This window comes from Pristiophorus japonicus, chromosome 1 (genome assembly GCF_044704955.1).
Source record: "Pristiophorus japonicus isolate sPriJap1 chromosome 1, sPriJap1.hap1, whole genome shotgun sequence".
NCBI classification, from domain to species: domain Eukaryota; kingdom Metazoa; phylum Chordata; class Chondrichthyes; family Pristiophoridae; genus Pristiophorus; species Pristiophorus japonicus.
The window spans coordinates 58,156,173-58,228,261 of NC_091977.1; the positions used below are offsets into that span (position 1 = coordinate 58,156,173).

At 46.4% G+C, this 72,089-nt stretch overlaps 1 protein-coding gene across 1 annotated transcript; it reads left to right on the forward strand.

Annotated features, from left to right (window-relative positions):
- The first annotated feature begins 21,995 nt into the window (after positions 1 to 21,995).
- On the forward strand, positions 21,996 to 60,426 carry LOC139279856 (neuropeptide FF receptor 2-like). The gene is made up of 3 exons (XM_070899167.1): positions 21,996 to 22,323; positions 45,222 to 45,321; positions 59,414 to 60,426. The coding sequence occupies exons 1-3, from the start codon at positions 21,996 to 21,998 to the stop codon at positions 60,261 to 60,263; spliced, it is 1,278 nt and encodes a 425-aa protein (XP_070755268.1). The 3' UTR covers positions 60,264 to 60,426.
- Positions 60,427 to 72,089: the final 11,663 nt, after the last annotated feature.

A 72,089-nucleotide genomic window follows, 5' to 3' on the forward strand; every position in this document is an offset into this window, starting at 1 on the left:
TGGAGGACTGTTTGCAATTCTGGTCACTGTATGACAGCAAGAATATCCTGGCACTGGGAGGACTGCAGAATGGGAAACCAAACTTAAGGCAGCTGAGCTATGAGGGGAAGGTGAAGGTTTTTATTATTATAGAAAGTGCTTCAAAGAATTGATAAATTGAACCCTGACAATAAATTCAACATTTCCACAAACTCTAGACCAAGGAACTAGGGCTCACAGTTAGAAGAGAGAATTGTACAGTTAATTTTGATTAAACTACTTTATTCAGAGAGTGATGAATGAGTAGAATGGACCAACCAGGGTAAGGGTGGAAGCTGATATTGTGGAAAAATTGAAGGGAGAATTGGAAAGATATTGGAAGGTGTTGGTAATTTAGAGGTATTTTTGGGGGCACCAGTTTTTAAGGTGATGTTTCAATGAGTTGCCTATGTTAATGCAGCTCTTATACATATTTAGCTAGGGCACTATGCACCAGTCTTGTCAATCCAGAAAATCACACATCCAGTAATCCAATGGGAGGCTGGTGAATTGGATATCTCACCATTTCCTTGGGTGAATCGTGGGATCTTTCCTGTTGGTTGGAAATTGTACCCAAATATTTTTCAGCATTGGGGTTGGTTATTATTCTATGAATGCCACCTCTCTGCTGGACTATTTCAAATAGGTCTTGATAACCAACCAGCATATTATACTAGTCCCAATGAACATGCCAGTCCTGAGCAACATAACAGTCTCAATCAACATACCAGTTCCAATCAATATACTAGTCCCAACCAACATACCAGTTCCAATAAATATACCAGTCGCAATCAACATACCAGTCCCAATCAATATACCAGTCCTGAGCAACATAACATCCCAACCAATATATCAGTCCCAATCAACATACCAGTCCCAATCAATAGACCAGTCTCAATCAATATATCAGTCTCAAGCAGCATACGAACTGGCACAGATCACATTACAAAATAATATAATTTCTAAATTATATTTAAATTCTAAATATAATTTCTAAATAATATAATTTCTAAATGGCACAGGGATGGGTATTATACCATATTTAAAATATATCACAAAATATGCAATGTTGTTCTGAGGTTGCGGTTCAGCCACGCTGTGCTGACGTTGTAGTGTCTGCTGAAATTACAGGACAGATTTTCTGAATTCGCACTCCACCAGTGCATAGTTTGTGAGTCAACAGCACATATCAGGAATTCAGGCACAGAGGTCAGTGATTTTTCATCAAAAAAACCCTTATGGATGAATTACCAAAGTCTGCACCAGTAGCACAAATTCATAAAAAATCTACAACTTTTCTCATGTAGTTCTTTAATGTAGTAAAATGTCCCAAGGCGCTTCACAAGAGCGTTATCAAACAAAATTTGACATGGAGCCACATAAGGAGATATTAGGGCAGATGACCAAAAGCTTGTTCAAAGAGGTAGGTTTTAAGGAGCATCTTAAAGGAGGAAAGGGAGGAAGACAGGCAGAGATTTATGGAGGGAATTCCAGAGCCTAGGGCCTCAGTAGCTGAAGGCACGGCCACCAATGGTGGGGCAATTAAAATTGGGGATGCACAAGAGCCCAGAATTGGAGGAGTGCAGAAATCTTAGAGGATTGTATGCTGGAGGAGGTTAGAGAGATAGGGAGGTGTGAGGCCATGGAGGGATTTGAAAACAAGGATGAGAATTTTTAAATTGACGCGTTGCTTAACAGGGAGTCAATATAGGTCAGTGAGCACGGGGGTGATGGATGAACGGGACTTGGTACAAGTTAGGATACGGGCAGCAGAGTTTTGGATGAGCCGAAGTTGATGGAGGATAGAAGATGGGATGCCAACCAGGAGTGCATTGGAATAGTCAAGTCTAGAGGTAACAATGGCATGGATGAGGGTTTCAGCAGCTGATGAACTGAGACGCGCAGAGTCTGGTGATGTTATGGAAGTGAAAGTAGGCGGTTTAGTGATGGTGCGGATATGTGGCCGGAAGCACATTTCGGAGTCAAATACGTCACCAAGGTTGCAAACAATCTGGTTCAACCTCAGACAATTGCCAAGGATAGAACATAAGAACATAAGAATTAGGAACAGGAGTAGGCCATCTAGCCCCTCGAGCCTGCTCCGCCATTCAACAAGATCATGGATGATCTGGCCGTGGACTCAGCTCCACTTACCCGCCCAATCCCCATAACCCTTAATTCCCTTATTGGTTAAAAATCTATCGATCTGTGACTTGAATACATTCAATGAGCTAGCCTCAACTGCTTCCTTGGGCAGAAAATTCCACAGATTCACAACCCTCTGGGAGAAGAAATTCCTTCTCAACTCGGTTTTAAATTGGCTCCCCCGTATTTTGAGGCTGTGCCCCCTAGTTCTAGTCTCCCTGACCAGTGGAAACAAGCTCTCTGCCTCTATCTTGTCTATCCCTTTCATTATTTTAAATGTTTCTATACGATCACCCCTCATCCTTCTGAACTCCAACGAGTAAAGACGCAGTCTACTCAATCTATCATCATAAGGTAACCCTCTCATCTCCGGAATCAGCCTAGTGAATCGTCTCTGTACCCCCTCCAAAGCTAGTATATCCTTCCTTAAGTAAGGTGACCAAAACTGCACGCAGTACTCCAGGTGCGGCCTCACCAATACCCTATACAGTTGCAGAAGGACCTCCCTGCTTTTGTACTCCATCCCTCTCGCAATGAAGGTCAACATTCCATTCGTCTTCCTGATTACCTGCTGCACCTGCAAACTAACTTTTTGGGATTCATGCACAAGGACCCCCAGGTCCCTCTGCACCGCAGCATGTTGTAATTTCTCCCCATTCAAATAATATTCCCTTTTACTGTTTTTTTTCCCATGGTGGATGACCTCACACTTTTCGACATTGTATTCCATCTGCCAAACCTTAGCCCATTCGCTTAACCTATCGACATCTCTTTGCAGCCTTTCTGTGTCCTCTACACAACCCGCTTTCCCATTAATCTTTGTGTCATCTGCAAATTTTGTTACACTACACTCTGTCCCCTCTTCCAGGTCATCTATGTATATTGTAAACAGTTGTGGTCCCAGCACCGATCCCTGTGGCACACCACTAACCACCGATTTCCAACCCGAAAAGGACCCATTTATCCCGACTCTCTGCTTTCTGTTCGCCAGCCAATTCTCTATCCATGCTAATACATTTCCACTGACTCCGTGTACCTTTATCTTCTGCAGTAACCTTTTGTGTGGCACCTTATCGAATGCCTTTTGAAAATCTAAATACACCACATCCATCGGTACAACTCTATCCACCATGCTTGTTATATCCTCAAAGAATTCCAGTAAATTAATTAAACATGATTTCCCCTTCATGAATCCATGCTGCGTCTGCTTGATTGCACTATTCCTATCTAGATGTCCCGCTATTTCTTCCTTAATGATAGTTTCAAGCATTTTCCCCACTACAGATGTTAAACTAACCGGCCGATAGTTACCCGCCTTTTGTCTGCCCCCTTTTTTAAACAGAGGCGTTACATTAGCTGCTTTCCAATCCGCTGGTACCTCCCCAGAGTCAGAGAATTTTGGTAGATTATAACGAATGCATCTGCTATAATTTCCGCCATCTCTTTTAATACCCTGGGATGCATTTCATCAGGAGCAGGGGACTTGTCTACCTTGAGTCCCATTAGCCTGTCCAGCACTACCCCCCTAGTGATAGTGATTGTCTCAAGGCCCTCCCTTCCCACATTCCTGTGACCAGCAATTTCTGGCATGGTTTCTGTGTCTTCCACTGTGAAGACCGAAGCAAAATAATTCTTTAAGGTCTCAGCCATTTCCACATTTCCCATTATTAAATTCCCCTTCTCATCTTCTAAGGGACCAACATTTACTTTAGTCACTCTTTTCCGTTTTATATATCTGTAAAAGCTTTTACTATCCGTTTTTATGTTTTGCGCAAGTTTACCTTCGTAATCTATCTTTCCTTTCTTTATTGCTTTCTAAATCATTCTTTGCTGTTGTTTAAAATTTTCCCAATCTTCTATTTTCCCACTAACCTTGGCCATCTTATATGCATTGGTTTTTAATTTGATACTCTCCTTTATTTCCTTGGTTATCCACGGCTGGTTATCCCTTCTCTTACCGCCCTTTTTCACTGGAATATATTTTTGTTGAGCACTATGAAAGAGCTCCTTAAAAGTCCTCCACTGTTCCTCAATCGTGCCATCATTTAGTCTGTGTTTCCAGTCTACTTTAGCCAACTCTGCCCTCATGCCACTGTAGTCCCCTTTGTTTAAGCGTAGTACGCTCGTTTGAGACACTACTTCCTCACCTTCAATCTGTATTACAAATTCAACCAAACTGTGATCACTCATTCCGAGAGGATCTTTTACTAGGAGATCGTTTATTATTCCTGTCTCATTACACAGGACCAGATCTAAGATAGCTTGATAGAGTTAATGGCTAAGGAATGGAATTTAAGGTGTCGACCGAATGCAAAGATTAGATTCAGATTAGGAAAAGGGGAGGTGCAACGAGACCTGGGTGTCATGGTACATCAGTCATTGAAGGTTGGCATGCAGGTACAGCAGGCGGTTAAGAAAGCAAATGGCATGTTGGCCTTCATAGCGAGGGGATTTGAGTACAGGGGCAAGGAAGTGTTGCTACAGTTGTACAAGGCCTTGGTGAGGCCACACCTGGAGTATTGTGTATAGTTTTGGTCTCCTAACTTGAGGAAGGACATTCTTGCTATTGAGGGAGTGCAGCGAAGGTTCACCAGACTGATTCCCGGGATGGCGGGACTGACCTATTAAGAACGACTGGATCAACTGGGCTTGTATTCACTGGAGTTCAGAAGAATGAGAGGGGACCTCATAGAAACGTTTAAAATTCTGATGGGTTCAGACAGGTTAGATGCAGGAAGAATGTTCCCAATGTTGGGGAAGTCCAGAACCAGGAGCCACAGTCTAAGGATAAGGGGTAAGCCATTTAGGACCGAGATGAGGAGAAACTTCTTCACCCAGAGAGTGGTGAACCTGTGGAATTCTCTACCACAGAAAGTTGTTGAGGCCAATTCACTAAATATATTCAAAAAGGAGTTAGATGAAGTCCTTACTACTCGGGGAATCAAGGGGTATGGCGAGAAAGCAGGAATGGGGTACTGAAGTTGCATGTTCAGCCATGAACTCATTGAATGGCGGTGCAGGCTAGAAGGGCCGAATGGCCTACTCCTGCACCTATTTTCTATGTTTCTATGTTTCAAAGACTTCGGTCTTCCCAATATTTAGTTGGAGGAAATTTCTGCTATGTCGGACAAGCAGTCTGTCAATTTAAAGACAGTGGAGGGATCGAGAGAGGTGGTGGTGAGGTAGAGCTGGGTGTCGTCAGCGTACATGTGGAACCTGATGTGTTTTCAGATGATATCGCCAAGGGGCAGCATGTCGATGAGAAATAGGAGGGGGCCAAGGATAGATCCTTGAGGGATTCCAGAGGTAATGGTGCAGGAGTGGTAAGTGAAGCCATTGCAGATGATTCTCTGGCTACAATTAGATAGATAAGAATTGAACCAGGCGAGTGCAGTCCCACCCAGCCGGATGACGAAGGAAAGGCATTGGAGGAGGATGGAGTGGTCAACCGTGTAAAAAAGCGGAGACAGGTCGATGAGGTGGGATCAGTTACCATGGGTACAGTAACATAGGATGTAATTTATGACTTTCATAAGAGCCTTACAAGCGAGAGAATAAATGTTTCTTATTTTCCAAGTTGACTCTTACCTCGGTGAGCACAAAAATTTACCAAAATTTGAAAAAATAAAATCAATAAATAAGTAAGTAAATTAGTGCTAAAAAGACAGCGGGTGCAAAATTGGGGTAGTTTGCGCCTCCTGTTAGCATCCCCGGTGGCGTTAACGAGGCGCAAATGATTTTTCTCCTGGGCATGGCGAGAATAGCACCTCCTGCTAAATTGGGCGGGGGTTTTGTGGCGGCACTGACACATAGCGCCCCACTCAGCTGCGCCCGGCAATGGTGACATAATCGTTATGCGCAGCATCCCGTTACTGCCCCAGAAGCTAAATTCACTCTCGCTCCTTGTGTTCCCGCCTGGTGCTGACAACGACAGTCGGGAGTCGGCTGGAGGAACGCTTGTGGAAAATCTTTAGACTGCCAACAATGGTTGGTCCTTACTTTCACATAGGCAGACAGGCGTTTTGACAGATTTCAGCAATTTCCAGTTGAAGGATTGCTCTAGCTGTTAAACATTCAAGACTTTCATTGAGACCAGATTTGAAAGTCCAACATTTATATCATTTCATGTGGACTGTTCTCGCACTTGACCTCCTGCTCTGACGTCACCATCGGAGACAACTTAGGCAGAGAGAAAGGCAGCAAAATGTGGCCAGAGGGAGGAGCAACAACAGGAGACATTACCTTCCCAGGATATACCGGCAGCAGTTTCCTTACACCAATTTCACTGAAGAACAGGGTGTTCGAAGGCTACGCTTCAGCAAGGATGTGGCCATAGAGTTCTGCCACCTCTGGCAACCAGACCTGGAGCCTCAGAGCAGGATAAGGACGGCTCTCTCAGAGGCAGTCAAGGTCACATTGCACTCAATTTCTACACCAATGGATCCTTCCAGTGTGCAACAGGAGAAATCTCCAACATCTCCCAGTTTGCTGTCCATTGCTGCATCTGTGAGGTCACAGATGCGCTGTACAAAAGGAGAGAGGAATACATTTCCTTTTGCTTGACCAGAGAGAAGCAGCTTCAGTGTACACTTGGTTTTGCCAGGATAGCGAGCTTCCCCATGGTACAGAGCGCCATTGACTGTATTCACGTCACTTTGCTGGCACCGCATCACAATCCTGAGGTATTCCGTAACCGCAAAGACTATCACTCATTAAATGTGCAGTTGGTGTGCGACCACACACGCAGAACCCTCACCGTCAATGCCCGCTATCCTGGCAGCAGCTACAATGCATTCATCCTGCACCAGATCCGATGTGCCAGCTCTCATCCAGCCACCACATCAAGCTCGTGGCTCAATACTTGGAGACAAGGGCTAACCACTCTCCAGCTGGCTCCTGATTCCCCTCCACAACCCCAACACTCCTGCCCAGCACTCATATAATGAGAGCCATCAGGAACATCACTGAGCAGACCATTGGAGTGCTCAAGCAACGGTCCCAATGCCTTGACCGCTCGGGAAGAGTCCTCCAGTACTCCCAGTACTCAGCTGAGTGGGTGCCCCTTCTCGTTATCGTCTGCTGCATGCTGCACAACTTGGCCATCATGAGCCATTGCCACCAGGCATAGCTCCACTACCTCAGGAGGAGGAGGAGCAGGAGAAGGAGGAGGAGCAGCAACAGCAGTGACGGAGGAGGCAGCCACTCAATCGCAATTCTGCAAGGGCGGTCCACGACCGCTTCATCAGACTTCAGTTCTAGTGAATTCCAGCCTACCTCCCGGTTGCTCTGCACATCCCTATCAGCACATCAATTTCCCCTTCCATACCCAGCCCCACAACTGAAAAGAGAGACACCAGCTAATATGCAACATTCCACTAAAGATTTATCTCACACCATTTAACACTATCATAAACAACAAATATATTTAAGAATCACCCTTGTGCGACGCCTGTCCGCTCTTAATACTCGGTTTCCCTATTCCTTCCTGTTATGTAATGATGTGTGTATCGTCCTGGTACCTTAAATGTAATGTAAGCACTATGCCACACCACAGAGGGCGCTGTGGTGGGAAACCTGGAAGTACCTAGAACAGGCACTATATAAGGCTGACCACCACACCTGAGAGGCACTCTGGAGCTGAACAATAAAGGATGAAGGTCACAGCAGTTAGATTAACACCAGACTGTGTGGAGTCAGTGATTTGTGTGCTAGATACACCACATTGGTGACTAGGAAGTGGACGAACTCCACGCAACCATGGCTACTCTGGGCTCGCTAAAGGATTTTACTGTGGGCAATGATTGGGAGGCCTTTACGGAAAGGCTAGTGTACTACTTCACAGCAAACGACCTGACGGAGGATACATATGCAATGAGAGAGAAGCGTAAGGCGATATTGCTCTCCAGTTGTGGAGATGAGGTTTACTGTCTCGTCAGGGATTTGCTGGCACCTGGGAGCGCCAGGGACAAGTCATACGAGGAGCTGACTGAACTCATTCGTGACCAGTTGAAACCGAAGGAGAGCATCCTCACGGCCAGATACAAATTTTACCATCACTGCAGACCCGAGGGCCAGGATGTCACCAAATATGCTGCATACCTCAGGAGACTCGCGGCGCCATGTGATTTTGGCGCACACCTTGACGAGGCGTTGCGGTACGTTTTCGTTATGGGGATTGGCCACGAGGAACTTCTTCACAAGCTGTTAGCCACGGAACCCACAGTCACCCTGACAAAGGCCATCGCCATCAGCCGAGCACATATGACCTCGACTTGCAGCACCAAGCAAATAATCCACACAGTCTCGAACCCGGCAGGCACTGTCCACAGGATAGCGGCCACCACGGACCAAAACTGCAGAATGTGGCTCTGCCCGGGGCAGAGAGCACGGACCTCGGGATCCTGGAACTCAGAGTCCGCTGAGGGGGGCCAATCAAGCAGCACCATGCTGGCGTTGTGGAGGAAGCCATGAGGCTCACCGGTGCAGGTTTGCGGAGTACACATGCAATACCTACTACGTTAAAGGTCACCTTCAGCATATGTGTAAAAGAAATCGGACTCACCATGTGGCTGAGGAGATGGGGGATGATCTACTGTTCAGCGAGGAGCAGGTAGAAGAAGATGAGGTGTTTGGACTGCACACGTGCACCGACGATTCGCCCCCAGTGATAAGGGAAGTAAAAATCAACGGAGTCCCTGTGAGTATGGAAGTGGACACGGGCTCGGGTCCGTCGTTGATGAGTCGGAGAACTTTTGATAAACTGTGGATTAACCCAGCTGCACGACCCAAGCTGGTCCCGGTCACGGCGAAGCTGCGTACCTACACCAGGGAACTAATACCTGTTGGCAGAGCGGAGGTGCAGGTATCCCACGGGGACGAGATGCACGGTTTACCTTTGCGGGTCGTTGCAGGCGATGGGCCGACAATCCTCGGCCGGAGGTGGATGGGGACGGTCTGTGGGAGCTGGGAAGATTTCATCACTCAACAGGCTGCTGCTCCCCAGGGTGCTGCCGTGCCCCGGGTCCCCAGAGAGCAGCGCCGACCGAGCTGGAGCTGCAGCCTCAATCCACCCACAGGCAAGCAGAGCTAGCCCCAGCCCTGGACCTCAAGTCACAGAGATCCTGCAGCCTCAGCCCCCACAGGCAAGCAGCCCTGCAGAGAGGGGCCTAGTGGGGGAGGGGTGAGCTGGCTGGGCGCTGCGGGTGGGGTGCGAGGGATCCAGGATGGCCGGCGGATCGGAAGAGCCCCGCCGAGGAAGTAGCCGTCGGGCGGGCCCTGCAGAGGAAGGTGCCGTTGGGCGGGCCCTGTAGAGGAAGGTGCCGTTGGGCGGGCCCTGCAGAGGAAGGTGCCGTTGGGCGGGCCCTGCAGAGGAAGGTGCCGTTGGGCGGGCCCTGTAGAGGAAGGTGCCGTTGGGCGGGCCCTGTAGAGGAAGGTGCCGTTGGGCGGGCCCCGCCGACGAACTGATAGCGTCGGGCAGCGGCAGCAGCTGGAGGTCGGCGGCCACGGCGGCTGCATGGGAGGCCGCTATGGAGGCTGTGGGGGAGGCGGCAAGTGCGGCCGCTGGAGAGGCGGCAAGTCAGGTGGCAGCGAAGGGGAGCGGAGGCTGCGACGGCGGAGGGCATCCGGAGCGGCGGAGAGCAAGATGGCGGCGGCATCGTGTTCAGAGCAGCAGAGCATCAAAGATGGTGGCGCTCAAGGAGAAGCCTCGTGGAATCCTCGTGCATCAAAGATGGCGCCTTGAAAAGGAAATGCACCCACAGGTCTTAAAAGGGCCTTACCACGTGGTGGTCCCCACAAAGGACTTCTGTAAGGCAGAGCGAGTCTAAAATGAGCTATGTTAATGTGAGATGGCGAATTTATAATAAGAATTTTTTTTTAATGCTGAATGGCCACTGTATTTGTGTAAAATAATGGATATGAAGTACAATTAATGATAAGGGCTAACAAGGAAATCAGGGATCCGTTACCAGTCAATAACGAGTTAATGTACCAGATAATATGTACCATACTAACGCACTGTCTATGCCTACCTGCCTTCCGTTGGACAAGTGTGATGTTATGTATTGATGTATGTATCATCATCCTGCATCCTGCTGGGGGGGGACGGTGATGTTATGTAATGATGTGTGTATCGTCCTGGTACCTTAAATGTAATGTAAGCACTATGCCACATCACAGAGGGCAACCTGGAAGTACCTAGAACAGGCACTATATAAGGCTGACCACCACACCTGAGAGGCACTCTGGAGCTGAACAATAAAGGATGAAGGTCACAGCAGTTAGACTTACACCAGACCGTGTGGAGTCAGTGATGTGTGTGCTAGATACACCACACTTCCCAGTGTGTCCCCTGTGGCTGCAGCACGGCTGTGTGTCAGGGCCACAGACTACAGATGGCCTTGCAGGACTACGGCCACGACCAGCTCTGGGTCCGGAAGGCCCGGCTGTAGACTACAGCACCTCAGGCTGGTGGCAGCAGTCTAGGCTGGCTGGATGACAGGCAGCGACAACTGCAATGGGGGAGTGGCAGTGGGATCAGGAATGCTGTCATCCTTAGAGAGGATAGCAGGATCCTGCTCCACTAACCCACTGCCACTCGCCCGGGGCAGCACCTCAGCATCTCCACCAACTGCTGGAGCACAGATTGGTGACCTGCTTCAAAACCATGAGATCCTCGGTCAACTCGGGACTAAAGTCAGATAAATCCCCTGAACCTGATGGCTTGCATCCTAGGGTCTTAAGAGAAGTAGTGGCAGGGACAGAGGATGCATTGGTTGTAATTTACCAAAATTCCCTGGATTCTGGGGAGGTTCCAGCAGATTGGAAAACTGCAAATGTAATGGACCGGTTAGCTTAACACCGGTGGTTAGAAAAATGTTAGAATCCATTATTAAAAGAAACAGTAGCAGAACATTTGGAAAAGCATAATTCGGTCAGGCAGAGTCAGCATGGATTTATGAAGGGGAAGTCATGTTTGACAAATTTGCTGGAATTCTTTGAGGATGTAACGAACAGGGTGGATAAAGGGGAATCAGTGGATGTGGGTGTATTTGGACTTCCAGAAGGCATTTGATAAAGTGCCACATAAAAGGTTACTGCACATGATAAATGTTCATGGGGTTGGGGGTAATATATTAGTATGGATAGAGGATTGGCTAACTAACAGAAAACAGAGAGTCGGGATAAATGATTCATCCTCGGATTGGCAATCAGTAACTAGTGGGGTGCCGCAGAGATCGCTGCTGGGACCCCAACTATTTACAATATATATTAACCACTTCGAAGAAAGGACTGAGTGTAACGTAGCCAAGTTTGCTGACGAAACAAAGATGGGAGAAAAAGCAATGTGTGAGGAGGACACAAAAAATCTTCAAAAGGACATAGACAGGCTAAGTGAGTTGGCAAATATTTGGCAGATGGAGTATAATGTTGGAAAGTGTGAGGTCATGCACTTTGGCAGAAAAAAAATCAAAGAGCAAGTTATTATTTAAATGGAGAAAGATTGCAAAGTGCTGTAGTACAGTGGGACCTGGGGGTGCTTGTGCATGAAACACAAAAGGTTAGTATGCAGGTACAACAAGTGATCAGGAAGGCCAATAGAATCTTGGCCTTTATTGCAAAGGGGATGGAGTATAAAAGAAGGGAAGTCTTGCTACAGTTATACATATTGGTGAGGCCACACCTGGAATACTGCGTGCAGTTTTGGTTTCCATATTTAAGAAAGGATATAGGTTGATTCCGGAGATGAGGGGGTTGACTTATGAGGAAAGGTTGAGGAGGTTGGGCCTATACTCATTGGAATTCAGAAGAATGAGAGATGATCTTATCAAAACGTATAAGATTATGAGGGGGCTTGACCAGGTGGATGTAGAGAGGATGTTTCCACTGATTGGGGAGATTAGAACTCGGGTGCATAATCTTAGATTAAGGGGCCGCCCATTTAAAACTGAGATGACTAGCAATTTCTTCTCTCAAAGGGTTGTAAATCTGTGGAATTCGCTACCTCAGAGAGCTGTGGAAGCTGGGACATTGAATAAATTTAAGACAGAGATAGACAGCTTCTTAACTGATAAGGGACTAAGGGGATATGGGGAGCAGGCAGGGAAGTGGAGCTGATTCCATGATTGGATTAGCCATGATCATATTAAATAGCGGAGCAGTCTCAAGGGGCCGTGTGGCCTTCTCCTGCTCCTATTTCTTATTTTCTTATGTTCTTATGACTGCGGGGGACCCAGTGGTGCAGGCAGCCGTCAGAACTTGCGTGGCATCCAGCTGACATTGCATGACAGCAGTCTGAAACGCGATGCCACCAACTATTGACTGCATGACAGCACTCAGACGTTGCATGGTATTCAGCTGAGACTGCGTGAGAGCAGTCAGTGCTTCAATGCCACCAACCATTGTCAGTATTACAGCACTAAGACACTGCGTTGCTTCCGCCTGTGCTGCAATGGAAGCTGCCACATCAGCCATGACACGCGTCATGAGGTCTGAATCTGCACGGTCTCTCTGGGAGTCCAGCATCGTCTGCAGACTAGAAATGATGGGCTCCACGGTGTGCGCAGAGGTTTGTGCAATGTTGGAGGCGGACTCCTCCATGCTCCTTACCATAGCGGAGAGGCTCGAGGGTACCCTTGCCATTGCACCTATCATGTCAGAGTGCATGGCCATCATCCTTTTTGTGAACGCCTCCCCATCGATGTCCTCATCTGAGTCCTGTGCACCGGAACTCTCACTTGAACTCTCCCACCGGGGAGCTGGCTCTCAAGCTATACTTTCCCCTTGACCTTGCTGCAGCCCGCTAGGCCCCGGTGCATCACCCAGTGCAGACACCTCCTCTGCCACATCCCTCCACATGGCCCTGAAGACCTGTGGCAATGACCACCTTCCAGTTGTTGGGAAGAGCGCAGCCCTCCTTCTCGCAACTGCCTGCACCAATGCCTCCAATGCCACGTCATTACATCGCTATGCCCTTTCCCTTCCAGCTGGATTTGCAGCGGCCAGCCCAGAAACTTCTTCCACTTGCTCTCAGCTCTCCCTCAAATGCAGCACTGAACAGCACTGAAAATGATCAGCTGCAGCTTGATCTAACCTTCCCTTTAAGAGCTGGAATGAGCCAGTGTGAAGGATTGAAGGATGATTGCTGAATACAAGTTACCTGAAATTGGGTAGTGCTCTGCTGTTTGCACCCCTGCAGCGCCCCACTGAGTTCATTAACGCTTCATTTACCACTCCCATCCTTCCTGGGGCACTAAATCCCAATTTAGAAGAAGTTAGGATTCATTTCCGCCTGGTACTAACTTTTCAAAATTTTAAAAGTTAACGCCTCAAATGGCGCACTACTGAATTTTTCCCCCATTGTCTTGTAGAACAGTACACTGGGTAAGCAAACACAATCAGTGATGTCATGATTTCCTCACGTCAAGAAATGTGTCTCCCTCTAATTTTTAAAAACGAATGTTAACATTGAGCACTATTAACCAGGAATACGAAGAAACAGGTTTGTGTTGTATTGGAATCTACAAACCCTCCCTTTAATGGAAAGTGTAGTGTTGTTGTGGATGCCATATACTGTCCCTTAAATGGATCGGGTAATGTTGATGCTACTTACTGTCTCTTTAGTGGACAGCTTTGTGTTGAAGTGGATGCTACATACAGTCATAGAAACATAGAAATTTACAGCGCAGAAGGAGGCCATTTCAGCCCATCGTGTCCGCACCGGCCGACAAAGAGCCACATATGGATAGGTTTGTGTCACTATGGATGCTGTCCCTTTACTGGACAAATTTGTGCTGCTGTGGGAGCTATATAGTACCCACTCAGCCAACATGGTATGATAACAATAGATTTGGAGCAGGATGTCTTAAAATCTGTTTTCCTTGTTCAGTAAGTGACCGCGCCCAAATACTCAATTTTTCTGCAGCATAGTCCCTTTAAGTAACTGTAATTGTGGAGCTAATGCATGAGTTTTCAGCTTTGAGGCTCAAGACATGTATATAAGAAATCTGAAAGATAAAAAGTAGCTAATTAAGTTTTTGCATTTTTTACATTCCAATTCTCATTTCCAGATCAGTAGCCAGAGTAAATCAAATTTCTAGCCCAAGGGTTGAGAAAATCCAGAATAATTACCTGAAATAAGTTTCATACTAAGCTACCCATCAAGCCATCATTTCCCAGACCGTCACTGACCTCATCTCCTCTGGAGATCTTCCCTCCACAGCCACCAACCTCATTGGTCCCCAACCCCGCACAGCCCGCTTCTACCTCCTTCCCAAGATCCACAAACAGGACTGCCCCGGTAGACCCATCGTTAAAGCCTGTTCTTGTCCCATGGAACTTATTTCTTCCTATCTTGACTCTATTTTTTTCTCCCCTTGTCCAGTCTCTTCCCACCTACATCCGCGACTCCTCCGATGCCCTCTGCCACTTTAACAGTTTCCAGTTTCTTGGCCCCAACCGTCTCCTTTTCACTATGGCCATCCAATCCTGCTATACTTCCATCCCCCACCGGGATGGCCTGAGGGCACTCCGCTTCTTCCTCGAACAGAATTCCAACCAGTCCCCATCCACCACCAGCCTCCTCCGCCTGGCTGAAGCAATTCTCACATTGAACAACTTCTCCTTTGACTCCACTCAGTTCCTCCAAATTAAAGGTGTTGCTATGGGAACCCACATGGGTCCTAGCTATGCGTGCCTTTTGTGGGCTATGTGGAGCATTCTTTATTCCAGTCTTCACTCTCACTTCTTTTTCCGGTACATTGATACCTGCATCGGTGCCGTTTCCTGCTCTTGCCCTGAACTAAAAAATTTAATTGACTTTGCATCCAATTTCCACCCTTCCCTCACCTTCACATGGTCCATCTCCGACTCTTCCCTTCCCTTCTTCGACTTCTCTGTTTCCATTTCTGGGGATAGACTATTGACAAACATTCACTCATCATCATCGTAGGCAGTCCCTCGAGTCAAGGATGACTTGCTTCCATGCCAAAAAGTTCACAGGTGTTACGTTGAAGGACCTAATATTCCAGGTCCCGAGCTAAATATTGAATGGTGGAAGACGCGTGTGCGTGGATTTTTTTAACGTGTGGTGGCTGTTGCACACCACACGGGCTTGAAAGAGCTAGGTCTTGGTCCAGTGGCAAGACGACTGGAGGCCAGCTCTGCTGCACGGACCTAGTGCGCACACATATCGCAGTGTGGGCTGGCCCGTGCTGCCCCTGGGCCCTCGCCTCTTCTGGGCACGAACCCACGCCTCTCCTTCGCCCCGATCACGTCCCTCTTCAATCTCTCGATGCTCCTTCGCCCCAACCTCGCCGCTCCTGCTGTTATTGCTCACGCTCCAATCAGCGACCTGGATCTGCGCAGCCCCCGGCCTGTGAGCACCATCGGAACAGGCCGGGGAGTGGAAGGAGCAGTGTGGTGGCCTGGCCCAGCAGTCTGCGAGGCCCCCGGCCTGTGAGCACCATCGAAGCAGGCCGGGGAGCGGAAGGAGCAGCGTGGCAGCATACCACTCCAGGGAGCAGCACGTGCTGGAGCAGGAGAGCAACAGCAAATATTCACTATAAGCCCACTGACTCCCACAGCTACCAGGACTATTTTTCCTCTCAGTCCGCATCCTGTAAGGACTCCATTCCATTCTCCCAGTTTCTCGGTCTCCGTCGCATCTGCTCTGACGATGCCACCTTCCATACTAGTGCCTCTGATATGTCTTCCTTTTTCCTCAACTGAGGATTCCCCTCCGCCCTGGTTAACATGGCCCTCAACTGTGTCCATTCTATTGCCCGCACCTCTGCTCTCACCCCTTTCCCTTCCTCTCAGAACCACGACAGGGTTCCCTTGTCCTCACATTTCACCCCACCAGCCTCTAAGTTCAACGGATCATCCTCCGCCATTTCTGCCACCTCCAGCTTGATCCCACCATCAGTCACATCTTCCCCGCTCAGCATTCCGAAGGGACCGCTCCCTCCGCGACACCCTGGTCCATTCCACAGTGACCCCCAGCACCTCCTCCCCTTTCTATGGCACCTTCTTGTGCAAGTGCAGGAGATGCAACACTTGCCCTTTTCCCACCTCCCTTCCTACTGTCCAGGGCCCCAAACACTCCTTCCAGGTGAAACAACGATTTACTCGTACTTTTTTCAATTTAATATATTGTATTCTTTGCTCACAATGTGATCGCCTCTACATTGGGGAGACCAAACATAGATTGGGTGACCACTTTGGGGAACACCTCCATTCAGTCTGTAAGTGTGACCCTGAGTTTCCGGTCGCCTATCACTTTAATTCTCCGCTCCACTCCTCCTCTGATATCTCTGTCCTCGGACTCCTGCACTGTTCCAATGAAGCTCAACACAAGCTCGAGGAACAGCACCTCATCTTTTGTTTAGGCACTTTACAGCCTTCTGGACTCAACATCGAATTCAACAATTTTAGACCTTAACCACTGCATTTATTCCTTTTTTTCTCTCTCTCTGTTTCCCATGGCAACTGGTAATTATTCTGCCATTCACCTCTTTTTCTAACTTCTGTCATTTCCATCTCAAGTTGACCCATCATCCCTTTTGTCTCTCAAATCTCTCCTGTCTTCCATCCTATCGCAAACCTTCCCCCTTGTTCTTTCCTCCCCTCCCCCTTTCAGTGCTCCTTAAGAATCTGTTCATTTTGAACATTCACTAATTCTGACAAAGGGTCATCGACCTGAAACATTAACTCTGTTTTTCTCTCCACAGAGGCTGTCTGACCCGCTGAGATTTCCAGCATTTTCTGTTTTTATTTCAGATTCCAGTATTTTGCTTTTGTTCATACTTAATAACTGTGTTATTGAAGTTAAATTTTAATACAATATTAATTAAAAATGGTTTGCAAGGGGAGCAAAGCCATAACTTTGTTGGCCACAAAGTCTCAAATAATAAATATCTTATTGGCATAGTGTCACAAAATCCTTCTCCAGTAGATTCATATAGAGCAGGAATTCAGGACATGCTTTATGTCAATAAGGTTTTGTTTGGGACCCATTTATTGGAGTTTATGACCGTTAAGAGCATGTTAAGACCTTTTCATTTGTCCTAATGCCTGTGCAGATTGGAAAGAAATTCACAATGGCACAGTATGCTTGCTGGTGTGAAGTTTGGTGTTAGAGAACATTGTCATGGAAAAGCAGAAGAGATGGATTCTGCAGCTGACCATGCTGTGCTTCACTTTGAGGCATTGCATTCTACATTAAAAAGTGGGCCAAAGCCGCCACATGATTTTATGTACTTTTTTGCTCAGATTGATATACGAAAGGCCAGTCTGTCGTGAGAAACTACTTTATTAGCCAAGGTTCAGGCACTAACATTCTTCAGCTCAAAAAATAAGAGATGCAAGATTTTCTAATGTTTAATGGATTCCCAAATCTCCATTCGATGCTCTATGTTTCAGTGGCGACAGTGAGAAATGCTAATTTGCAAGTAATGAACCTTACAAACTTCTGATGTAGCTAGCAAGCACTTAATGCTGCAAGGTTCACATCACCTGAGAGTTTTGCTCTCAGGTGTGCAATTATAACACAAGAAAGAACTTGCATTTATCATCTCATTACCTCGGGATGTCCCAAAGCACTTCACAGCCAATTACATACTTTGGAAGTGCAGTCACTGTTGTATTTGCAGGAAACGTGGCAGCAAAGTCCCACAAACCAACGTGATTATCTGCATGAACATTTTCGTGTCCTTCTGTGTATGCGCAGGGTCGGGCCTGCACCTTTTTGTGCATGCGCACCCCGTCCCCTTTAACTTTTATTTCCTTTGTCATCCAGGACGCATTAGTTTTGGATGCTCTACCTTTTCTGTTCAAAGGATTATGCCTTGTTTGTACCCGATCTCGCTCTTCATTGAATGCCTTTCATTGCTCCATTACTGCATTACCCTGTAATCGCCTTTTCCAATCTATCTGTGCTCGGTCCCTTCATAAATCACTGATATTAGCTCTTCCCCAGTTGAGCATTTTTACCTTCGATATTTTCTGCTCTTTTTCTATAATTACTCTCAACTGAATTATGTTGTAGTCACTGTAAGCTCGATGATCTCCTACAGTAACACGCTCCACTCGTCCTACTTCATTTTCCAGAACCAGATTAAATGCTTCCTTGTTGGACAAGAGACATATTGATGATAAAGTTCTTCTTATACATATAAGAAATTCCTCTCCTTCCCTACCTTAGCAGTATGTTCTTTCCAGTCTACATTAGGGTAATTAAAGTCTCCTAATATCACTACCTTATTTTCATCACATGCCTTTGAAATTTGCTGAAAAATTTGCCCATCTATCTCCTTCTCGCTGTTTGGAGCTCTATAAAAAAACTCACAGCAATGTAACAGCTCCCCCCACCCCCACTCCTTAACTCAAGCCGAATAGATTCAGTCCTAGAACCATCGAGCATATTTTTTCTATTTAGAACTGTAACATCATCCTTAATCAATACTGCCACTCCCCCTTATCCTTTTCCTTCTCTTTCATTCCTGAATGCTTGGTAACCAGGAATATTAAGGGGGAAAAGTTCCGTTGCGCCCCATTTGGGGGTGGTAACATTGGGAGCAGGGACATTTTGCGGCAGCCGCAGAAATCCCGCCCCGCTTGCTAACTTCGGATTACTGCACCCGAAAGGAGGTGGAGCATAAAATAACATGCTCCACTTCCTTTCTGGGGTGACAGCGGAGCGGATGCAGCCCTACAAACTGAGCCGTGTAGCGCTGTCACATAAGAGGGGCTTTTCCCGTAATTAAAAGGAAGGGCCCAAGCTGAAAACTCTGCAGTTTACAAATTGGCCTCCCTAGACCACCCGAGAGCCGGGCTGACTGATCGCGGCACAGATCCCGCGTTCACATTGCTAACGGGGTGCTCAGCAAAATCATCAGAATAAATTTTTAATGGCCAACACCTCCCCTTTAACTATTTCTCCGTGAGCATCCTATCGCCTGGTTCAAGTCCAATAAAGCCGTTGGTGTGCTGCGCATGGTGATATTGTCATTGCCAGCAGAGAGGGGCACTACTGGATTCCAACGCTGCAAAACTCCCGCGGGGGCTCTAACGGGAGATACAAATGACCCCAATTTCTGGGGCTAAGCACCCATTCCTGGCCTTATTTGAGCCACGTCTCTGTTAATGCAACCATGTCATAATCCCATGTGGCAATTTGTGCCTGCAGCTCACCAAGCTTATTAGTTACACTGCAGACATTGATGTGCAAGCAATTTAACACCTCCTTCATCATTTTTGCTATTTTCCTCAACCTGGTCCCTGCAATTTTGGGGATATTTCACATTTTACTTTTGTTTATATCTCTGTGTTCTCTGATCTCATTGCTGCTCCTCTCTGCTATTTTCTGGTTCCCCTCCCCCAGCCAAATTAATTTAAACCCTCCTCAACAGTACTAGTTAACCTCTCGGTGAGAACATTGGTACATGCTCTGATCAGGTGCCAATCTTATACAGGTGCCCCTTCCCCAAAACCAGTCTCAATGCCCCAAAAATCTGAAACCCTCCCTCCTGCACCACTTTTCCAGCCACGCATTTAACTGCACTATCTTCCTGTTTCTATACTCACTAGCACATGGCACTGGGAGTAACCCTGAGATTATTACCTTTTGAGGTCCGGTTTTTTATATTTTTCCTAGCTCCTGAAACTCTGCCTGAAGGACTAATTTACTTTTTGTATCTATGGTCATTGGTTCCAATATGGACCATAACTTTTGGCTGTTCCCTTTCCCTTCGCAGTATGTACTGCACCTGCTCAGTGATATATGTATGCAATATTATTGTAAAATATCTCATTTTATTCTTATTATGCTATGGACGTTACTTTCAAAAAAATTCCTCAGGTATTAGATGAAGAATAGTGACCAAAAAAAAGTTTGAATAAATCTTTTGAATTCTTCTCAGTTTCTGTTATTTTATTGGTAGATTGTTCTCGCTGCTCAGTTCCAATTTTCTGCAGTTGTGAAATTTGAGTCAATTGACTCCAATAAATTTGCATGTAATCAACTACGATGCCCAGATGTGACATACGAAGTGTGACATGACAGACAGAACTGGCCTCCCCGCCCCCCAGGGGTTGGTACTAGGAGCGCTGCTTTTCTTGACAAAAATTAATGACTTTGGCCCCGGTTTTCATGAGCTGCAAGGCCCATCCATTTGCCGCCCAAAGGACCGCCGATGGCCGCCGAGCGACTGGGCGGTACTTTGCCTGAAAGATTCCTCTAAAAGAGGTGGCAGTACCGCCCAGCGGCCAAATAACAGCTTACGCCGTCAATCTGGGCAGCAGGGGGCGGGACCTCTCAATCTCGGCGGCAAATGAGCTTGCCACCCAAGTGCCGCCGAGGATGGAATCGAGCCCAGGGAAGGTGGAAGACCTGAAAAATAAAAAACATTACCAAAAAAAAACACCGGAACACCTTCAGGGGACCCCATCCAGGCAAGTTGCTGTTTATTTTTTTTTAAGATGTTCACTAAACTTTTCTTACCTACCGTCGGGGTTAGATCAGTTTCCACGCAGCGGTCCTTCCCCCAGCTGGCGCCGACTCCCGCCAACTCCCGCCCGCATCAATCTGGCATCTCGGCAGGCGGGAGGCCACTTACACGACTTGGCCGCCAGAGGATGTCAGTGGCCGGTTACCGGCAGTACTCCCCTCCCGCCCAAGCGGAAAATGGCGGGGAGAGGAAACGGCAGCAAAACTCGGCGGCAGAAGGCTACCAATATTGGGGCTTTAGACTTTGGTACAGGGCACAATTTCAAAATTTGCAGAAAACACAAAACGTGGAAGTACAGTGAACAGTGAGGAGGATAGTGATCGACTTCAAGAAGACATAGACGAGCTGGTGGAATGGGCTGACAGGCGGCAGATGAAATTTAACACAGGAAGTTGCAAAGTGATACATTTTGGTAGGAAGGTGAGGCAATATAAACTAAAAGGTATAATCCTAAAGTGGGTGCAGGAACAGAGAGACCTGGGGGTATATGTACACAAATCGTTGAAGGTAGCAGGGCAGGTTGAGAATGCGTTAAAAAAGCATACGGGATCCTGGGCTTCATACATAGAGGCATAGAGTACAAAAGCAAGGAAGTTATGATGAACCTGTATAAAACACTGGTCTGGCCTCAACTGGAGTACGGTGTCCAATTCTAGGCACCACACTTTAGGAAGGCTGTGAAGCCTTTACAGAGGGTGCAGAAAAGATTTACAAGAATGGTTCCAGGGGTGAGGGACATCAATTACGTGGATAGCCTGGAGAAGCTGAGGTTGTTCTCCTTGGAGCAGAGAAAATTGAGAGGAGATTTGATCGAGGTGTTCAAAATTATGAGGGGTCTGGACAGAGTAGATAGAGAGAAATTGTTCCCATTGACGGAAGGGTCGGGAACCAGAAGACACTGATTTAAGCTGATTGGCAGAAGAACGAAAGGCAACATGAGGAAAAACCTTTTTACGCAGCTTGATTTGGAATTCACTGCCTGAAGGGGTGATAAAGGCAGATTCAATTGTGCCTTTCAAAAGGGAATTGGATAAGTACCTGAAGGAAAATAAATTGCAGGGCTACAGGGAAAGGATGGAGGAGTGGGACTAGCTGAAGTGCTCTTGCAGAGAGACAGCATGGGCTCGACGGGCCGAATGGCCTCCTTCCGTGCTGTAACCATTCTATGATTCTATTCTATGATTCTAAATGTGCACAACTTGTACTATATACATATTAATAAGGGAGAGAGAATACTGGAATTATTGTAGATGTATTCATGTAGCTGTGATGTGATAATTAATGTCACTAACTACGTTGCCTTTCTACTTAATGTAGAGCACAACAATGAATGAAGAATGGGATCAAAATGTTACAGCCCAAGAATATGACTCACTCTATTTAAATGAATCAACTTCATATTTTCACCTTCAGAGCAACATTACGTATCTTCCCTTTTACCAGCAAACATCTTCTGTTGCCACAGTCTTCATTACCTCGTACCTTCTAATCTTCCTGCTCTGCATGCTGGGTAATGGATTGGTTTGTTTTATTGTGGTGAGGGACCGACACATGTGGACAGTCACCAACTTCTTCATCCTTAACCTTGCCATTAGCGACCTCCTTGTTGGAATATTCTGTATGCCTTCCACTCTCGTGGACAATATCCTGACAGGTAAGTGCAGGGATGATGGTTATCTTTTTCAATAAACTAATTATGAGCATCTTTCTGAGAATTCCAGGAAAGAGAGGGTGCATGTGTTATAAGTCAGAACTGTTCACTCCACTATTACTCGGTAAGTGCATCTAAAGTCCAGCTTTGGAAGAAAACTCCACAATTTCTGCTTTAAGTTAAATTTTTACTTTTGGGAGAAAACAAATGGGGGAAAGAGGTTGTAGGAAATGTTTTTTTTAATATTGTAATGTAAGGTACGACTTCCTGTGCTTTGCCCCACAATTATTGCAAGGGAGATGGAGTATAAAAGAAGAGAAATCCTGCTACACTGTACAGGGTATTTGTGAAGCCACACCTGGAATACTGCATACAGTTTTGGTCTCTGTATTTAAGGAAGGATATACTTGCATTGGAGGCTGTTCAGAGAAGGTTCACGAGGTTGATTCCGGAGATGAGGGGGTTGACTTATGAGGATAGGTTGAGTAGGTTGGGCCTATACACATTGGAGTTCAGAAGAATGAGAGGTGATCTTATTGAAACTTAGAAGATAATGAGGGGCTCGACAAGATGGATGCAGAGAGGATACTTCCAATCTTAGGGGAAACTAAAACTAGGGGACATAGTCTTAGAATAAGGGGCCACCCATTTAAAACTGAGATGAGGAGGAATTTCTTCTCTTTGAGGGTTGTAAATCTATGTAATTCTCTGCCCCTGAGAGCTGTGGAGGTTGGGTCATTGAATAAATTTAAAGGGTTATGGGGAGCAGGCAGGGAAGTGGAGCTGAGTCCATGATCAGATCAGTCATGATCTTATTGAATGGCGGAGCAGGCTCAAGGGGCCAAATGGTCTACACCTGCACCTATTTCTTATGTTCTTATGTTCTTAATGGGATAGATCTTGACTCTGTGCGATAGCATAAAATAGGCAATTGAGAACTTTTATTCCTGGTCTATCTTGGTCCTTTTCCATAACTACCCTAAATCTAACTTAATTATGATCACTACCACCAAAATACCCTCCCACTGATACCCCGAACTGTCCCCTCTCTTGTTGGACTTGCAACATACTGGCTAAAAAATTTCTCCTGAATACATTTTAAGAATTCTGCTCTCTCTATGAGCTAGAAATTGATCAGCTTAGCGCGCGTTTCTTGGCAGTATTTCCTTGTTTTGGGCGGTCTTTCATTCGTTGGGAATTTCATCAGGGCCTTACGCTAGTGGTTTCAAAATACCGCTCGGGAGCAGACCGCTGGCATGCAATGCTGGGAAAACTGCTCCTGCTCGAGTTGGGTGGGAGCGATGATCCGTACTACTTCAACAAAAAAACCCAGTCGGAGCAGCCTTTCGATGGATGGTAGGTATGAAACCCTGCAAAAAAAGGTAAGTGAATGTTTTTTTTTTAACTCTTTGGCAGCACTTCAGTTAAAAAGGCTCCTTTTGAATGTTTTCCGATGTTTTATTTAAAAAATATATATTTTTCGTGTTTTCCCCCTTCCCTGGGACGACTCTAGCCTCGGACTTAATTTGACCAGGACCATCGAGAATCCACATTCAACGCCCATTTTTCCCACCGGAATTTTTTTTTCTATTTTTTGATCAATGTTCCGCTGGTGTTAATTGCAGAATCTTAGTGTTTTTTGGGGCATTAAATGGGTGGTGGCAGCCTTTGATCAATTTCTAGCCCTAAATATTTCACATTAATTCTATCCTAGTTAATATTAGGGTAGTTGAAATCCCCTACTATTACTGCCCTATTGTTTTTGCACTTTTCAGAAATTCACCTACATATTTGCTCTTCTCTCTCCCCCTGTCTGTTTGAGGGTCTACAGTACACTCCCATCAGTGTGATTGCCCCTTTCTTGTTCTTCAGTTCAACCCATATGGCCTCATTTGATGATCCTTCTAACATATCATCCCTCCTCACATGTAATTGTTTATTTAATCAATACTGCGACCCATCTCCTTGTTTATCCCCCTCTCTATCTCGTCTGAAAACCCTGTATCCGGGAATGTTGAGCTGCCACTCCTGCCCCTCTTTCAGCCATGTCTCAGTAATAGCTATAATATCGTACTCCCATGAGTCTATCTGTGCTCTCAGTTCATCTGCCTTATTCCCTAGACTCCTTACATTGAAGTATACACTATTTAGTACTGACAAACTCCCTTACCAATTTTCTGCCTTCCATTTACAGCTTTACTTATCTCCTTTCTGGATCTACTCTCAGGTTCCCATCCCCCTGCCAAACTAGTTTAAACCCTCACTAACAGCACTAGCAAACCCACTCCGTGAGGATATTGGTCCTGGCCCTTTTGAGGTGCAACCCGTCCGGCTTGTACAGGTCCCACCTCCCCAGAAATGGTCCCAATACCTCAGGAATCTAAAGCCCTCCCGCCTGCACCATCTCTCGAGCCACGCATTCATCTGCTCTATCCTCCTATTTCTGTACTTACTAGCACATGGCACCGGGGGTAATCTGGAAATTACTACCTTCGAGGTCCTGATTTTTAATCTCTTTCCTAGCTCCCTAAGACCTCATCCCTCTTTCTACCTATGTCATTGGTACCAATATGTAACACGACCTCTGGCTGTTCACCCTGCCCCCTCGGAATTAGATATAATCTGTGTAAGCTGTCCAAAACTGACAATTTTAGCAACTAACTATAGTGTTGTAACTGGTCAAATTCACTGCAATTATCACTTACAGCCGTTGGAATGGGAAAGTCTTCACAGCAAGCTCAAATCCCAGAGGTGTTGGAACTGTGCTCTCAACTAGTCCCCACTCTATAATATGCTGCTCCAAAGCCATGAGTACACCAGTGCAGTCAGTATCAAACTGAAGCTAAATTTAGAAAGGTAAATAGGTGTCCATGACAGAACTGGTAGTATCAGTAAGCTTTCTGAACAAATTTCAGCAATAATTATTTAGGGTACAGCATGTTTCTGGTGGGATGGTTATATAGTGCCTTTCACAATCTCAGGATGTCACAAATTGCTTTACAATCAAAGTACTTTTGAAGTGTATGCACTGTTGTAATGTAGAGAAACACAGCAGCCAGTTTATGCACAGCGAGGTCCAACAAACAACAATGTGATACTGACCAGATCTGGAGAGAGCTCTACCGCTCTTCTTCAAATAGTGATATGTGACATTCACCTGAACGTCACCTTGACTCCTTCCTAGATAAGCCTGCGGCTTCCCTCAGTTTAACATCTCATTCGAAAGACCACCAACAGTGCATTGCTCCTTCAGTACAGCAGTGAAGTGGCAGCCTAAATTATGTGTTGAAGTCTTTGTTCGGGGGCTTTGAACCCAGGCCTTCTGAGTTTGAGGTTCAGTACTGTTCTTGATATACATTAATGACTTGGACTTGTGGGTACAGGGCACAATTTTGAAATTTGAAGATGACACAAAACTTGGAAGTGTAGTAAACAGTGAGGAGGATAGTGATCAACTTCAAAACGACATAAACAGGCTGGTGGAATGGGCAGACACATGTCAGATGAAATTCAATGTAGAGAAGTGGAAGAATGAGGAGAGACCATAAACCCTAAATGGTATAATATTAAAGGGGATGCAAGAACAGAGAGACCTGGGGGTGCTTGTGCACAAATCTTATGATAGTGGCAGGACAAAGCAGCTTACAAAGCATATGGGATTCTGGGCTTTATAAATAGAGGTATAGAGTACAAAAGACTGGAAGTTATGCTAAACCTATGTAAAACACTTGACAGTGGAAAGAGCATGCAGCAAACCACACACCCCTTCCCACCTGTGACAGGGTCTGTGGTTCTCATATTGGACTATTCAGCCACCAAAGAACTCACTTCAGGAGTGGAAGCAAGTCTTCCTCAATTCCGAGGGACTGCCTATGATGATGATGATGATATAAAACACTGGTTCGGCCCCAGCTGGAGTATTGTACCCAATTCTGGACACCACACTTTTGGAGAGACGTAATGGCTTTCGATGGGTGCAGAAGAGATTTCCTAGAATGGTTCCAGGGATGAGGGAATACACTTATGTGGATAGACTGGAGAAGCTGGGGTTGTTCTCCTTGGAGTACAGAAGGCAAAGAGGAGATTTGATAGAGGTGTTTAAAATCATGAAGGGTTCAGATCGAGTAAGTGAAGAGAAACTGTTTCCAGTGGCTGAAGGGTCAGTAACGAGAGGGCACAGATTTACGGTGATTGGCAAAAGAACCAGAGGTGACATGAGCAAAACTATTTTTATACAACGAGTGGTTAGGATTTGGAATGCACTGCCTGATAGGGTGGTGGATACAGATTCAATACTAACCTTCAAAAGGGAATTGGAAAAATACTTGAAGGAAAGAAAATGCCAGGGATATGGCGAAAAAGCAGGGGAAAGGGACAAACTGAGTTGCTCTCAAAGAGCCGGCACAAACTTGATGGACTGGATGGCCTCCTTATGTGTTGTACATTTCTATGATTCTAGGAGAGAATTATTTCTGGATGGTATGAGTACACAGTGATGATGACTCATTCAGAACCAGAGAACTGATGCAGAGATAACCTACTGAGAGTAATAAGAACATAAGAACATAAGAAATAGAAGCAGGAGGAGGCCATAAGGCCCCTCGAGCCTGCTCCGCCATTTAATAAGATCATGGCTAATCTGATCATGGACTCAGCTCCACTTCCCTGCCCGCTCCCCATAACCCTTTATTCCCTTATCACTCAAAAATGTGTCTATCACCACTTTAAATATATTCAATGACCCAGCCTCCACAGCTCTCTGGGGCAGAGAATTCCACAGATTTACAACCCTCTGAGAGAAAAAATTCTTCCTCATCTCAGTTTTAAATGGGCGGCCCCTTATTCTGGGACTATGCCCCCTAGTTTTAGTTTCCCCTATGAGTGGAAATATCCTCTCTGCATACACCTTGTCGAGACCCCTCATTATCTTATATGTTTCGATAAGATCGCCTCTCATTCTTCTGAACTCCAATGTGGATAGGCCCAACCTAATCAACCTACCTTCATAAGTCAATCCCCTCATCTCCAGAATTAACCTAGTGAAACTTCGCTGAACAGCCTCCAATGCAAGTATATCCTTCCTTAACTACGGAGATCAAAACTGTACACAGTTGTAGGTGTGGCCTCAACAATACCCCGTACAGTTGTAGCAGGACTTCTCTGCTTTTATACTCTATCCCCTTTTGCCTTCCTGATCACTTGCTGTATCTGCATACTAACCTTTTGTGTTTCATGCGCAAGGACCCCAGGTCCCTCTGTACTGCAGCACTTTGCAATTTTTCTCCATTTAAATTATAATTTGCTTTTCTATTTTTGTGCCAATGTGGATAACCTCACATTTTCCCACATTATACTAAAGCTGCCAAATTTTTGCCCACTCACTTAGCCTGTCTATATCACTTTGCAGATTTCTTGTGTCTTCCTCACAATTTGCTCTCCCACTCATCTTTATAGCATCAGCAAACTTGGCTACATTACTCTCAGTTCCTTCATCCAAGACATTAATATAGATTGTAAATATTTGAGGCCCCAGCACCGATCCTGTGGCACCCCACTAGTTACTGTTTGCCAACCGGAAAATGTCCCATTTATCCCGACTCTCTATTTTCTGTTAGTTAGCCAATCCTCGATCGATGCTAATATATTACCCCCAATCCTGTGAACTATAATCTTTCGCAGAAACCTTTTATGAGGCACATAGAAACATAGAAACATAGAAAATAGGTGCAGGAGTAGGCCATTTGGCCATTCGAGCCTGCACCACCATTCAATAAGATCATGGCTGATCATTCCTTCAGTACCCCTTTCCTGCTTTCTCTCCATACCCCTTGATCCCTTTAGCCATAAGGGCCATATCTAACTCCCTCTTGAATATATCCAATAAACTGGCATCAAGAACTCTCTGCGGCAGGGAATTCCACAGGTTAACAACTCTCTGAGTGAAGAAATTTCTCCTCATCTCAGTCCTAAATGGTCTGCCCCTTATCCTAAGACTGTGTCCCCTGGTTCTGGACTTCCCCAACATCGGGAACATTCTTCCCGCATCTAACCTGTTCAGTCCCGTCAGAATTTTATATGTTTCTATGAGATCCCCTCTCATCCTTCTAAACTCCAGTGAATAAAGGCCCAGTTGATCCAGTCTCTCCTCATATGACAGTCCAGCTATCCCTGGAATCAGTCTGGTGAACATTCGTTGCACTCCCTCAATAGCAAGAATGTCCTTCCTCAGATTGGGAGACCAAAACTGAACACAATATTCCAGGTGGGGCCTCACCAAGGCCCTGTACAACTGCAGTAAGACTTCCCTGCTCCTATACTCAACTCCTCTTGCTATGAAGGCCAACATACCATTTGCCTTCTTCACCGCCTTCTGTACCTGCATGCCAACTTTCAATGACTGATGAACCATGACACCCAGGTCTCGCTGCACCTCCCCTTTTCCTAATCTGCCACCATTCAGATAATATTCTGCCTTTGTGTTTTTGCCCCCAAAGTGGATAACCTCACATTTATCCACATTATACTGCATCTGCCATGTATTTGCCCACTCGCCTAACCTGTCCAAGTCACCCTGCAGCTTCTTAGCGCCCTCCTCACAGCTGACACCACCACCCAGTTTAGTGTCCTCTGCAAACTTGGAGATATTACACTCAATTCCATCATCTAAATCATTAATATATATTGTAAAGAGCTGGGGTCCCAGCACTGAGCTCTGCGGCACTCCACTAGTCACTGCCTGCTATTCTGAAAAGGACCCGTTTATCCCGACTCTCTGCTTCCTGTCTGCCAACCAGTTCTCTATCCACGTCAGTACCTTGCCCCCAATACCATGTGCTTTCATTTTGCACACCAATCTCTTGTGTGGGACCTTGTCAAAGGCCTTTTGAAAGTCCAAATACACCACATCCACTGGTTCTCTCTTGTCCACTCGACTAGTTACAGCCTCAAAAAATTCGAGAAGATTTGTCAAGCATGATTTCCCTTTCATAAATCCATGCTGACTTGGACCAATACTATCACTGCTTTCCAAATGCGTTGCTATTTCATCCTTAATGATTGATTCCAACATTTTCCCCACTACTGATGTCAGGCTAACCGGTCTATAATTACCCATTTTCTCACTCCCTCCTTTTTTAAAAAGTGGTGTTACATTTGCTACCCTCCAGTCCATAGGAACTGATCCAGAGTCAATAGACTGTTGGAAAATTATCACCAATGCATTCACTATTTCTAGGGCTACTTTCTTAAGTACTCTGGGATGTAGGCTATCAGGCCCTGGGGATTTATCGGCCTTCAATCCCGTCAATTTCCCTAACATAATTTCCCGCCTAATAAGGATATCTGTCAGTTCCTCCTCACTAGACCCTTGGTCCCCTCGTACATCTGGAAGGTTATTTGTGTCTTCCTTTATGAAGACAAAACTGAAGTACTTATTCAATTGGTCTGCCATTTCTTTGTTCCCCATTGTAAATTCACCCGATTCCGACTGCAAGGGACCTACGTTTGTCTTCACTAATCTTTTTCTCTTCACATATCTATAGAAGCTTTTGCAGTCAGTTTTTATGATTCCGGCAAGCTTCCTCTCGTATTCTATTTTCCCCTTCTTAATTAAACTCGTTGTCCTCCTTTGCTGAGTTCTAAATTTCTCCCAGTCCTCAGGTTTGCTGCTTTTTCTAATTAATTTGTATGCCTCTTTCTTGGATTTAACACTATCCTTAATATCCCTTGTTAGCCACGGTTGAGCTACCTTCCCCGTTTTATTTTTACTCCAGACAGGGATGTACAATTGTTGAAGTTCGTCCATATGATCTTGAAAGGTTTGCCATTGCCTATCCACCGTCAACCCTTTAAGTATCATTTGCCAGTGTAATCTAGGCAATTCGCGCCTCATACTGTCAAAGTTACCTTTCCTTAAGTTCAGGACCCTAGTTTCTGAATTAACTTTGTCACTCTCCATCTTAATGAATAATTCTACCATATTATGGTCACTCTTCCTCAAGGGGCCTCGCACAACCAGATTACTGATTAGTCCCTTCTCATTACACATCACCCAGTCTAGAATGGCTAGCTCTCTAGTTGGTTGCTCAACTTATTGGTCTAGAAAACCAGCCCTAATACACTCCAGGAAATCCTCCTTCACCGCATTGCTACCAGTTAAGTTAGCCCAATCAATATGTAGATTAAAGTCGCCCATGATTACTGCTGTACCTTTATTGCACACATCCCTTATTTCTTGTTTGATGTTGTCCCCAACCTCACTACTACTATTTGGTGGCATGTACACAACTCCCACTAGCATTTTCTGCCCTTTGGTATTCCGTAGCTCCACCCATACCGATTCCACATCATCCAAGCTAATGTCCTTCCTTACTTTTGCGTTAATTTCACCTTTAACCAGCAATGCCACCCCGCCTCCTTTTCCTTTCTGTTTATCCTTCCTAAATGCTGAATACCCTTGGATGTTGAGTTCCCAGCCTTGGTCACCCTGGAGCCATGTCTCCGTGATGCCAATCACATCATATCCGTTAACTGCTATCTGCACAGTTAATTCATCCACCTTATTCCGAATACTCCTCACATTGAGGCACAGAGCCTTCAGGCTTGTCTTTTTATCACACTTTGACCCTTTAGAATTTTGCTGTAAAGTCGCCCTTTTTGTTTTTTGCCTTGGCTTTCTCTGCCCTCCACTTTTACTATTCTCCTTTCTATCTATTGCTTCTGTCTCCATTTTATTTCCCTCTGTCTCTCTGCATAGGTTCCCATCCCCCTGCCATATTAGTTTAACTCCTCCTAAATAGCTCTCGCAAAAAACTCCCCCTCGGACATTGGTTCCAGTCCTGCCCAGGTGCAGACCGTTCGGTTTGTACTGGTCCAACCTCCCCCAGGACTGGTTCCAATGCCCCAGGAATTTGAATCCCTCCCTGCTGCACCACTGCTTAAGCCTTATCAAATGCCTTCTGGAAATCAAAATACACCACATTCACTGGTTCCCCCTTATCCACCCTGCTTGTTACATCCTCAAAGAATTCCAGCAAGTGAAAGGTGATCTTATCGAAACGTATAAGATTATGAGGGGGCTTGACAAGGTGGATGCAGAGAAAATGTTTCCACATAGGGGAGACTAGAACTAGAGGGCATAATCTTAGAAACTGAGATGATGAAAAATTTCTTCTCTCAGAAGGTTGTGGATCTGTGGAATTAACTGCCTCAGAGAGCTGTGGAAGCTGGGACATTGAATAAATTTAAAACAGAAATAGACAGTTTCTTAAACGACAAGGGAACAAGGGGTTATGGAGAACGGGCAAGGAAGTGGACCTGAGTCCATCATCGGATCAGCCATGATCGTATTAAATCACGGAGCAGACTCAAGGGGGCGTATGGCGTACTCGTGCTCCTATTTCTTATGTTCTTATGTTCTAGGTGGTGACCTGGATATTTATGAATTGTACAATACTATTGCTAATCTGAGTGCGAAATTTTCTGTTTTCTAAGGGCACTTTTATCATATTGACACCAAACATGGGGCTAGATCCTCCACTTTTTTTGCATGCTTAACACCCACTTAATGCCCATTTTATTGCTGAAATGACGTATAACACCCAGATATCGCTCATTTAGCCACAAAATGGAAACTGACAGGGATTTTTCAGAAACTTATTGCCGAGCGTTACTTTCCCCATGTGCTTAGCGCCAGGAAAAAATAATATCGCATGCCCACTTTTTTGGGACGGAATCATCTGAATGGGTGAAATCAACGCCCATAATATTGCCCAGCGTTAATTCCCACACTGATTTAACGCTGAAATTCAATAATACCGCCCAACCACGTTTTTTTGTTGTAAAGAGCATATTTACCGAAACTAACAGCCATGAGATCGCCCAGCGTCACTTTCACTACCTCGCACACATATCGCCCACAATATCGCTTGCCCCAAAAAATGCCCAGAAAAAGTGAAACTAACCGGAACTAATCACAGCGTTATAGACGCCATGTTCTACATCACATGTCGCATCCTTTAAAAGGCTGCTGTGCTTCAACCTCGGGGGAGTTCGGATGTACTCTGGGGGTCGTTGGAGTTGATGTGAACATCTCAACAAACATGTTGACCATACTGTGACCGATTTGAATTTAATAGGTGTCTTCGTCGGGACAATCATTGTTTGTGACCAATCGGTGGAAAACAGAGAGCTATTGCAATGGGGCCTGTCCTTTCTCACCCTCTCTTGATGACCAATTAAATACAGCAGACTCGAGATGACCAAAGGTACACTCCACAGCATTATGTGCCCAATGTAAGTTGTGCCAGACTGATGAGGAGGACCAGACATTACACCCCGCACCCACCCCCCCACCCCCGCAATGCAGGGAGAAGCAGTCTTACTTCGACTTGCCTGACACCACCTGCCTTCAGAGACTGCGCTTCCACAAAGAGGTTATCACTGAGGTCTGCCAGCTGATAAGGGGAGATCTGCAGCCTGCCAGCACCATCAGTACTGCACTGTCTGTCGAGGTCAAAGTCACCGCGGCACTGTCGTTCTACGTGTCGGGTTCTTTTCAGGCCTCAGCTGGCGACGTTTGCGGAATTTCTCATCATGCCACACATTGCTGCATTAGACAGGTCACTGAAGTCCTGTACGCATGCAGGAGGGATTTGATCAGCTTTCCTATGACCAAGGAGGCACAGAGTGAGAGGGCTCTAGGATTCTCCAGAATTGCAAACATCCCCACGGTGCAGGGAGCAATAGACTGTATGCACATCATGATGTGGGGACCTTTTCAGGATGCTGAGGTTTTCAGGAACCACAAGGGATTCCACTCCCTGAATGTCCAACTGGTTGTGGGACCACCAGCAAATTATACTGGCAGTGAATGCTCAATTTCTGGACAGCATCCATGATGCTCACATCCTGCATGAGAGCACTGTATCTGACTTGTTTAACAATCAGCCACAAGGTCAATGCTGGATGCTTGGGGATAAAGGATATGGCCTCACCACCTGGCTGATGACCCCCCTGCATGACACCCACACCGAAGCCGAGAGGTGATACAATGAGAGTCACAGAGCCACTTGCAATATCATGGAGAAAAACATTGGAGTGCTTAAGCAGCGCTTTAGATGCCTGGACCACTCAGGAGGCGAGCTCCAATACCACCCTGAACAGGAAGCTCAATTCGTGGTGGTGTGCTCCATACTGCACAACTTGGCTATCAGGAGGGGACAAGAATTGCCTGATGAGTCTGACAGTCCACCTCACCAGAGAGAGGAAGAGGAGGACGAGGAGGCGGATGCTGACGACGGCCCAGACAATCAGGCTGATGCTGAAGCCATGCCCCCGTCTCCCCTGTAGACCGCATGAAAGGGCCCATGGTGCCATGTTAGCTGCAAGAGCCTTACATCAGGAGCTCATCAATGATCGCTTTGCCTGAAAGAACGTTGGTGTTATTTACATGGCTGACACACTGCTGGGTGTGCAGGTGATACATCAATGGTGGGCATCACCTTGGTGACAGTTGAAGTTTAAGTTGATTGAAGTTAAGTGTCACTTTCCCCTTTGATGTTAAGGGTGTAACGGCGTGTAATGGTGCAGCTATCTGAGCCAATGCGCAACAAGGTTTTGTTAAATAAAAAACATTTAAACCGAACAATTGTCTGAAATCATCAGTATTCCCTCCCCCCCCCGCCCTGTTCTCCTCCCCACCTCTACCCCTTCCCTTTCCCCTCCTGACTTCAAGCTGCCTGGCCAAGAAGCTCCTCCTTCATGGGGGTTGGGGGGGGCGATGACGGCCGAAACGCTGCTTGGACGGATGTGGGAGAGGACAGTCCCGAGGTGGGAATGTGCTCCAAGCCAGAAGCAAGATGTTGCTGCTGGCTCTCATGTGTGGTTGGCAATAGGGGTGCGGCACCTTGGGGTGCAGTGCCACACTCCGGGACCACTGGGAGCCCTCTGCCACCAGTGTTCCTGGCTACCAGCTCCAGGGCCTTCACCATCCCTTCCATGTTATATCTTATTTGTTGGACAAAAACTCGGTGCCAACTATGTTCTTGGTGCTTAATAGGCTTTTTGCTGCTGGTGAATCTCCCTCGTGCCTCCTACAACAGCCAAACAAGCACACATCACAGCCACACACGCTTTCAGTCCCTCTCAGCTCCCTCTCTCTCTGTCTCCTCTTCTGCGCATGTCATGATGACCCTTGACCTCGTGAATCGTGAGAGTTGAGCGTTGCCATGCCGTTGCTAAGGTCGGCGACACTTTACGGCAGAAGGTCAGCAAGATTTAACGCTACCACCCATTTTATATCGCTCATGGTAACGCCCAATTTCAAAAATGGAATCTAGGTGCTTTGAGAATGGGCAAGAGGCAAGCGATCTGAAAATCCTTTTTTATTGCCCACGCCGGAAATAACGCCCATTTTTGGGCGATAAGCGCAAAAGTGGAAAATCTCGCCCAGGAAGTTTAGTAACTGTAATGCTGACAGAACAGTGAGACTCCTGAAGAAAATCTAGCCACTGTCGGAGAAAGTTTGCCAGAACTGACACTAATGCAGCAGAAGCTCAGTACCGTGAGAACTGCAGTCACATAAATTAGAAAGGGCCGTCACTGAGTGAGATTTTTTATGTTGGTCATCATTAATTATGTAAGTCAAACACCCAAGCCCAATTTGGTTCTGCAGGCAGGGGTTTACCAAAGTCAGTGAAAAGGCAAGAAATAGCGTGTGTCAGCAGTCCTTAAAGGGCTGCAATGAATAATGAAAGGGCTGCGGGCTACTGAAAGATAAATTGCTGTATGTTGGAACAAAATGCACTTCAGTTTTTCTAAAGGCTACAAAGCTATCAAATGTATTTTTCAGTCTTTCCAAAAGTTATGGGGGTGGGGGGGAACAAAAATGACTAGTAAAAATGAAGGGAAGGCATTACACTTGTGGAGGCGGAGAGCAGATTCTGCGGGCAAGTGAAGGAGCAGGGCAACAACCCACACTCCATTTAATGGCTGCAGAAAATAAAGTGAGGCTGCATGATGTGGGTGTAAGGAGGGTTGCCATAATCGATCTTCCAACCCACTCTTCCCAAGGGTCAGCAGTGCAGGAAGCCCGATATGAGTTGGTAGACAGGGTCAACATGAGAGTTAGCAGCACCTAGGCACAGAAGTGGAAGAAGGTGGCACACTTTCATGAAACTGCCAAGATAAGACCACCACACAGTGCCATTTACCGGGTGGTCTTATCTTGGCATGCTACACATGCTACAAAGTGTTGTTCCACACTTACTGCTGGCCCATGCCAAGCCCTAACGCACCCTTACACCTTCTTATTGCTTACCATGCATATGCACATTCCAACTGGGCACATATTCAAGCTGCAACTTACAACTTAAAGCCTTGACACACCTAAAATTATAACACAACCTAGTTGCATTACTGACACCCAGGATGGGCTGTGGCTATGTATGTGCTCCTTCAACTTACAACACGCTGCAAGAATAGATATTTTCTTTCAGAGCAAGGTGATCCTAATACAAACCGGATGAGGACTCAGAAATAATAAGCCCTTAGTTCCATGGGAGGAAACAAACTTTACATATTCATGAGTACAAGAGCACTGAGGGAGTCGGGAAAGTTGAAGTCTGGGCACCCCTGCTGTCTTGTCTTGGAGTGAGTGGTACAAGAGGAGCACCGTGCTGATGAACAGAAGGTGGGGAAACAGGGAGAGAAAGTGTCAGTACAAAGCAACAGGAGAATGCTGCTTTGAATATGAGGCTTTTCTTTTTATTCAAGGTAGAATTAAGTAGTGGGGGTGAGGATGATTTTTGCTCTGTGGCAGGGAAATATTGGTGAGTGATTTAAGAGATAGCTTGGCAAATCTCTTTAGCTATCACTGAAGCTTGTGTTTGTTGGCCTTTGTCTGCCTCTAAATAAGCCATATGACTAAAGGAGGATGAGATGGTTCAGCACTGTACTGAAGACAGCCTCCAACATTAATTGTAGCCATTTTCAGCAAAATATTCTGAATCTGCATTGCCAAAGACAAAGCTCCTTTTTTGAGAATACCAGCGTAATTGTTAAATTCACAAGTACCTAAATCGCAGATTAGAATGTGGTAGTGCGAGCTTTTTTATTGGGGCACCCTCCCTCTGAACTATTTCAGTGTGCCAGTGCAGCCTTCGGTCGCCTGAGGAAGAGGGCGTTTGAAGATCAGGACCTCAAACCAGGCACCAAGCTCATGGTTTACAGAGCAGTTGTGATACCTGCCCTCCTATATGACTTAGAGACATGGACTATGTACAGCAGGCACCTCAAAACACTGGGGAAGTACCACCAACGCTGTCTCTGCAAGATCCTGCAAATACATTGGCAGGATAGGCACACCAACAACAGTGTTCTCGCTCAAGCCAACATCCCCAGCATCGAAGCATTGACCACGTTCGATCAGCTCCGATGGATGGGCCACATTGTCCGCATTCTCGATACGAGACTCCCAAAACAAGCGCTCTACTCAGAGCTCTGACACGACAAGCGAGCCCCAGGTGGGCAGAGGAAACACTTCAAGGACAACCTTTGGAAAAAGTACAACATCCCCACCAATACCTGGAAATCCTTGGCCCAAGACCGCTCAAAGTGGAGGAGAAGCATCCGGGAAGATGCCGAACACCTCGAGTCTCTTCGCCGGGAGCATGCAGTAGCTAAGCACAAACAGCGGAAGGAGCGCACGACAACCCAAGCACACCACCCACCCACTCCTTCAATCACCATCTGCCCCACCTGTGATAGAGACTGTAGGTCCCGCATTGGTCTCATCAGTCACCTGAGAACTCATATTAGTGTGGAAGCAAGTCATCCTCGACTTCGAGGGACTGCCTAAGAAGAAGACTGTTTGAGGAAATATGATATAGCGCCATCCGACAGTCATTCGCATACAACTTACATTGTTGCATTTCCTTCAAGTGCAGTCAGGTCTGCATAAAGCCATAGAGGAATTTCAGGTGAAGTGCTGTTCAGGTGCAGAATGGGGAGAAGAGAAATTGTCCCTCATTCTTCCTCTGCATTGCATCTATTTTGAGAACATACACACAAGCAGTATGCACACTTAGTGCCTTGTAATGTGAACTCTGTTAGTAGGTGTCTCTTGGAGCCACCACTGGACAAGGAATAAGCTCCTAACATCCTGAGTACCTTTGCAAGTACCAGCAGGACTATACACAATTTGGAGGTAGTAGAGAGTGAGCTTGAGGAGGTAGCACTGAGTAAGCCACAGTACATAGGTGAGGAGAAGCAAGTAGTGGCAGAGGAGCAGGAAACTGCTGGCCAAATGGCCATATAGCATCCATGAATAACCCCTGTACTATCTCAAACCAAGCCCCGTGGGGACATCAGCCAGCCATGCTCAATTGGATAGGAAATGAAGGCTCTGACCATGCTGATCTATGCATCAGTCACCTGACTGATATTTGTGTGACGCACATGTAAACTGATGCAGTAATGCTAGCCTTGAATAAGCTGGATGCTTATTAACACTAGTGATTACCTTATTTGCCATGCCTGAGCTGCAAGTTAGCTGCAAGTGGCCTTACTGGCAATACAAAGATCTCCAGTTGGCTCCCTACTGACCTAAAGCCCGTGGAGGCAGTTGTCTGAGGTGACTGGTAAGACCTGCTACAAGGAATATAGATATTTTGAGTGCCATAATGGCAGGCACAATCTGTGCATTTTAAGTGCCTGCTGATCTTAGGTGCCTGCTGAACTCTCGAGCATGCCTTCTTTCATCTTGTACTACCTCAACAATTTTATAATGTATTTGAGCTCCATCTAAACCAACTCACTACCTCAATGCTGTGTGCCTCTTTGAGCTCCCATATTAATTGTGTTCCTTTCTTTCATTTCTATTGTGAGATCCTGTAAATCAATCCACTTGCAGATCATTCTCTGGTTACTTTGTGAGAAATAATACAGTAGTTTTTTTCTGAACATTGGAAACCAAACTCACATCAAATAAAGTAAATAAAAATTCCCCCCACCCATCAAAAAAAATTAATTTGTATTCTTAAATGTTGCAAAGAATCGTGTGGTCATAATTTTAAGACAAGCAGGGGAGCTCCCCTAAAGTCCTGATCAATATTTATCCCTCAACCAACATCATTAAAAAGAGATTATTTAGCATTCATTTCATTGTATTTGCAGGACGTAAAATGGTTGCCATGTTTCCCTTCATTCCAACAGTACTTTATTGGCTGTGAAGCAATTTGAGACATCCTAAGATCCCATAGAAGGCACTTTATAATTGCAAGTTCTTTCTTTCATGATAGATCTGTCTTGACCAAGTTGCAGTGTACTGTGCCATTGAGAATGTAACAGATGCTCTTTTTTAAGCATGCAGCTACCTACAAACTATTTACTGTTATGGCAACAGTGGCAGCAGCAGCGGCAGCAGAGATGACAGTTTTCTCTTTGGCAGCTTCCCCAGGGTACAATATGTGACCAACCACACCCACGTTGTCCTCATGTGCCCGCCCAAGTAATGGTATACTTGAAGAGAAGGGGAAGCCTTTTTGCTGAACAATCAAATTGTTTGCAATGTTCATGTGAGTGTCATGTGCATGAAGAGGAAGATGTTCACATGATGCATTTATCCTTGTAAATACTATGTATGCCAGGACTCAGAGCCATGGGCTTGCTGGCCTACCTGCTGCAACATGATTACTTACACCTCAGTACAATCCCCAGAACTCAGCAGTGACCAGTTACAAGAGTATCCTCGAGCAGAACCATTGATGTTCAGTTCACTCGGGTTGGGGCCTGACAGCAGGATTCAAAGCGTTAGCAACATCAATGGAGTCTGCAGTATTTTTCACCTAATGGTACTTGAGCCCTTACACATGGACTTTGAATGAAGAGCAGCAGGAAGATAAAGTGAAACATTCAACGCATTCAATGAAGCAGCCATTCAGCAGTCACTGCCACACGGGAGATTGTCATGAACTCATTCACTTTTTCACTGCAGGCCACCACAGGGCCCCAGAAGTGGTCCAGCTTGAGAGTCTGTAAATACTCTTCTGCTAACCTTTCTATTTCCACTATAGCATAGCCACTCATCCCCGTGCAGACACAATGCACACAAATTTCTGTTTCTCTCAGAGGGTTATAAATCTGTGGAATTCACTGCCTCAGAGAGCTGTAGAAGCTGGAACATTGAATAAATTTAAGACAGAAATAGACAGTTTTTTAAACGATAAGGGGATAAAGGGTTATGGGGAGCGGGCAGGGAAGTGGAGCTGAGTCCATGATCAGATCAGCCATGATCTTATTGAATGGCGGAGCAGGCTCGAAGGGCCATATGGCCTACTCCTGTTCCTATTCTTATGTTCTTATGTAAATGTCTTTAATAAAGTATTCAATAAAGTCATGTGTGTTTATTGGCAGCAATGGCGAGTGTCTATAGTGTGTGTTACTCTGATGCAGTATTGTGCATTGCCATGATCTATCATGTGATAGTCTATCAATTGTTCTGTGTAATGGGCTACTTTTCAATAAACCCTTATGAGGAGTAAGTATAGAGGTTGATTGCAACATGACCTGTGTATGGCTGTAGGATTCTCCTGGCATTGAACTTCCATCTTCTGCCATTAAAGTCCCAGAAAATATGCCACAATTATGCTTTTGGCTCGGGAGGGCTTTGTTCACTTATTTAAAGCATAGTATAGGCCTCATGTTCACAAGGGAGACAGATGCTGGTTCTTGTGCTGCTGCACACTTGCCACTGCTAATCCCAAGTCCTCCATGTTCTATGCAAGCACTTTCAATAGTTTCTGTATTCCTGGATAATAGTTATATACAACTTTTTTCCAAGAACACTAAAGCAGCCACTACATGTCTTGGAAACATAGAAACATAGAAAATAAGTGCAGAAGTAGGCCATTCGGCCCTTCGAGCCTACACCAGCATTCAATAAGATCATGGCTGATCATTCCCTCAGTACCCCTTTCCTGCTTTCTCTCCATAGCCCTTGATCCCCTTAGCCGTAAGGACCATATCTAACTCCCTCTTGAATATATCCAATGAACTGGCATCAACAATTCTCTGCAGCAGGGAATTCCACAGGTTAACAACTCTCTGAGTGAAGAAGTTTCTCCTCATCTCAGTCCTAAATGGCCTACCCCTTATCGTAAGACTGTGTTCCTTGGTTCTGGACTTCCCCAAAATCGGGAACATTCTACCCGCATCTAACCTGTCCCGTCCCGTCAGAATCTTATATGTTTCTATGAAATCCCCTCTCATCCTTCTAAACTACAATGTATAAAGGCCCAGTTGATCCTGATTCTCCTCATATGTCAGTCCTGCCATCCCAGGAATCAGTCTGGTGAACCTTTGCTGTACTCCTCAATAGCAAGAACGTCCTTCCTCAGATTAGGAGACCAAAACTGAACACAATATTCCAGGTGAGGCCTCACCAAGGCCCTGTACAACTGCAGTAAGACATCCCTGCTCCTATACTCAAATCCCGTAGCTATGAAGGCCAATATACAATTTGCCTTCATCACCGCCTGCTGTACCTGTATGCCAACTTTCAATGAGTGATGTACCATGACACCCAGGTCTCGTTGCACATCCCCCTTTCCTAATCTGCCGCCAATCAGATAATATTCTGTCTTTGCGTTTTTCCCCCAAAGTGGATAACCTCACATTTATCCACGTTATACTGCATCTGCCATGCATTTGCCCACTCACCTAACCTGTCCAAGTCACCCTGCAGCCTCCTAGCGTCCCCCTCACAGCTCATACTGCCATCCAGCTTAGTGTCATTTGGAAATTTGGAGATATTACACTCAATTCCTTAATCCAAATCATTGATGCATATTTTAAAGGGCTGGGGTCCCAGCACTGAGCCCTACAGCACTCCACTAGTCACTGCTTGCCATTCTGAAAAGGACCCGTTTATCCTGACTCTCTGCTTCCTGTCTGCCAACTAATTCTCTATAATTATCCCCAATACCATGTGCTTTGATTTTGCACACCAATCTCTTGCGTGGGACCTTGTCAAAAGCCCTTTGAAAGTCCAAATACATTACATCCACTGGTTCTCCCTTGTCCACTCGACTAGTTACATCCTCAAAAAATTCCAGAAGATTTGTCAAGCCCTTCATAAATCCATGCTGACTTGGACCGATCCTGTCACTGCTTTCCAAATGCGTTGCTATTTCATCCTTAATAATTGATTCCAACATTTTCCCCACTACTGATGTCAGGCTAACCAGTCTATAATTACCCGCTTTCTCTCTCCCTCCATTTTTAAAAAGTGGTGTTACATTAGCTACCCTCCAGTCCATAGGCACTGATCCAGAGTCAATAGAATGTTGGAAAATGATCACCAATGCATCCACTATTTCTAGGGCCACTTCCTTAAGTACTCTGGGATGTAGACTATCAGGCCCCGGGGATTGATCGGCCTTCAATCCCATCAATTTCCTTAACACAATTTCCTGCCTAATAAGGATAACCTTCATTTCCCCCTTCTCACTAGACCCTTGGTCCCTTAGTACTTCCAGAAGGTTATTTGTGTCTTCCTTCGTGAAGACAGAACCAAAGTATTTGTTCAATTGGTCTGCCATTTCTTTGTTCCCCATTATAAATTCACCTGAATCTGACTGCAAGGTACCTACGTTTGTCTTCACTAATCTTTTTCTCTTCACATATCTATAGAAGCTTTTGCAGTCAGTTTTTATGTTCCCAGCAAGCTTCTTCTCGTACTCTATTTTCCCCCTCTTAATTAAACCCTTTGTCCTCTGCTGAATTCTAAATTTCTCCCAGTCCTCAGGTTTGTTGCTTTTTCTGGCCAATTTATATGCCTCTTCCTTGGATTTAACACTATCCCTAATTTGCCTTATTAGCCACGGTTGAGCCACCTTTCCCCTTTTACTTTTACTTCAGACAGGGATGTACAATTGCTGAAGTTCATCCATGTGATTTTTAAATATTTGCCATTGCCTATCCACCGTCAATGCTTTAAGTTTCATTTGCCAGTCTATTCTAGCCAATTTACGCTCAAACCATCAAAATTATCTTTCCTTAAGTTCAGGACCCTAGTTTCTGAATTAACTGCATCACTTTCCATCTTAATAAAGAATTCTACCATGTTATGGTCCCTCTTCCCCAAGGGGCCTCGCACAACAAGATTGCTGGTGTGTCCTCCAGCACATCATAAACAGCAGAGGCAACATTAATGAAATTTGCAGTTCATGCAAACATGTCTCTTGCAATGCCAAATAACTGAGATGATCAATGATGGTGTTCAGAGCAGATAATCAATATTTCTAGGCACTACTCACATTGTTTATGGTTGTCCCGTTCTGAGTGGCAGATCCTTCTGCATTATCCAGACCAATTTGCAGTGTTTGGTGCAAGTGAATGGTTGGTCTGTTGCAATGATCTCTTTTTGAACATATTTCAAATGAGGTCTACATCCTAAAGCTCCTCCAGCCACCAGACGGTACCTCTACACAATAACTCTTAATTATATATCGCCTTTAACGTAATAAAATGTCCCAAGGCGCTTCACAGCAGTGTTATAAGACAAAACAGATTTGACACTGAGTCACGTAAGATGAAATTACGGCAGATGACCAAAAGCTTGGTTAAAGAGGTAGATTTTAAGGTGCATCTTAAGGGAGGATGGAGAGGTAGAGAGGTGGAGAGGTTTAGGGAGGGAATTCCAGAGCTTAGGGCCCAAGCAGCTGAAGGCACTTCCACCAATGGTTGAGCAGTTATAATCAGGGATGCTCAAGAGGGCAGAATTTGAGGAGCGCAGACATCTCGTGGGGTTGTGAGGCTGAAAGAGATTACAGAGAGGGAGGGGCAAGGCCATGGAGGGATTGTAAACAAGGATGAGAATTTTGAAATCGAGGCGTTGTATGTCAGCGAGTCAATGTAGGTCAGCGAGCACAGAGGTGACGGGTGAGCCGGACTTGGTGTGAGTTAGGACACGGGCTGCCGAATTTTGGATGACCTCAAGTTTACGTAATATAGAACTTGGGAGGCCAGTTAGGAGTGCGGTGGAGCCTTCAACACCTCCCTTGCCTCACCTTAATATGTCACAACATCTGATGATCCCACATTAATATCACTATCTGCAGCCTCCATGGTGTGCCCCTGCTGATGATGCAATGTGGCTGTTGTGTGATTTGGGGCTGCTTCATCAGGGGACGGTCCTACTAAAGCCTCCTTGCGTTCTGAGACTTCTGTGCACAGTAAAGAAAGTATAGAATGAATTCTTTCACTGGATTATCAAAATAACCACAGCTTAAATAATGTGTAATCATCACAACAGCTGCTCTTGATATGTGTGTATCTGCAACAAATTCCTAATTGCAAATGTATATTATAACTTGTGCACTAAACGGTCAAAATAGGAGACTCTGCACTGTCTCTAAATCCATCCAAGGCCTCAGGTCCTACAATGTCCATTGAAGGTTCCTCACAAGTGACTGCAGTTGCCCAATGCTATCTCCACATAAGAACATAAGAAATAGGAGCAGGAGTAAGCCATTTGGCTCCTCGAGCCTGCTCCGCCATTCAATAAGATCATGGCTGATCTGATCTTGGACTCAACTCCACTTCCCTGCCTGCTCCCCATAACCCTTGACTCCCTTATCCAATGCGTAGACTACCTCTCCTAGCTACAACAGTGCTGAGCTCTGCGCTGACTCTGTGGGGTCGTTTTTCCCCAGGAGTGGACCTTGAGTGGCTGCCACATAATAGTCCCAGCGGGAGGGCCCATCTATTTACAAGGCTGGGCCTCATTAGCATTTGGCTGGCGGGCGGAAAATGAGTTGACAGCAATATCAGGTTGCCCAGCAGGCTGGCTTCGGGAGCCTAAGAAGGCCATTCTGTGGGGATGAGTCCAATCTCTGGATGGTATGGTGGCAGCCCAGGCTGGTTTTGTGGAGCCTGGAGCAGCTCTTCATTGGCTGGGCTGCTGGCAGATACTGGGTGGTGCATTCGCCCCACACATTCCATCAGTGCTGTCATAACCTGGCAATTGGGGTACATCATAGGACTCTGATTTGCTTTTCAAATGGGCTCACCGCCTGACTCAGGCATAAACTAACCCCTCCCCCTCCCTCGCTCCAGTGATAGGCTGGCAGAGGGAGGGCAGTTTATGGTGGGCACAGCACAGTAAGAATGGGGCAGTGTCTTTTTCGGGGTGCTATCACTCTGTTTCCACGGATTGAATGCCCGAAAAACCTACTCCCCTTCGACACAGCTTTCCACTTTCTCTGTGGCATTTTCTTAGGGCCCCTGATACATTCATTCTGGGACCCATACAGCTGTTACAAGAGGCTGGAGGGTTTACTCCAATTAGTATCTCTTGCATTGTTTGCTAATGCTTGCCATTGAGAAGCAACATTCCTAGTCCTCAGCTGAAATGTTCAGCATAAATGCCAAATAAATCGCTTCAATATTAGACTGCAAGGTAGTTACGGTGCAACCATGCCCAGATTGGCTGCTCTCAATTCCATGAGTAGTATCAGAGAAGGAAGGCACTGGAAATACATGAACAAATGCAACTCAAATATTGGGATGGAGGGGACTTGAAAAAATGTCATATTGTTCACCTCATAAGAGCAATTTAAAGGCTTTGTATCCCACGCCTATCTGGAACACTGGGTGTCAGCTCTTTAACTGGGTCACTTACCTGTACTGGGCTGGACCACCTGGGAGTTGCCCATCTCAAATTAGAATCCAGTATTTTAATGAACTAGGACAGTGTCCATCTCCAAAATGTGGGAAGGTTTGGGGTGGAAAATACATTTGTGGCTGATATTATTTATGTACAAAATTAATCCCACAACAAACATTTCTGTTATTTTTCTCCCCCCTGGAATGAATGACAGGAAGTGTACTCTGTTTTACAGGCTGGCCCTTTGGAAGCTTTGTATGCAAGATGAGTGGCTTGGTTCAAGGAATCTCTGTTTCAGCCTCAGTCTTTACCCTCGTTGCAATTGCAGTGGACAGGTAAGGTGAACAGGGAGAACAGGGTTCCAATTGGCTAGTAGAACTAAAGGTACTGAGAACCTGCAACTCATACCGGGTTTCAGAAGGGCAAACTTCTCCAAAATGGCAGATGATTTGGAACAGGTAAATTGGCTAACACTCCTCGATGGTGATGCAACCAATGTTGAATATAAATGTAAAGTTTTTAAGAATCAGATTAAAAATGTGGCAAACAAATATATACCCAAAATCAAAAGACGGAAGTGTTACAAGGAAAAGCCAAGGCGGCTGACTGGGTATGTACAAAGACGAATAAAATGTAAACAGAAATGTTTCTATAAATTAAAGAAATTTAACACTCAAATAAATAGGGTTGAATACAAAGAACAACTAAAGAAACCTATGGCTGCTATGAGATCAGCAAAAAAACTAATGAAAAAAAGGATTGTAGACAACTGTAGCAGTAATGGGAAGAGCTTTTTTAGTTATGTGAAGAGTCAGAGAACTATCAAAGACTGTATTGGGCCACTGAAGGGAGTTCAAGGACAGGTTACAAATGACTCACTGAGTATGGTGGAAATAGTAAATGAGTACTTTGCATCAGTATTCACCCTTGAAGATGATGCTCAAATATTAGAATTTAATAATACTAGTTTTACTACAAGTAACATTAACATAGATAAGCATTTTTTTTAGAAACAATTAAGAACTTAAAAATAGAGCAGCAGGGCTGGATGATATCCATCCGAAGGTCATGTGCTGTGCCAACCCCTGGCCTGTATGTTTAACAGCTCACTGCACTCTGGAATGTTTCCCAAAGATTGGAAGGAGGCTAATGTGGTCCCCATTTTTAAAAAATGTGACAAGGCAAACCCGGGTAACTATAGGCCCATCAGTTTAACATCAGAAATAGGGAATATGCTTAAAAGAATCATAAGGGATGCAATATGCGAATACCTGTACTTGGAAAGGGAGAGACATATTAGGAACACCCAACATGGCTTCATAAAAAAGAGGTCATGTCTCATCAATCTAATTATATTTTTTGAAGAAGTTACAAAGTTGATGGATGCGAGAAGCGCAACAGACATTGTCTACTTAGATTTCCAAAAAGCTTTTGATGAGATACCGCACAAGAGGCTCCTCTATAAGATCGGAGCCTCTGGTAATAGGGGAAATATTTTGTGCTGGATACAGAACTGGCTGGCAGGATGCAGGCAAAGAGTAGTTGTATATGGATTTGGATCTGTTTGGAGACCGTTTACCAGTGGTGTCCCGCAGGGATCAGTGTTGGGACCGTTGCTTTTTACTATTTTTATTAATGATCTGGATTCAGGGGTTGGCAGCACAATTTGAAAATTTGCAGATGATACCAAGATCTGTGCGAGTGCTAGAACTGTCGAAAAGGCTCGTCTGATTCAGGCAGATCTTAATGTGTTGGGAGTCTGGGCTCATGACAGGAAAATGATGTATAACTTAGATAAGTGCAGTGTTATGCATGTGGGCAGGGCAAATGCTCAACATTCATACACCATCCAGGAAAAGGCATTAAAGAGGTGAGATAGAATGAGATTTGGGCATTCTAGTGCATATATCGTTAAAGTTACACAAGCAATGCTGTGCAACGATAGCTGGAGCAAATAGGGTATTGGGGTGTATCCATAGGATAATTGAGTATAAGACGAGGCGTACTTTTTATCCTTGTACAAGACCTTAGCCAGGCCACCCTTGGAATATTGTGTTCAGTTTTGGTCTCTTCACATGGTGGGTGATATTGAGGCTCTGGAAAGGGTGCAGAAGAGGGCCAATCGACTAATTCCAAGTCTAAAGCATCTTAGTTATCAAGATAGTTTAAAAGAGTTGAGACTCTTTACCTTAGAGCAGCGTAGACTTAGGGGGATATGATTGAGGTTTATAAGTAATTGAAGGGAATAGATAGTGTTCCAGCTGACCATTTATTTCAATTAAATAGGTTAGGCAGGGGGCACAAATTTAAGTTGTATAAGGCTAGATCTAGGTTAGATATCAGGAGGTGGTTCTTTTCACAGAGAATAGTAGACCTCTGGAACAAGCTGCCCTTTCATGTGGTGGATGCAGACTCACTGAATTCCTTCAAGCAAAAGCTGGATTTGTTTCTGACTACAGTAGAGATCACCTCTTATAGAAGCTAGGTACCGCAGGGAATTTAATGGCCAGAGTGATCTACTGGACTAGTTTTGATCGCCTAGATGGGTCGGAGAGGAATTTCCCAGATTTTTTTTCCCAAATTGGCCTGGGTTTTTAATCTTTTTTTTGCCTCTCCCAGGAGATCACATGGTTTTGGGTGGGGTGGAGTGTATAAATTGTGATACACAAGGTATCGCACTTATGTGGGACAGACTCAATGGGCCAGATGGTCTTTACCTGTCCGTCATTGTTCGTATGTTCGTATGTTCGTAATTTGGTGCACACAGCTCACTTGACTTTCATGATCCATCACCAGTATTACTATTGTGACATAGAAACATAGAAACGTAGAAAATAGGTGCAGGAGTAGGCCATTCGGCCCTTCGAGCCTGCACCACCATTCAATAAGATCATGGCTGATCATTCACCTCAGTACCCCTTTCCTGCTTTCTCTCCATACCCCTTGATCCCTTTAGCCGTAAGGGCCATATCTAACTCCCTCTTGAAAATATCTAACGAACTGGCATCAACAACTCTCTGCGGTAGAGAATTCCATAGGTTAACAACTCTCTGAGTGAAGACGTTTCTCCTCACCTCGATCCTAAATGGCTTACCCCTTATCCTTAGACTGTGGCCCCTGATTCTGGACTTCCCCAACATTGGGAACATTCTTCCTGCATCTAACCTGTCCAGTCCCATCACAATTTAATATGTTTCTATGAGATCCCCTCTCATCTAAACTCCAGTGAATACAGGCCCAGTCGATCCAGTCTCTCCTCATATGGGATCCTGCCATCCCTGGAATTAGTCTGGTGAACCTTCACTGCACTCCCTCAATAGCAAGAATGTCCTTCCTCAGATTAGGAGACCAAACCTGAACACAATATTCCAGGTTCGGCCTCACTAAGGCTCTGTACAACTGCATTAAGACCACCCTGCTCCTATACTCAAATCCTCTAGCTATGAAGGCCAACATGCCATTTGCCTTCTTCACCGCCTGCTGTACCTGCATGCCAACTTTCAATGACTGATGTACCATGACACCCAGGTCTCGTTGCATCTCCCCTTTTCCTAATCTGCTGCCATTCAGATAATATTCTGTCTTCATGTTTTTACCACCAAAGTGGATAACCTCACATTTATCCACATTATACTGCACCTGCCATGCATTTGCCCACTCACTTAACCTGTCTAAGTCACCCTGCAGCCTTTTTGCATCCTCCTCACAGCTCACACCACCATCCAGCTTAGTGTCATCTGCAAACTTGGAGATATTACACTCAATTCCTTCATCTAAATCATTGATGTATATTGTAAATAGCTGGGTCCCAGCACTGAGCCCTGCGGCACCCACTAGTCACTGCCTTCCATTCTGAAAAGGACCCGTTTATCCTGACTCTCTGCTTCCTGTCTGCCAACCAGTTCTCTATCCATGTCAATACATTACCCCCAATACCATGTGCTTTAATTTTATACACCAATCTCTTGTGTGGGTCCTTGTCAAAAGCCTTTTGAAAGTCCAAATACACCACGTCCACTGGTTCTCCCTTGTCTACTCTACTAGTTACATCCTCAAAAAATTCTAGAAGATTTGTCAAGCATGATCATAGAGAATAGACTGCACAATGTAGGGCTGGGTCCTAAAGAAGAAAGAGTTGCACCTTTCATGATCTCAGGATGTCCCAAAGTACTTTACAACCAATTACATACTTATGAAGTGTAGTCACTGTTGTAATGTAGGAAATGCGGCAACCAACTTGTGCACAGCAAGGTCCCACTCACTGCAGTGCGATTATGACCAGATCATTTGTTTTAATGTTGGTTGAGGTTAAAATGTTGTCGACTTCTTCGAATAGTGCCATGGGATCTTTTATGTCTATCGTAGGGGGCAGAAAGCGGCATCAGATTAATGTCTCATCCGAAAGGTGGCACCTCCCAACAGTGGAGCACTGGCTCAGTATTGCACTGAAGTGTCAACCTAGAATTTTTGCTCAAGTCTCTGGAGTGAGATTTGAACCCATGGCGTTCTGACTGAGATGCAAGAGTGCTATCCCATGGCCCTCAACCAATATCAGTATAACAGATTATTTGGTCATTGTCACATTGTTGTTTGTGGGAGCTTGCTGTACGCAAATTAACTGTCACATTTCCTACATTACAACAGTGACTACACTTCAAAAATAAAGTACTTATGGGCTGTAAAATGCTTTGGACGGCCTGAGGTTGCGAAAGGTGTTATATAAATCCGAGTTCTTTCTTTCATCCTTAACTCAGAATTTGAATTTAAAAACCCACATCATCTTACCTGGGCATCTGAGAGGAGACATATCTTCACCTTCTTAGGTTCACAGTAGAAACTACCACCGTACTGTGTCATCTCCTTGAGGCTGATGTGCAGAGAAGTTCTTTTTCAGAGATAGCTCTTCTCATGGATGTCAAGTTCACCAGTTTTATGTCATCGGATCCTTTCAAACCGCCACCAGCAATGTATGCCAAGTTAGTCAATCAGCTATCCACAGATGTGTCAAGCAAGTGACAGACACCTTATTTATAGGTGCCAAAAGCTTCACTGCTTTTCCTAAGGAAAGGAGTCATCAGCACGATAGGGCACAGAACTTGTTTTGGGTGATCGGGTTCCTAAGAGTGCAGGGCATTGTAGATTGCACCCACATGACCATCTTGCGTGCAGCTTCCTGCTCTTCTTTGCCTCCATCAGTTGCTACTGCTCACTATCTCACTCTGCCCCAAACAGGGGTACTACCTCATGTTCACAGCTGCGTCTTCTGGGCTCCGAACTCACGTCTCTCCTGGGCCCCGATCACATCGCTCTGCAATCTCTCGCCGCTCCTTCGCCCTGACCTCGCCGCTCCTCTGTACCTGTCCACACTCCAATCACAGGGTGTGCGTCTTCTTCTTCTCCTTAGGTGGTCCCTCAAATCGAGGATGACTTGCTTCCATGCCAAAAAGGGGTGAGTTCAATGAGTTCACAGGTGTTTCAATGAAGGACCTAATATTCCAGGTCCCGAACTGTATATTGAAGGGTGGAAGATGCCTGTGCGTGGATTTTTTTAACATGTGGTGGTCATTGCACACCAGCCACCACACAGGCTTGACAGCATTTGGTCTTGATCCAGTAGCAAGGGTTAACCAAGACAACAAGAGACCAGCTCTGCTGTACGGACCTAGTGCGCACACATAGCGCAGTGTGGGCTGGCTCATGCTTCCCCTGGGCCCACGTCTCTCCTGGGCCCCGATCATATTGCTCTGCAATCTCTCGCTGCTCCTTCGCCCTGACCTCGCCGCTCCTCTGTACTTGCCCATGCTCCAATCACAGGATGTGTAGCTGTGTTGGTGCTAGCAAACTGTCGCGGGAGGGGTGCATGATACTGCCTTGCTCTGGCCACGGGCAATGTGAACAGGTTGCTCTTCCTGGCCTATAGAATGACAGATAAGGGACAAATGTTAGAAAGCTGGATCTAAGACACGCCTTCAAACAGATCTTGCATTGTAGACTACTGTGTATCATGTTCGTGTAGTTCCATAGACAATGATGTGCAATGAGTGAGTGATTCGGGGGGACAAAACATAAAAGCAGGATGATAATAGGCATGAGTTTGCGGAAGTGGGGGTACACTTTCCCTTATTCCCTATGTGCTCTGACATGCCTGGAATACTCCAACATTTTTATCCCCATATGCATCTATGCCCCTTTAAGTGACTGCACCCTTTAAATTTTGATTAACGTCTGTAAACTCGCATGCCTTATCCCCAAGTTGCCACAGTCCATGTGGAAAACACCAATTGTGCAGGGAGCTTGTGTAAATTATATTCATGAAATATCCTGTGAGCCCATATGAGGCAGCTCCAGAAGCTCTTCAACCAGTTTTGCAGAATCAAGTCTCGTAAAACATCCTAGAAACTGGCCCAATAGTGGCCCTGTGTTGGGAAAGATTTCAAGCAGTGTGCCATTGCCCAAAGACTCCGGTGTTTCTTTTTCTAATGAGCCTTCCTGGCTACTCAGCAGCACTCGCAAGGCGCTAATGCAAAATTAAAGCGGCTTCAGAAAAGGCAGTAGCGCCTCCTCGACCTACCGCTGTAGTCAGGCTTATTGTTGATGGCAGTTCTGTAAGGTAAATGGAGTGTAACCCAGCATTTTTTTAAATCTCTCAATAATCAGATTTTTAAATTCGGTAGGTTAGCATCCAATCGTGAAAAGCAGAATAACAGAGTTGTGTTATAAACGCTAGTCTATTATTGTTCCTCGACACAACTCAATTTAAGACTTTATTATTCATTATTCACTATGTCCATTCCAATTCTTCCGGCTGTCTCCAAGTGCCCTGTCATTGCTGGTCTAAACAGCTTTCTGGATCGCACCACAGCTTTTTAAAATTAGAATGTAAATTTAGAATTTTAAAAATGTATTTGAAAAGAGTTGTCTCCACAGCACGAATCATTCCCGCAGCACAGGGGGTATTGGTGTGCACAGTGAATACAGAAAACAAAATAATAATTTGATACATTTTTGATAGTTTTTATTATCATTTGAAATGTAGTGTTTAAAAAGGGGGCTGATGGTTTAAGTGGTTCCAATTGATGATTTAATCATCATAATTGATAGTCACAATGGAGTTGAACCATTCCAGTCTTGGTTATTTCAGCTTCAGGGTAGATTGTCCAATCTGTGCTCCTGGTGCAGAGCTTTGCATGGGTGCGTGTGGGAGGTCATAGAAACATAGAAACATAGAAAATAGGTGCAGGAGCAGGCCATTCAGCCCTTCTAGCCTGCACCGCCATTCAATGAGTTCATGGCTGAACATGAAACTTCAGTACCCCCTTCCTGCTTTCTCGCCATAACCCTTGATCCCCCGAGTAGTAAGGACTTCATCTAACTCCCTTTTGAATATATTTAGTGAATTGGCCTCAACTACTTTCTGTGGTAGAGAATTCCACAGGTTCACCACTCTCTGGGTGAAGAAGTTTCTCCTCATCTCGGTCCTAAATGGCTTACCCCTTATCCTCAGACTGTGACCCCTGGTTCTGGACTTCCCCAACATTGGGAACATTCTTTCTGCATCTAACCTGTCTAAACCCGTCAGAATTTTAAACGTTTCTATGAGGTCCCCTCTCATTCTTCTGAACTCCAGTGAATACAAGCCCAATTGATCCAATCTTTCTTGATAGGTCAGTCCCGCCATCCCGGGAATCAGTCTGGTGAACCTTCGCTGCACTCCCTCAATAGCAAGAATGTCCTTCCTCAAGTTAGGAGACCAAAACTGTACACAATACTCCAGGTGTGGCCTCACCAAGGCCCTGTACAACTGTAGCAACACCTCCCTGCCCCTGTATTCAAATCCCCTCGCTATGAAGGCCAACATGCCATTTGCTTTCTTAACCGCCTGCTGTACCTGCATGCCAACCTTCAATGACTGATGTACCATGACACCCAGGTCTCGTTGCACCTTCCCTTTTCCTAATCTGTCACCATTCAGATAATAGTCTGTCTCTCTGTTTTTACCACCAAAGTGGATAACCTCACATTTATCCACATTATACTTCATCTGCCATGCATTTGCCCACTCACCTAACCTATCCAAGTCACTCTGCAGCCTAATAGCATCCTCCTCGCAGCTCACACTGCCACCCAACTTAGTATCATCCGCAAATTTGGAGATACTGCATTTAATCCCCTCGTCTAAATCATTAATGTACAATGTAAACAGCTGGGGCCCCAGCACAGAACCTTGCGGCACTCCACTAGTCACTGCCTGCCATTCTGAAAAGTACCCGTTTACTCCTACTCTTTGCTTCCTGTCTGACAACCAGTTCTCAATCCACGTCAGCACACTACCCCCAATCCCATGTGCTTTAACTTTGCACATTAATCTCTTGTGTGGGACCTTGTCGAAAGCCTTCTGAAAGTCCAAATATACCACATCAACTGGTTCTCCTTTGTCCACTTTACTGGAAACATCCTCAAAAAATTCCAGAAGATTTGTCAAGCATGATTTCCCTTTCACAAATCCATGCTGACTTGGACCTATCATGTCACCATTTTCCAGATGCACTGCTATGACATCCTTAATAATTGATTCCATCATTTTACCCACTACTGAGGTCAGGCTGACCGGTCTATAATTCCCTGTTTTCTCTCTCCCTCCTTTTTTAAAAAGTGGGGTTACATTGGCTACCCTCCACTCCATAGGAACTGATCCAGAGTCAATGGAATGTTGGAAAATGACTGTCAATGCATCCGCTATTTCCAAGGCCACCTCCTTAAGTACTCTAGGATGCAGGCCATCAGGCCCTGGGGATTTATCTGCCTTCAATCCCATCAATTTCCCCAACACAATTTCCCGACTAATAAAGATTTCCCTCAGTTCCTCTTCCTTACTAGACCCTCTGACCCCTTTTATATCCGGAAGGTTGTTTGTATCCTCCTTAGTGAATACCGAACCAAAGTACTTGTTCAATTGATCCGCCATTTCTTTGTTCCCCGTTATGACTTCCCCTGATTCTGACTGCAGGGGACCTACGTTTGTCTTCACCAACCTTTTTCTCTTTACATACCTATAGAAACTTTTGCAATCCGCCTTAATGTTCCCTGCAAGCTTCTTCTCGTACTCCATTTTCCCTGTCCTAATCAAACCCTTTGTCCTCCTCTGCTGAGTTCTAAATTTCTCCCAGTCCCCAGGTTCGCTGCTATTTCTGGCCAATTTGTATGCCACTTCCTTGGCTTTAATACTATCCCTGATTTCCCTAGATAGCCACGGTTGAGCCACCTTCCCCTTTTTATTTTTACGCCAGACAGGAATGTACAATTGTTGTACTTCATCCATGCGGTCTCTAAATGTCTGCCATTGCCCATCCACAGTCAACCCCCTAAGTATCATTCGCCAATCTATCCTAGCCAATTCTCGCCTCATACCTTCAAAGTTACCCTTCTTTAAGTTCTGGACCATGGTCTCTGAATTTACTGTTTCATTCTCCATCCTAATGCAGAATTCCACCATATTATGGTCACTCTTCCCCAAGGGGCCTCGCACAATGAGATTGCTAATTAATCCTCTCTCATTACACAACACCCAGTCTAAGATGGCCTCCCCCCTAGTTGGTTCCTCAACATATTGGTCTAGAAAACCATCCCTTATGCACTCCAGGAAATCCTCCTCCACCGTATTGCTTCCAGTTTGGCTAGCCCAATCTATGTGCATATTAAAGTCACCCATTATAACTGCTACACCTTTATTGCATGCACCCCTAATTTCCTGTTTGATGCCCTCCCCAACATCCCTATTACTGTTTGGAGGTCTGTACACAACTCCTACTAACGTTTTTTGCCCTTTGGTGTTCTGCAGCTCTACCCATATAGATTCCACATCATCCAAGCTAATGTCTTTCCTAACTATTGCATTAATCTCCTCTTTAACCAGCAATGCTACCCCACCTCCTTTTCCTTTTATTCTATCCTTCCTGAATGTTGAATACCCCTGAATGTTGAGTTCCCAGCCCTGATCATCCTGGAGCCACGTCTCCGTAATCCCAATCACATCATATTTGTTAACATCTATTTGCACAATTAATTCATCCACCTTATTGCGGATACTCCTTGCATTAAGACACAAAGCCTTCAGGCTTGTTTTATTAACACCCTTTGTCCTTTTAGAATTTTGCTGTACAGTGGCCCTTTTTGTTCTTTGCCTTGGGTTTCTCTGCCCTACACTTTTCCTCCTCTCCTTTCTGTCTTTTGCTTTTGGCTCCTTTTTGTTTCCCTCTGTCTCCCTGCATTGGTTCCCATCCCCCTGCCATATTAGTTTAAATCCTCCCCAACAGCACTAGCAAACACTCCCCCGAGGACATTGGTTCCAGTCCTGCCCAGGTGCAGACCGTCCGGTTTGTACTGGTCCCACCTCCCCCAGAACCGGTCCCAATGCCCCAGGAATTTGAATCCCTCCCTGCTGCACCACTGCTCAAGCCACGTATTCATCTGCGCTATCCTGCGATTCCTACTCTGACTATCACGTGGCACTGGTAGCAATCCCGAGATTACTACTTTTGAGGTCCTACTTTTTAATTTAGCTCCTAGCTCCTTAAATTCGTTTCGTAGGACCTCATCCCTTTTTTTGCCTATGTCATTGGTACCAATGTGCACCACGACAACTGGCTGTTCTCCCTCCCATTTCAGAATGTCCTGCACCCGCTCCGAGACATCCTTGACCCTTGCACCAGGGAGGCAACATACCATCCTGGAGTCTCGGTTGCGGCCGCAGAAACGCCTATCTATTCCCCTCACAATTGAATCCCCTATCACTATCGCTCTCCCACTCTTTTTCTTGCCCTCCTGTGCAGCAGAGCCAGCCACGGTGCCATGAACTTGGCTGCTGCTGCCCTCCCCTGATGAGTCATTCCCCTCAACAGTACCCAAAGCGGTGTATCTGTTTTGCAGGGGGATGACCGCAGGGGACCCCTGCACTACCTTCCTTGCTCTACTCTTCCTGCTGGTCTTCCATTCCCTATCTGGCTGTGGACCCTTTCCCTGCGGTAAGACCAACTCACTACACGTGATACTCACGTCATTCTCAGCATCGTGGATGCTCCAGAGTGAATCCACCCTCAGCTCCAATTCCGTAACGCGGACCGTCAGGAGCTGGAGGCGGATACACTTCCCGCACACGTAGTCGTCAGGGACACCGGAAGTGTCCCTGAGTTCCCACATGGTACAGGAGGAGCATAACACCCGACCGAGCTCTCCTGCCATGTCTTAACCCTTAGATACACTTAAACTGGTAATAACAATGTTAAAAGTTACTGACCAATATAAGAAGAAAAAGAAAAACTACTCACCAATCACCAGCCAATCACTTACCCCCTAGGCTGTGACGTCACCTTTGTTTTTTTGCCTTCTCCCTGTAGCTGCACCGGTACGCCTCTCGCCGACCCCGGACTCGCGCTGCTCCGAGCTCCCGCCTCCTCGACTGACTGCTCCGAGCTCCCGCTGGCCTTTATAGGCCTCTCGCCGACCCCGGACTCACGCTGCTCCGAGCTCCCGCCTCCTCGACTGACTGCTCCGAGCTCCCGCTGGCCTTTATAGGCCTCTCGCCGACCCCGGACTCACGCTGCTCCGAGCTCCCGCCTCCTCGACTGACTGCTCCGAGCTCCCGCTGGCCTTTATAGGCCTCTCGCCGACCCCGGACTCACGCTGCTCCGAGCTCCCGCCTCCTCGACTGACTGCTCCGAGCTCCCGCTGGCCTTTATAGGCCTCTCGCCGACCCCGGACTCACGCTGCTCCGAGCTCCCGCCTCCTCGACTGACTGCTCCGAGCTCCCGCTGGCCTTTATAGGCCTCTCGCCGACCCCGGACTCGCGCTGCTCCGAGCTCCCGCCTCCTCGACTGACTGCTCCGAGCTCCCGCTGGCCTTTATAGGCCTCTCGCCGACCCCGGACTCGCGCTGCTCCGAGCTCCCGCCTCCTCGACTGACTGCTCCGAGCTCCCGCTGGCCTTTATAGGCCTCTCGCCGACCCCGGACTCGCGCTGCTCCGAGCTCCCGCCTCCTCGACTGACTGCTCCGAGCTCCCGCTGGCCTTTATAGGCCTCTCGCCGACCCCGGACTCACGCTGCTCCGAGCTCCCGCCTCCTCGACTGACTGCTCCGAGCTCCCGCTGGCCTTTATAGGCCTCTCGCCGACCCCGGACTCACGCTGCTCCGAGCTCCCGCCTCCTCGACTGACTGCTCCGAGCTCCCGCTGGCCTTTATAGGCCTCTCGCCGACCCCGGACTCACGCTGCTCCGAGCTCCCGCCTCCTCGACTGACTGCTCCGAGCTCCCGCTGGCCTTTATAGGCCTCTCGCCGACCCCGGACTCACGCTGCTCCGAGCTCCCGCCTCCTCGACTGACTGCTCCGAGCTCCCGCTGGCCTTTATAGGCCTCTCGCCGACCCCGGACTCGCGCTGCTCCGAGCTCCCGCCTCCTCGACTGACTGCTCCGAGCTCCCGCTGGCCTTTATAGGCCTCTCGCCGACCCCGGACTCGCGCTGCTCCGAGCTCCCGCCTCCTCGACTGACTGCTCCGAGCTCCCGCTGGCCTTTATAGGCCTCTCGCCGACCCCGGACTCGCGCTGCTCCGAGCTCCCGCCTCCTCGACTGACTGCTCCGAGCTCCCGCTGGCCTTTATAGGCCTCTCGCCGACCCCGGACTCGCGCTGCTCCGAGCTCCCGCCTCCTCGACTGACTGCTCCGAGCTCCCGCTAGCCTTTATAGGCCTCTCGCCGACCCCGGACTCGCGCTGCTCCGAGCTCCCGCCTCCTCGACTGACTGCTCCGAGCTCCCGCTGGCCTTTATAGGCCTCTCACCGACCCCGGACTCGCGCTGCTCCGAGCTCCCGCCTCCTCGACTGACTGCTCCGAGCTCCCGCTGGCCTTTATAGGCCTCTCGCCGACCCCGGACTCGCGCTGCTCCGAGCTCCCGCCTCCTCGACTGACTGCTCCGAGCTCCCGCTGGCCTTTATAGGCCTCTCGCCGACCCCGGACTCGCGCTGCTCCGAGCTCCCGCCTCCTCGACTGACTGCTCCGAGCTCCCGCTGGCCTTTATAGGCCTCTCGCCGACCCCGGACTCGCGCTGCTCCGAGCTCCCGCCTCCTCGAGGAATCTACCTCTTTAATGTTAATTACTTTAATTGATAACATGTCATTGCCAATTAGAAGGTAGATAGTGCCCCCACCCCCCCCCTCCCCTTTAAAGGGGCACAACCCATAAACTGTAAATTAAACAAACAAACTTTTAAAGGAAATTTAACAAAATCAAATTAAAATTTGGTTGTGGTGGGTGATGAAGCACTCCAATCTCTCGGTGGCAGAAGGCCTCGAGCGTACCAGTAGGCACCGCATGCTCCATCTCCAGGGACACCCGGCTGCAAACGTAGTCGCGGAAGAGAGGCAGGCAGTCGGGCCGAACCACCCCCTCCTGTGGGGTTATCTATAATTAGAATTTGGATGACCTCCACACTCACACTCCCGTTAAGCACTCCAGGAATTCGAGACTGGGCCAGGAATTCTTAAAACTTGGGCAAGTTTTGCTTTCATTTTACTGGAGCTCATTGACCTGACTGCTCTCTGAAATTATTTGGGAATCAAATCATGCATTCCACTTTTACCGCAGTATTTCTTTTCAAATCATGAGTTAGAAAGTTGTTCAAAAAATGGACCTTACTCTTGAAAAACAGCGAAGTAAGAATTCCAGCAGCATCTCCAGGTGGGGAAGCCACTTGTGGGGCAGCAAAACCTATGGCTCCTTAATAAGAGGGGGTTGGCCAAGATGTTAGTTTTTGCCGGGGGCAGACTATCCACATGCAAGTGCCCCTGTGAATGGTTCCATGTTATCGTGTGAGAATCCTTCAGGCTTTCCGGGGGACCCAATCCACCCCTGGGAGCAGCCAGATGGATTTCTTTGAAAGTCCTATACATTTCTATGCAACCATACGAAAAATGATGGACAGGTAAAGACGATCTGGTCCATCGGGCAGAGTATCACAACATATACACTCCACCCCCGCCTAAAACCATGTGATCTCCTGGGAAAGGCAAAAAAACAGATTAAAAAAACTCAGGCCAATCTGGGGAGAAAAATCTGGGAAATTCTTCTCAAACCCATCTAGGCGATCGAATCTAGTCCAGGAGATCACCCTGGATTTGAATTCCCTGCAGCACCTATCTTCTGTGAGAGGCGATCTCTGCCCTAGCCAGAAACAAATACAGCTCTCGCTTGAAGGTATTCAGGGAGTCCACGTCCACCACACAAGGTGGCAGCCTGTTCCCGAGGGCCACCATACTCTGGGAAAAAAAACACCTCTTGACATCTAACCTAAACCTAGATGTAAATGTATACCCCGAATATACAAATTGTGGAAATTATTTGGACATTAAACAAGTGTCTCCTTTTTTATTATTTATTCTGCAGGTTCCGATGCATTGTCTACCCTTTGAAACAAAAGCTGAACATGACTGTTGCAACCATCATCATCACTGTCATATGGGTTCTTGCTGTCTCCATAATGTGTCCTTCTGCAATAATGCTGCAAGTGACCAAACTGCCTGACAATGTAAGGATTGTCCGAAGCCCTATGAAAACCTATCCCTACTATCAATGTTACGAGGCGTGGCCAACACCGAAAATGAGAAAGATTTACACCACAGTTTTATTTTCGAACATTTACTTGGCCCCTCTGTCACTCATAGTCATCATGTATGCGAGGATAGGAATCACGCTGTTTAAAACCAGCATGCCTGTTGGCGAAGTGTCTCGCCAGGAAAATCGCAATATCGTGTCTAAAAAGAAGCGGCGGGTGATCAAGATGTTGGCCATTGTAGCGCTGCTGTTCACCCTGTCGTGGCTCCCGCTCTGGACTCTGATGATGCTGTCTGACTATGCAAGGCTCTCGCACTATCAGTTGAGAATAATCAATTTCTACATCTACCCCTTTGCCCATTGGTTAGCCTTCTGCAACAGCAGTGTCAACCCCATCATCTATGGCTATTTCAATGAGAATTTTCGGCAAGGGTTCCAAGCTGCCTTCAAGTTTCAGCTCTGCTCTTCTGAAGTCAAGCATAAAGAGACCTATTCTCATCGGGTATCGAACAAATTCATTCTAACAGCGCAGAACAAAATTGGCCAAGATCCTGTAACTACCAACTCGGAGGCTACAGACGATTGCAACACAATCCGAGCAGAGAAAAATGCCTGTAAACGGTGTGAAAATCTTGTTCTTGAAGAGTTGGACAAAAGCATAAACAATGGCGTTTCGCTCTGAAGCGATTGTACGAAGTTGAGAATCATTACCAAGAGTATATAATGCTTTTTGCCCCATATTCAACAAAGTAAGCCCTACTAGGCAATAAAGCACAACTTGTAAATGTGCACAATGAATTAAGCATAAGTAAATAGCCATAATTTAGTTTAATTCACTACTGGATTCATGAGGATTTGATTATTCCAATTTGCTGATCTAAAGATTAATCATTAGAGATTAATCATTAGAAATTCATCCTTTTGAGTCTTTGCTGATCGAGATGCTGCCATTCATTAATGTGGTCAGACTGCAGTTGCTTGTCTTCCCCAATCCCATCTGTCTGGCCGCCCTTGTTGACCGCCATCCTCTTGACCTCCTCGCCCACCCCAGCAACACAACAAAGCTAAACAGTTTCAATCGTGCGGGAGGAAATTGAGAGAAGATAGGAACGAATATGGATAAAGTGGCACTCTAATGTTTTTATTAATTGTCTTTGTGTTGTATACGTATAAATAACTGACAAGCTGAGTCAGGAGAAATGTAACTTAACTTAACTGTGCTTTTAGACAACCCAAAATGGAGTCCCCAAACCGACATGAACCAGAATCAGTGCGGCAAGTGTAAATAGCTCCCGCAGGGTCCTAATGCCCATCTGTGAGCTGTAACAAACAAATAGAGTCGGAAAGCAACATATTTTCCCCCTTTTTAAAACTACAGTTTATGTACAGACAAAGTCCTTGAGATAGCCAAGTCATGTTCTGATACGCTAAGACCGGCGTGGAGCTTGCGGTGTTTGCTCTACATTTTGGTGGGGAAATAGAATGGTGCCTCTGTTCTATCCTGTTGGTCATTTTGCACTAGATTTGGCTGGGGGTTTGAGAATGTCCAGTAGCCAGCAAAGATTCCACCCAATCATGAGCTCAATGGGTGTCTTCCCCATTAGCAAGTGCTTTGTTGAATGGTATGGGCGGAAAATGGTTTGAACCACTTTGTTGACTGTTTGGCCTGCTGTGAGGTTGGCTTTCAAACACTCTTTGATGATGTGGTTAAAATGCTCAACACCTTCGTTGCTTTGAGGATTGTACCGAGCAGTAAGGCGATGCTCGATAGCATGACGAGTGAGGAAATCTGCGAACTGTCGGACACAAACTGTGATCCATTGTCAGTGATTATGACCTCTGGGAGGCCCCACTTCGTGAACATACATTGCAGAATAGTGACGATCGTTGATGAAGTCACTGAACTTGTTGTAGTGATTTCTGTCCATTTGGAATGCAGGTCATGTATTACAACAAGGACACGCTGGTGCTGTGGAGCTGCTTCAACTGGACCGAAGATACCCAACTGAAGTTGTTGCCATGATTTTTGTGACCATGGAATGGGCTTCATTGGCGCTGGTCAGATGTTTGTGGTCTTTTCGCTCAGACTGCATGCTTTTGCAGTGTGAGACGAACTCCTCGATGTGAGTGTCAATCCCAGGCCACCAAATTGAATCGCGACATCTCTGCTTCATGCTGACAATTCCGGGGTGTCCATTGTGTGCCAATGAGAGAACGCGCTGCTGAAGCGACTTGGGAAATACTGCTCTATCACCATGAGCTAGGCACCATCGTTCCAATTCATCGCGAAGTCTGTGGAATGTTTTCAGCTCTTCCGGAATTTGCTTCGGTCACTCAGTCTGGAAGAAATGGCACACGTGCTGGAGCATAGCATCTCGCTGTGATTCGGTTTTTGAGTTCTTCGCAGGAGACAAGGTTTCTGATGGACTGAGTGATGATCGACGTGCCATATATGTTGTCATCTGTGAACAAGTCAGCACCAGAGTCCGAAGCAGGTATCGAGTGTCTGAGCATGTCATCTATGTGGTTGCGACTGCCAGCGATGTACTGTACATCAAAGTTATACTGATGAAGGCGATCTGACCATCGGCTGATTTGTAGTGGTCTGTGCCCAGATCAAGTTGTAGTGAGTAGTATAGTTAGCACTTGGTGATTTGTACAATTCCTGCCATAGAGGTAGATGTGCCAACATTCACATGCGTAGATGCAAGCTTTCCCCTGCAGAGTTAATACATTCTGCAGACGAGAGCGTGTGAGAGGTGAAGGCTACTGGGCATTCCAGGCTGTCAATCTATTGCAAGAGCACAGCACCCATGGTGGTGCCTGATGTATCCGTGGTGATGTATGTAGTGGGTATTCAGATCAAAGTGCACGAGAATAGGAGGGAATGTGATTTTCTCCTTAAGAACATAAAAACATAAGAAATAGGAGCAGGAGTAGATCATACGGCCCCTCAAGCCTGCTCCGTTATTCGATAAGATCATGGCTGATCTGATCATGGACTCAGCTCCACTTCCCTGCCCACTCCCCATAATCCCTTATTCTCTTTTCGTTAAAGAAACTGTCGATTTCTGTCTTAAATTTATTCAATATCCCAGCTTCCACAGCTCTCTGAGGCAGCGAATTTCACAGATTTACAACCCTCTGAGAGAAGAAATTTCTCCTCATCTCAGTTTTAAATGGGCGGCCCTTATTCTAAGATTATGCCCTCTCGTTCTAGTCTCCCCCATCAGTGGAAACATCCTCTCTGCATCCACCTTGTCAAGCCCCCTCATAATCTTATCTGTTTTGATAAGATCAGCTCTTATTCTTCTGAATTCCAATGAGTAGAGGCCCAACCTACTCAAACTTTCCTCATAAATCAACCTCCTCATCTCCGGAATCAACCTAGTGAACCTTCTCTGAACTGCCTTCAAAGCAAATATATCCTTTCGTAAATATGGAAACCAAAACTGTACGCAGTATTCCAGGTATGGCCTCACCAATACCCTGTAATACTCCAGCAAGACTTCCCTGCTTTTATACTCCATCCCTTTTGCAATAAAGGCCAAGGTTCCATTGGCCTTCCTGATCACTTGCTGTACCTGCATACTTTCTGTCATGTATCTTACATGGCTACTGTTGGTACTATCCCAAGGTGTGCCACCAGAGGGCACAGCAGTAGGAGATTTGTAGGTTACCTGTACAGGTGTGCCTGGCCTCGTATAAAAGGCAGGCCACCAGGTGTGATCCTCACTCTGGAGTTAACTGATAAAGGACTGAGATCACTACAGTTCAAGTACAACACATTGCCTCATGGAATCATTACTAGAGCATCTGATGACACTGACGACGAGATTACGAACTTTCACGCGGAAATGGCTACCCTTGGTACTTGCAGCAGTTCGCCGATGGTAATGATCGGGATGCCTTTGTGGAGTGGCTAGAACATTTCTTCACAGCAAACAATCTGACAGGAGCTGAGGGTGGATTCACTCTGGAGCATCCACGATGCTGAGAATGACGTGAGTATCACGTGTAGCGAGTTGGTCGTACCACAGGGAAAGGGTCCACAGCCAGATAGGGAATGGAAGACCAACAGGAAGAGCAGTGCAAGGAAGGTAGTGCAGGAGTCCCCTGTGGTCATCCCCCTGCAAAACAGATACACTGCTTTGGGTACTGTTGAGGGGGATGACTCATCAGGGGAGGGCAGCAGCAGCCAAGTTCATGGCACCGTGGCTGGCTCTGCTGCACAGGAGGGCAGGAAAAAGAGTGGGAGAGCAATAGTGATTGGGGATTCAATGGTGAGGGGAATAGATAGGCGTTTCTGCGGCCGCAACCGAGACTCCAGGATGGTATGTTGCCTCCCTGGTGCAAGGGTCAAGGATGTCTCGGAGCGGGTGCAGGACATTCTAAAAAGGGAGGGAGAACAGCCAGTTGTCGTGGTGCACATTGGTACCAACGACATAGGTAAAAAGAAGGATGAGGTCCTACGAAACGAATTTAAGGAGCTAGGAGCTAAATTAAAAAGTAGGACCTCAAAAGTAGTAATCTCGGGATTGCTACCAGTGCCACGTGATAGTCAGAGTAGGAATCGCAAGATAGCGCAGATGAATACGTGGCTTGAGCAGTGGTGCAACAGGGAGGGATTCAAATTCCTGGGGCATTGGAACCGGTTCTGGGGGAGGTGGGACCAGTACAAACCGGACGGTCTGCACCTGGGCAGGACCGGAACCAATGTCCCAGGGGGAGTGTTTGCTAGTGCTGTTGGGGAGGATTTAAACTGATATGGCAGGGGGATGGGAACCAATGCAGGGAGACAGAGGGAAACAAAAAGGAGGCAAAAGCAAAAGACAGAAAGGAGATGAGGAAAAGTGGAGGGCAGAGAACAAAAAGGGCCACTGTACAGCAAAATTCTAAAAGGACAAAGGGTGTTAAAAGAACAAGCCTGAAGGCTTTGTGTCTTAATGCAAGGAGTATCCGCAATAAAGTGGATGAATTAACTGTGCAAATAGATGTTAACAAATATGATGTGATTGGGATTACGGAGACGTGGCTCCAGGATGATCAGGGCTGGGAACTCAACATCCAGGGGTATTCAACATTCAGGAAAGATAGAATAAAAGGAAAAGGAGGTGGGGTAGCATTGCTGGTTAAGGAGCAAATTAAGGCAATAGTTCGGAAGGACATTAGCTTGGATGATGTGGAATCTATATGGGTAGAGCTGCAGAATACCAAAGGACAAAAAACGTTAGTGGGAGTTGTGTACAGACCTCCAAACAGTAGTAGTGATGTTGGGGAGGGCATCAAACATGAAATTAGGGGTGCGTGCAATAAAGGTGCAGCAGTTATAATGGGTGACTTTAATATGCACATAGATTGGGTTAACCAAACTGGAAGCAATACGGTAGAGGAGGATTTCCTGGAGTGCATAAGGGATGGTTTTTTAGACCAATATGTCGAGGAACCAACTAGGGGGGAGGCCATCTTAGACTGGGTGTTGTGTAATGAGAGAGGATTAATTAGCAATCTCGTTGTGCGAGGCCCCTTGGGGAAGAGTGACCATAATATGGTGGAATTCTGCATTAGGATGGAGAATGAAACAGTTAATTCAGAGACCATGGTCCAGAACTTAAAGAAGGGTAACTTTGAAGGTATGAGGCGTGAATTGGCTAGGATTGTTTGGCGAATGATAATGAAGGGGTTGACTGTGGATGGGCAATGGCAGACATTTAGAGACCGCATGGATGAACTACAACAATTGTACATTCCTGTCTGTCGTAAAAAAAAGAAAAGGGAAGGTGGCTCAACCGTGGCTATCAAGGGAAATCAGGGATAGCATTAAAGCCAAGGAAGTGGCATACAAATTGGCCAGAAATAGCAGAGAACCCGGGGACTGGGAGAAATTTAGAACTCAGCAGAGGAGGACAAAGGGTTTGATTAGGGCAGGGAAAATGGAGTATGAGAAGAAGCTTGCAGGGAACATTAAGACGGATTGCAAAAGTTTCTATAGATATGTAAAGAGAAAAAGGTTAGTAGAGACAAACGTAGGTCCCCTGCAGTCAGAATCAGGGGAAGTCATAACGGGGAACAAAGAAATGGCGGACCAATTGAACAAGTACTTTGGTTCGGTATTCACTGAGGAGGACACAAACAACCTTCCGGATATAAAAGGGGTCGGAGGGTCTAGTAAGGAGGAGGAACTGAGGGAAATCCTTATTAGTCGGGAAATTGTGTTGGGGAAATTGATGGAATTGAAGGCCGATAAATCCCCAGGGCCTGATGGACTGCATCCCAGAGTACTTAAGGAAGTGGCCTTGGAAATAGTGGATGCATTGACAGTCATTTTCCAACATTCCATTGACTCTGGATCAGTTCCTATGGAGTGGAGGGTAGCCAATGTAACCCCACTTTTTAAAAAAGGAGGGAGAGAGAAAACAGGGAATTACAGACCGGTCAGCCTGACATCGGTAGTGGGTAAAATGATGGAATCAATTATTAAGGATGTCATCGCAGTGCATTTGGAAAGAGGTAATATGATAGGTCCAAGTCAGCATGGATTTGTGAAAGGGAAATCATGCTTGACAAATCTTCTGGAATTTTTTGAGGATGTTTCCAGTAGAGTGGACAAGGGAGAACCAGTTGATGTGGTATATTTGGACTTTCAGAAGGCTTTCGACAAGGTCCCACACAAGAGATTAATGTGCAAAGTTAAAGCACATGGGATTGGGGGTAGTGTGCTGACATGGATTGAGAACTGGTTGTCAGACAGGAAGCAAAGAGTAGGAGTAAATGGGGACTTTTCAGAATGGCAGGCAGTGACTAGTGGGGTACCGCAAGGTTCTGTGCTGGGGCCCCAGCTGTTTACACTGTACATTAACGATTTAGACGAGGGGATTAAATGTAGTATCTCCAAATTTGCGGATGACACTAAGTTGGGTGGCAGTGTGAGCTGCAAGGAGGATTCTATGAGGCTGCAGAGCGACTTGGATAGGTTAGGTGAGTGGGCAAATGCATGGCAGATGAAGTATAATGTGGATAAGTGTGAGGTTATCCACTTTGGTGGTAAAAACAGAGAGACAGACTATTATCTGAATGGTGACAGATTAGGAAAAGGGCAGGTGCAAAGAGACCTGGGTGTCATGGTACATCAGTCATTGAAGGTTGGCATGCAGGTACAGCAGGCGGTTAAGAAAGCAAATGGCATGTTGGCCTTCGTGGCGAGGGGATTTGAGTACAAGAGCAGGGAGGTGTTGCTACAATTGTACAGGGCCTTGGTGAGGCCACACCTGGAGTATTGTGTACAGTTTTGGTCTCCTAACCTGAGGAAGGACATTCTTGCTATTGAGGGAGTGCAGCGAAGGTTCACCAGACTGATTCCCGGGATGGTGGGACTGACCTATCAAGAAAGACTGGATCAACTGGGCTTGTATTCACTGGAGTTCAGAAGAATGAGAGGGGACCTCATAGAAACGTTTAAAATTCTGACGGGTTTAGACAGGTTAGATGCAGGAAGAATGTTCCCAATGTTGGGGAAGTCCAGAACCAGGGGACACAGTCTAAGGATAAGGGGGAAGCCATTTAGGACCGAGATGAGGAGGAATTTCTTCACCCAGAGAGTGGTGAACCCGTGGAATTCTCTACCACAGAAAGTTGTTGAGGCCAATTCACTAAATATATTCAAAAAGGAGTTAGATGAAGTCCTTACTACTAGGGGAATCAAGGGGTATGGTGAGAAAGCAGGAATGGGGTACTGAAGTTGCATGTTCAGCCATGAACTCATTGAATGGCGGTGCAGGCTAGAAGGGCCGAATGGCCTACTCCTGCACCTATTTTCTATGTTTCTATGACCCGGCCACACTGGCTGATAAGCGCCGTGCTACCTTACTAACCAGACGTTGGTCTATGGCCTCGTCAGGGACTTGCTGGCACCAGCGAAGACAACGACCAAGTCGTACAAGGAGCTCGTAACCCTGATCCAGAAGCAATTCAAGCCCAAGGAGAGCATCCTCACAGCCAGACACCGGTTCTACACCCACCGACGGCCCAAAGGCCAGGAAATCACAAAGTACGCCGCAGACCTCAGGAGGGTGGCGGCACCGTATGAGTTCAGCACCCACCTCAACGAAGCGCTGCAGGACATTTTCGTCATTGGAATGAGCCATGAGGGCCTTCTTCACAACCTACTGTCAGCGGACACCATAGTCACACTGCAGAAGGCCATCTCTGTGAACCAGTCATTCATGACCTGCGGCTCTAGGCAGATGTCTCACTCTCAGGACTCAAACCCGGCAGGTACTATGCACAGAGTGGCGCCGTTTAGAGGCTGGACTGTAGAACATGAACTCTCTCAGGGAAGAGAGAACAGGCCCCCGACTCCCTTAACTCAGAGTCCATCGAGGGGGGCTAATCGAGTAGCACTATGCTGGCGTTGCGGAGGGAATCACACGGCTCACCAGTGCCATTTTAAAGACTATGTATGCAAAGGCTGCAGCACAAAGGGCCACCTCCAGCGAATGTGTAAGAGAAATATGACTCTCTGTGTCAGCGAAGAGTCTGCAGGTGGCCATGAATCCAGCATGGATTATGAATTGACAGACAGAGAGGCAGCAAAGTCCCACAGGGAGGTACATAGCATGTTTACCTGCACCACCGAGTGTTCTCCGCTGAAGCTAGAAGTCGAGATAGAGGGAGTTCCAGTCTTCATGGAAGTGGACACGGGGGCGAGCCAGTCAGTGATGAATCAAGGAGCCTTAGAGAAGCTATGAGACAATCAGACTGAATGACCCGAGTTGGCCCCGGTTCAGGCAAAGCTGCACATCTACACCAATGAAATTATCCCAGTCATTGGTAGTGCGAATGTAAAGGTACTCCATGATGGCGCAGTGCACAAGTTACCTCTGTGGATTGTTGCAGGTGATGGATCAACGCTGCTCGGCAGAAGGTGGATGGAGAAGATCCACTGGAAGTGGAAAGACTTCACCCCTCCAGCGATCGAAGCCCTCTGCGCTCAGAGGCAAAGCAAGCCCTCACCAGAGGGTGGACCCGGCACCGGAGAGCAGACCAGCACGGCACCTGAGACACAGACCGCTCAGCACGACTGCGTGGAGATGATTCAGCTGAGACGACCCGAACGCACCTTCCAGGCTCCAGTGGCAGGACTCGGGAGGAAGAAAATCGGATCCAGAAGCGACTTCCCAGCTTCGGAGGCAGAACACGGGGAGAAGAGGATCATCGCAGTTGACATCGTGGACGAAGGAAAGATGGCGCCCAAACCACGAGGTGAGGCGCTGAAGACAAAGATGGCTGAGGCCAGACCATGAGGTGCAGCGCTGATGGAGCAACACGTGGCATTAAATGGAGAAGTGGATTGGGGTAAAGCAAGCAAAGCTCTCTTAAAGGAGGCCTGCAACCCAGCACAATTAAAGGGACAGTCCACATACTCAAGCAATGTAATAAGAACTGTAAGTCAGAGACAAAATGTGTAACTGATCATGTGAAATGTGTAGCTGATAATCTGAATTGTGTACATGCAACCAGCAAGGAAAAGTCACGCGATTACATAAAATGTGTAATTGATGATCTGAACTGTGCACATGCAACCAGCGAGGAAAAGTCGCGCAATTGCGATCGGACCCACAGAGTGTCCATCATAAGCAAGGAAAAGTTGTGCGATGCAGAATTTCAACTGCACGCAGCCAATGTAGCGGGCAGACACTCATCAGGTGCACACAGGTCCAGTGATCTACCCAATGCTGTAGCCTGCAGCCCGGGGACCAGAATCATACACCATGGGGTGTGGCCACAAGCAGCCAACACTCACGAGCTGCAGAGCAAGTGACCTCAGCAGGGCAATGGCACTGGTATCGATACCATGCCCTTAGTCAGCTCCACCTCTCAGGCGACCGATGGCACCAACTGCCACGAACCTGAAGGAGCAGACTGTACTAAGGCGCAGTCCCCAGACCCCATCACCGCCCAAAACCATATCCCTAGATGTAGGGTCACCCGCCACTGTTCCCCCAAAGGAAACAGGCACCAGCCAGGATCCCAAACCAAACGACGCTCAGGCCAGCGAGTCAGCAGTTCCCTGTGTACTGCTTGATGACAGTTCCTCAGGGAGCAGCAGCCACCTGGGGCGCAAAGAAAGGACAGGGCGGTCACAGGCATTTGTGAACTGTCCCGACGCTAGAGACCACGGCAACAGCCCCGAGAGCAGGCCACGCGAGCCAACCGGGTTCCCACTGCCAGCACCGGGCACTGAGCCGCCACCAAACTGCAGGGACACAACCCAGCAGCTCTAGAACCAGCTTGTCATCATGCACTGTCACTGCATCGATAAGGTATTTAACGTACTTGTCGCACCGTGGAACCACACACAAAAAAAGATGCAAAAACCACTTACCGGAACTTGAATGTACATGAATGCCAGGAGTCTCCGCCATAATCGAGGTGGGAGGGGTGGGACACACACACACTAACAGCACCACCAGCATGCTACTGCACCAACTACTCACCCAAGGTTGAAATGACCCACCAAGGGTCAACCAGCCAGAGCCCACATGGAGCTAAGCCCAGAGCACAGTCAATGCAGAGGCGATTTGCACTGAGGGCTCAGGGGGGAATGATGTCATGTATCCTACATGGCTACTGTTGGTATTAGCACAAGGTATGCCACCAAAGGGCACAGCAGTGGAAGACTCGTAGGTTACCTGTACAGGTGTGCCTGGTCTTGTATAAAAGGCAGGACACCGGTATGATCCTCACTCTGGAGTTAACTAATAAAAGACTAAGTTCACCACAATTCAAATACAACACACTGCCTCGTGGAGTCATTACTAGAGCATCTAAGGACACTACACTATCCTTTTGTGTTTCATGCACAAGTATCCCCAGGTCCCACTGCACTGCAGCACTTTGCAATCTTTCTTCATTTAAATAATAACTTGCTCCTTGTTTTTTTTCTGCCAAAGTGCATGACCTCACACTTTCCAACATTATACTCCATCTGCCAAATTTTTGCCCATTCACTTAGCCTGTCTATATCCTTTTGCAGATTTTTTGTGTCCTCCTCACACATTGCTTTTCCTCCCATCTTTGTATCATCAGCAAACTTGGCTACATTACATTCAGTCCCTTTTTCCAAGTCGTTAAAATATCGATTGTAAATAGTTGGGGTCTCAGCACTGATCCCTGCGGCATTCCACTAGTTACTGGTTGCCAACCAGAGATTGAACCATCTCTCCTGACTCTATGTTTTCTGTTAGTTAGCCAATCCTCTATCCATGCTAATATATTACCCCCAACTTCGTGAACTTTTATCTTGTGCAGTAACCTTTTATGAGGCACCATGTCAAATGCTTTCTGGAAGTCCAAAATACACCACAGGAAGCGTGGTGAATGCCTGAGCCTGGGAATCTGTCCATTCCCAAGGGATGTCCTTGCGCAGCAACTTGCGAAGTGGTTCAGCAATGTGCACGTAGTGCGGTACATACTTCAGATAGAAATTGCAAGTGCCAAGGAATGATGAAAGTTCTTTGACATTGGTAGCCTCCTGCATCGCGTCAATGTTGTCAAGCGTCAGCTTAACACCTTGTGCTGTGACTCTGTAGCCCAGAAAGTTTATTTTTCCAGCAGCGAATGTACACTTATCGGCATTAAGTGTAATGTTATGTGTAGCAAATCTAGCCATAACTGCGTGAAGCCGCTGGTCATGTTCTTCCATTATCCGCCCATGGACGACGATATCGTCAAGCAGATTGAGGGCTCCCTCTATGCCTGCTAGCATAGTAGTGACAATCTTCTGAGATGCACTTGGTGCAGAAAATAGTCCGTAGGGCATGCCTCGATACTGATACAGACCATCATGCATTGTGAATGCCGTGAGCGGTTTGCTGTCCTCCACTAGGGGTATTTGCAGGTAACTGCGGCGCATGTCGAGTTTCGTAAAAACTGTTGAGCCATGGAATTCTGAAGACGGTTTGTCGATGGTAGGAAGAGGATTCTTGTCAGGGATAGAAACATAGAAACATAGAAAATAGGTGCAGGAGTAGGACATTCAGCCCTTCTAGCCTGCACCACCATTCAATGAGTTCATGGCTGAACATGCAACTTCAGTACCCCATTCCTGCTTTCTCGCCATACCCCTTGATCCCCCTAGTAGTAAGGACTTCATCTAACTCCCTTTTGAATATATTTAGTGAATTGGCCTCAACTACTTTCTGTGGTAGAGAATTCCACAGGTTCACCACTCTCTGGGTGAAGAAGTTTCTCCTCATCTCGGTCCTAAATGGCTTACTCCTTATCCTTAGACTGTGACCCCTGGTTCTGGACTTCCCCAACATTGGGAACATTCTTCCTGCATCTAACCTGTCTAAACCCGTCAGAATTTTAAACGTTTCGATGAGGTCCCCTCTCATTCTTCTGAAATCCAGTGAATACAAGCCCAGTTGATCCAGTCTTTCTTGATAGGTCAGTCCCACCATCCGGGAATCAGTCTGGTGAATCTTCGCTGCACTCCCTCAATAGC

Bases quoted from the DNA above. Each gene is read 5' to 3' on its own strand.
- LOC139279856 (XM_070899167.1), top strand. From the start codon at position 21,996: ATGAATGAAGAATGGGATCAAAATGTTACAGCCCAAGAATATGACTCA. The intron at 22,324-45,221 runs GTAAGTGCAGGG...TCTGTTTTACAG, and splicing joins CGTGGACAATATCCTGACAG to GCTGGCCCTTTGGAAGCTTT. The intron at 45,322-59,413 runs GTAAGGTGAACA...TTTATTCTGCAG, and splicing joins GTTGCAATTGCAGTGGACAG to GTTCCGATGCATTGTCTACC.